The sequence below is a fragment of the Octopus sinensis genome, linkage group LG10 (assembly GCF_006345805.1).
Source record: "Octopus sinensis linkage group LG10, ASM634580v1, whole genome shotgun sequence".
NCBI classification, from domain to species: Eukaryota; Metazoa; Mollusca; class Cephalopoda; order Octopoda; family Octopodidae; genus Octopus; species Octopus sinensis.
Window position 1 is genome coordinate 71623575 of NC_043006.1, and position 72089 is coordinate 71695663.

At 36.6% G+C, this 72089-nt stretch overlaps 5 protein-coding genes across 5 annotated transcripts in view; 4 read left to right on the forward strand and 1 right to left on the reverse strand.

Annotated features, from left to right (window-relative positions):
• The first annotated feature begins 2117 nt into the window (after nucleotides 1-2117).
• LOC115216467 lies at nucleotides 2118-29085 on the forward strand. The gene is made up of 12 exons (XM_029785830.2): nucleotides 2118-2268; nucleotides 6114-6247; nucleotides 12576-12715; nucleotides 14684-14857; nucleotides 16438-16485; nucleotides 17915-17972; nucleotides 19208-19293; nucleotides 20928-20958; nucleotides 21494-21776; nucleotides 22640-22778; nucleotides 26000-26145; nucleotides 27857-29085. The coding sequence occupies exons 2-12, from the start codon at nucleotides 6178-6180 to the stop codon at nucleotides 29052-29054; spliced, it is 2373 nt and encodes a 790-aa protein (XP_029641690.1). The 5' UTR covers nucleotides 2118-2268; nucleotides 6114-6177; the 3' UTR covers nucleotides 29055-29085.
• Nucleotides 29065-32490, forward strand: LOC115216468. Its single transcript, XM_029785831.2, has 2 exons — nucleotides 29065-29204; nucleotides 29396-32490. The coding sequence occupies exons 1-2, from the start codon at nucleotides 29154-29156 to the stop codon at nucleotides 31025-31027; spliced, it is 1683 nt and encodes a 560-aa protein (XP_029641691.1). The 5' UTR covers nucleotides 29065-29153; the 3' UTR covers nucleotides 31028-32490.
• A 9984-nt stretch (nucleotides 32491-42474) lies between these two features.
• Nucleotides 42475-43386, forward strand: LOC115216445 (histone H2B, gonadal). Its single transcript, XM_029785785.2, has one exon. It carries the CDS (start codon nucleotides 42623-42625, stop codon nucleotides 42989-42991), a length of 369 nt encoding a protein of 122 aa, XP_029641645.1. The 5' UTR covers nucleotides 42475-42622; the 3' UTR covers nucleotides 42992-43386.
• Nucleotides 43387-47927: 4541 nt separating this feature from the next.
• Nucleotides 47928-61630, reverse strand: LOC115216350 (elongation factor 1-beta). The gene is made up of 6 exons (XM_029785594.2): nucleotides 61465-61630; nucleotides 55994-56116; nucleotides 53669-53862; nucleotides 51551-51676; nucleotides 49897-49964; nucleotides 47928-48065 (listed from the first exon to the last, which is right to left on the reverse strand). Exons 1-6 carry the CDS (start codon nucleotides 61542-61544, stop codon nucleotides 47979-47981), a joined length of 678 nt encoding a protein of 225 aa, XP_029641454.1. The 5' UTR covers nucleotides 61545-61630; the 3' UTR covers nucleotides 47928-47978.
• Nucleotides 61631-72061: 10431 nt separating this feature from the next.
• Nucleotides 72062-72089, forward strand: part of LOC115216349 (NADH-ubiquinone oxidoreductase 75 kDa subunit, mitochondrial) — a 40025-nt gene continuing 39997 nt past the window's right edge. Inside the window, exon 1 of the mRNA XM_036506961.1 lies at nucleotides 72062-72089. This exon is cut by the window's right edge and continues 88 nt beyond it. The gene's annotated coding sequence lies outside the window, so the exon portion shown is untranslated.

The window sequence follows — 72089 nt, forward strand, 5'->3', positions numbered from 1 at the left end:
GAATTTGTCGGAAATCTCCACTAAGGACTAATAATTTTCCTCCAAGGCGTTGCTCATTATTCATGACTTCCTGTAGTGTGCATTTTTAAAGTTTCAAGAAGTATGTCGGTGGTACATTGGGGCGTCACCCCACACCAACAATTGCACATCATATAAAAGGCTGCATCATTAAGTGAGACATGCCACGTTGAAGCCAATGTTACAGGAATGGGGAACTAAAAGTGGGAATGAGAAATGCAGCTGAGCTTCAGCAGTGTCACCATGATACCAGAGAAAGCTGTAGCAAGAACAATTTCACTGTTTTTGCAAAACATAAGACAGCAGTAAGTTTAACAGGAAAGTCTTGCCTGTTACACCTGGAGCATCGATGAATAGCAAATCCCTTTCGTTGTTATCAATTTTCTTTTTGTTTTGACTGTTTCAAAGACAATCCTCTGTTCATTTTTGACCACACCAATGTGATTATTGTAGTAGGTCTCTGCTGAAGGATCTATTTCATCTTCACAGGTGTCGTCTGTTTTTGGTTATTAGCAGCAGGTAAATCAAAATCAACTGTTGACGGTTAGATAGATAAGGATATGTTATCTTTTGCCCAGCATAACGTTGGGGGAGGGGGGAGGGGCAAATTGAGAGTTTTTACAGCCTTTTTGACTTTAAGACAAAATATATTTCTTACAAATATTCACTTCCTTACAAAAACTATATCAGCTAAGGAAATGACCTTCCCTAAATGCATTAAAAGCATTATAACATAATTTGATCGCTATTTCAGAAAATTACTGCCGTTCTCTTTGAGCATATAAAAGACAAATTTGGCCGGGGCAAAATGAGTAAGGCAAGATAAGATAGATTTGCCACCTCAATTTTTCAGAAAACAGACTCATACACATCAACATCTATCCCTTGACATAAGAAAGATCAGAAATGCCAAAATTAAATTTTAAATGTCTTGGTCAAATCAAAGAGGATCGGGGAAAATGGCTTGTGATATGAAATTAACAAAACTCGATTAAATAGAAGAAAAAAAACTCAACATGAAATGTTATTTATGGCTTCATCACGATCTGCTGGAGTGTCCTCTTAGTGATATATTTACTTGCCATGCAGTTAAAGAGAAGAAATTGAAATTAGACATAACTTATTTTAGACATCATTTAACCCATTTTAGACATCATTTTTTGAAACATGAAAATTATCAAATTAGATATTAGTGTGGGGGAAAATTGACTTGAAAAGAATATTGGTTGATAAGCAACAAAAATCCTGATGTTTTATTAGCAACCTTAATTACAATCAGTTCAAAGTTGAGGAAAAATTTCTTGAGAAAAAGTAGACCTGCCACTTGACTATGTTTCGCGCTTTCTCAACTTCAACAACTATGCTGACCAGTTTTTACTCCCGAAGATGATGGAACAGTACAAAATAATGCTATAATGTAACAATCACGTGCAGGTAGGGAGAAAATAACGAGAAAACAGAAGTTACTCATTTTGCCCCGGTTACTAATGTTTCCTCCCTGCCTCACCATTCAACTTTTTAAACACCAAAAGTTTTCACTATTGTCGAAGGATTTGAATTCCCAACGCTTGTATTCGTCATACTGGATAAAAAATTTGCTTTCACTTTAACTGGAAGATTTATCTGCAACATTATCACTTTTTGTTTCATTTAGGTGGACGTTATTCTACACGTATACCTCTACAGATAACTTGAGTGGTAATACTACAACCGGTCGCTGTTTGGTAGTCTATTGGCAAAATCAGTAGAGCGACGGACAAAATAACTTTGCTGGATTTAATAACGTCTCTTTACGTTCAGAGTTCAATTCCAGTAGAAGATTATTATACTCTCAGCACCTTTGCACCTATGAAACTTATTAGAATACTATGTTACTATTTTCGGGGACATTCAATGGCTAATTGTTGTTGTTTAAAAATAAATTATATAAATGTTCGTACAGTTGAACATAATGAGTTAAATTCATTTATAAATAAATAAACAAATAAAACAAATTTTATGTATTAAATTAAACAAAGTTTTCTTGCGATTGGCGTCGTTAAGTAAAATTTCTGTCGCATCAACATCAACAGTTAGCAATTTCATCCAATCAGGAAGTAGCTTTCTATTCAGCCCGGAACACTTTGGCGGTAAAAATGGATGGATTGTTTGAAATGCCCAGAATTTGAATCTGATCTGCGGCATTTCCTCTTATTGAAGCAAACTTTCTTCAGCCGATCTCTTATGGTACTCCTGGAATTCGGTACTTTGGTTGGTGATTTTTGATTTCTCCTTCAATTTCTATTAAGTTATTCTATTCATTTAACGATTAATTCCAGTTAACACTTTGAAAATCTCAGTCGTTTGCAGTCGTCTGTTTAATGTTATTGTCTCTTTCAGATTTTGGATTTTTGCCAGTTAATATTTATAATAGAAAATATATAATTTCACTGACATGCTTTCATTTTAATTGATATCTGTTACAATTCTATGCTTGTAAATTATAGATGTTTATTCAAAACATTCGTACGGATCCTAACCCAGTAATATAACCACCCATTAAGAAACGTTAAATGACCCTTAACTAATTTACTATTCCAAACAAACTGTAATGGTCTCTTACAAAAACCTTGAATGAATACAATAAACTATCCAACAGGCGCCTGAACGAAATGTACGCATGTGAAAAACTCAATATCGGGGGAGTGGATCCATCATTAACTAAGAATAATTAAACTCTGATATATGTATTGAGTGTTTTTCTACCGTTTATATATGTGTGTTTAGCTACAATCCCTAGGTATATATATATATATATAAATAACTGGTTTTCTGATTTCGATTATTCGACCCAGTCATACTGGAATCACCGCAACTTGAGGTAATTTTAGTCTGTCATATCGGCCCCAGTACTTCTTTCAGCCTGGTACTTATCGTTCTCTGTCGAATGGCTGAGCTATCTTTTTACATAAATAAGCTGTAGAACACTGCGCCTGTATTATATTTCAAGTCACGACATTTTAAAATAAGCTGTGTGTAGTTATACGAAAGTTACCGACATATATTTCATCTTGTGAGCCAGCAAGGGAGCCTCTACTTGGTCACTCATTCTACTAGAAATTACAGCCAAATCTCTTTTAAATCGTTCCCTAGTGTTTTGAAAATATATGGGTACTGAATAATGTCCTGGTTATACATGATAGATGGTCACGGTTGGAATGCTTTTTTAATTATAGATCTGTTTGATCGGGACTGGTCTAGGGTTAAACGAATAATAACCAAATATAGTACTATTATTTGTATTTATGTGTCTATGAGGGTTACTAAGTGGTTAATAGACATAGTGACCTAATAACACTCTATCATCTTAAAAATGAATGCATTAGATATATGTAGTTTTAGTTACAATATGTCGGAATAGAAGATATAATGGTTACCAGAAACATCTATTATAGGTTTTCCTGGATCTGGCTTAACCTGGTACTAATTTGCTCAATCAGGACTGAGCTGGGACTAAACTTTATTTTGTTCCTGATATATGTAATAGTGTGACCGTCCCAGCAGGTTGCTGTGTTATTAAAAACTTGGATTTTCAACTCAATGGTTCAAAGTTCAATTGCAACTGTCTGATACTAGGGTCTTATTCAATAGCTTGGTATTACGGAAACCAATTGTTGTGTGTTAGATTTAATCCATTATCTTGTTTAGTACTACTACCATATGGCCTTTGAAGACCTTTATCAGGGTCCTCTCTGTTTCATTAATTTTGGGTCATGTCTGATGTGAGGATAACTACCTCCTACCTTTTACAGAGGCTTTGATTAACTCCTTAAAAAAAAGACCTTTTCCCTCCACTTTCGTTTTCCTACAATCTTCATAATAACACTGTTATTAGGAATGGCATGAAAACCATAATGATATACACTATTTATGTATGTGGAGGCACATGGCTTAGTGGTTAGAGTTTTATACTCAAGATTGTAAGATGGTGGTTTCAATTCCTGGATTGGGCGATGTGTTGTGTTCTTGAATAAAACAAAACATTTCACAGTCCACTCAGCTGACAAAAATGAGTAATCTTGCAAACAGACCAGCATCCTGTCCAGGGAAGAATATATACGCCAGAGAACGCAGGAAACTGATCCCAGGCTCCTTACAGAGTAATGTAGACTAACCATATTTATGTATACAAAACTGGTGGCCCGTTTTTAAGATGATAGTGTTATTTGGTCACTATACCTAGTAAGTTAAGTAACCACTTAGTAACCCTCATAGACATGTAAATACAAATAATAGTACTATAATTGGTTAGTGTTTATTTAACCTTAGACCAGCCCCGATCAAGCAGACCTATAATTAAAAAGGCATTCCGACCGTGATCATATATCTTGTATAACCAGGACATTATTCAGTATCCTTACATTTTCAAAACACTAGGGAACGATTTAAAAGAGATTTGGCTGTAATTTCTAGTAGAATGAGTGACCAAGTAGAGGCTCCCTTGCCGACTCACAAGAAGAAATATTATGTCGGTAACGTTCATATAAACCCACATAACTTATTTTAAAATGTCGTGACTTGAAATATACAGGCGCAGGCATTGTTGGTGGTTGTTTATAATTGCATGGTCCCAGCTTTGACTAAAGGCATGGGTTTCCTACTATAATTGCAGCTCAGAATAATTTATCAATTTCATACAAAAATTCATCATCAACCTGGCATTAATTGGATGGTTTGACAGGATCTGATGGCTCCAAACACTACGTCATACTCCAGTGTCTGCTTTTGGTATGGTTTTTACAGTTGAATGCCCTTCCTGGCTCCAACCAGTTTATAGTGTGTATTGAGTGCTTTTCTAGTAAAATTGCTCTGCAGCTCACAAGACTATTACAGCTGGTGTGGGTGGTGCAGCTTTATGCTGGGGATTGAGGTATGAGAGAAGGGAGTGGGGGTAGAGCTGGTTCTTATAGAAGAGCTACATATCTACTCGTTTACAGGAGAGAATGAAAATGTATCTAGTTCTGTGAAGAGATAAATAGGGGTGAGCAATATGGTGTCCAGGTAGTGCCTCAAAGTACAATGTGAGCAGAAGTTAGTGGGAACAGAAACTAGGAGTGTAGGTGGAGGTTCTGTAGTGGTGGTGGTGGTGGGGGTGACGAGATATGGGAAGTGGGGAGGCCACATATATATATGTACACATTTGTTGATATTGTGGACAAAATATTTAGTGGCATTTTGTCAGTCTTTATGTTCTGAGTTCAAATTATGCCAAGATTGGAAGGTGGAGAGCTGGCTGAATCGTTACTACGCTGGACAAAATGCTTAGCGGCATTTCTTCTGACCTTATGCTCTGAGGTCGATCTTGCTTTTCATCCTTTCAGGTCTGATAAAATAAATACCCCCAAAATTGCTGGCCTTGTGCCAAAATTTGAAACCAATATTATGTGTGACTGTTTTATTAGTGTTTATTTGTATTAGGTTAACGTTTTTATAAATACCGTCTTTTTAAGTAATGTTCTGCACCATCAGGCCCTATCCATATGATTCCTAAAATTTAATTTATGTGTGTATTTGTTACAATGTTAAATTTCATTTTATATGTACATAGTCTTTTTATCTAGTTTTTGTATGTTTTAGTGATCTATATCTACAGGTTTGTCAGATGAGTGATCATTGTCAAATCAGGAAGGATAGATTGATAAGACTTATACGGGACATGAGTGAGCAACTCAGCTTACCATGGCTTTTGGAAACTTTTTTCCACACTCACAGTTGCTGAAGCATGGAACAAACTACTTTCATCAGTTATTAGTTGCCGATACATTGCATTCTTTAAAACCTCCATGCTTCCTGAAATTTGCCAACACTACTTCTGATACCCCCCACCCCCAGTCCGTATGTATGCACATGTGTATATCATGAATCATACAATGTTCACTTTCCTGGCTTTTGTATGTAATTCTGTGTATTGTTCATGCACCTTTGATGAGTTGTAGTGCACCTGAACACTATGCACAGTAATTTCATTATTATTATTATATTATTTAATACATTTTCAAGATTTTTCTACTACTTGAGAATATTTATAATATCTTAACTTTTTTTTTTTATTGTAGCTTGCTGTTGAAATCACCAAGTTGGTGTGGACCACTTCTGAAAAACAAGACACAGCAAACAATAATGAAAAGGAACAAAATTGTGAAGGACAATCACTCTCATTCATGTGTCCCAAGTGGAACTAAACAATTAGGTGAGCTGTTATATTCTATCAAGATATCTAGTGGAAGCATGTAGCTTAATGGTTAGGGTATTTGGCTCATGGTCATAAGGTCATGAGTTTGATTCTCAGTGGCGCATTGTGTCCTTGAGCAAGACACTTTATTTCACATTGCTCCAATTCACTCAGCTGGCAATTCAAAGGACCAGCCTTGTCGCATTCTGTGCCACACTGATCTCTCTTAGAACTATGTTAAGGGCAGGCTATTGTGTTGATCAGATCAACTGGGACACATTTCATTGTAACCGACAGAGTGCCAGTAATCAAGATACCTTTTGCAGTCACAGTCATATTTCTAAGAAAGTAATTTTCAAAGTTTGTATACTGCTTTTTGGCTGTAGTAAATAGGTAAGACTGAGAGGCAACTGGATTAAAAATTTTACATGCAGCTTGCTCTGCCTGACACATGAGCCACTCCATACAACATAGCCTGTCTGACAGCCATGTTGTACATTATATAATATATCCTCATACTGCACCCTATCAGAAGTTAGTGAGAAAGCCTTTACAAGGTTACTTAACCTGCTAGAAATTGCAGTCACATTTTCCTAGTCGCAACCTGTTGGTTTGGGAAAGGAAAGAAAACATTGAATAATGTAGACCTAGATACTCCTAAATAAATTGGTTAATCATAGTTAAAATACATTTGATCAGGATTGACCTGGGGTAAATAACAATATACTCTGTCTTAGAGCCATACTGCATTCTCTACAATCTATCTTGTCTGGTAGCCATGTTACAACCCTACAACATGTCATTTCTGATAGCCATACTGCACCTTGTACAACAAATCCTGTATGAATGCTACACAGTAAACCATACAGTGATTCTCTTCCTTTTATTTAAATTTGCATATGTTAAGTGGATCTGAACCATCTTCCTGTTTTAACCCTTTCGTTACTATATTTCTGACCAAAAAACACCCCTCATGAGTTTCAATTAAATTCTAAAATAATCATGAATTTAGACTAGTTTCATTAAGCAACTATAACTTTTTTACTTATGAACATATTAATGTGATATTTGGAACATAATTGAAGAAAGGGTTCTTAATCAATTCCATTGCATAATTGTTGTCTCAAAGTGACTCTAATTACAGGTAAATCCAGGTAAACTGAGCAAAAGGTAAAAATATTAAAATTTTGTTTAAACATTACCATAGAAATTTAGTCCTCAGCTAATATTTAATTGAGGTATGCAACAAAATTTTGATATGGAAGAATTGTGCACATCACTAGATTATCAGTTGAATTTAATGCACAGAAGAACAGGTGTACCATAAAGGTAAAATAAACTGAAATATTAGAATTTGTTTTTGAAGAAAACTAAAAAATTAAATACAACTGAATGAAATATACTCACACACATACACAGGAACATATATAATAAAGATTTACAATAGAAATTAAATCAAAACTTGTCACTCACCTTACAGGCAAATTAAAATTACAGGTAAATTAAAATAAAAAGTTAAAACTAAGTAAATTTGAAAAATATTTATACAATTTAATTATACATATATACAAACAATATTTACACTATATTTCTTTCATGGAAAGTTGTAAAACATCCCACTCTACATACTGCAACCTGGCAGAATGCACATTGGAAGGACGTTTCAACTGGCCGTCCACTGGGAGTTTTTCTTTTTTGATATAGACATTCACGGCACTGCCTTTTGCGACCCCCGATTTTTTCTAATTTATGTAGATCGGCTGAACTCAGAGAAATATCTCTCTGGCAGGCTTTGCTTTTCCTTCCTGCATTTATTTTTTTTGAGGAATATCCTGCCTTCAACTTAATTGCTACATCTGCCCGGAACTGCAGATGGTCGCACCGCTTGCGAACCCCTCCTGATTTGGTATATAATATAAATGCATTTACAATGCTCATGTTTGTTATATACCAAACCAGGTATCGCCACCATTTATTACCCGGTCTACCAACCGGATAATAACTCATCATCTGGTTCATCCGATCCACACCGCCCATGTACTTGTTGTAATCGAGGTTCACAAACGGAGTGCCATTTTCATCTACACATGGTTGTGCACTGGTAGATAGAAAATTTATCTGCCTCTTATCTCTGTATGCGGTCGCTAGCAGATTTCCTTTCTGCCGTTGGATTATTTCACCTTTTTTTTTTTATTTTGCTTTTTTTATATCCAACTGCAGCCCTTTTCTACTAGCAATTACTGTAGAACACGTATACGTTGCCACAGCTTCTAAATCCTCCGCAAGTTTGACCGAACTGAAAAATCGGTCAAAAAATAATATATGGCCCTGGTTATGGTATGGAAGTGATAAATTCCAGACCACATCGTACCCTAGGCCATGCTGACTTACATAATTGTCTCTTTTCCCTGTATAAAAGTTAAATCCACAGCAGTACCCAGTATTTGATTCACATATCTTCCAAACTTTAATCCCCCATTTTGTGGGCTTTCCTGGCATATACTGCCGAAAACGTACTCGGCCTTTATAGCCCACCATACCCTCATCGACGGATAAATACCTTCCAGGGTTATAAAATTTTTCGTAGGCATTTTGAACACCGTCAATGAGGGGTCTTATTTTAAATAAGGGATCAAAGTTTGGTTCTCCACGTACGGGGGTACTGCTAGTGTCTCTCACATGTAAATACTGGCTCAGTTTTACAAATCTTATACGGGTCATAATGCTGGAAACACAATGATCCCCAAAAAGTTCCTGGTTGCTCCAGTAATTCGTTATTCTGGGCAATTGCCTTATGCCCATAATAATATTTATGGCAAAAAATGCCCGCATTTCTTTTACAGTTGTTGGGTACCACAAGCTGTCTTTTTTCCGTGTTTGTTTACTTTCTGCGTAACGGTTTGTCTCCGCAGTTATAGCTTCAAACAAGCATACAGGAAAAAGAAGAAAAAAAAAGTCGATTGGTCTCGCTTCCTCAGAAAGACTATGGGTAGGCCCTGGCTCCCCAGAAAAATCGTCAATCGACACCTTTTTTAATTTTTTACTCCATTCTGGTGTAAATTTATCCTTTGTATCGCCGCTTTCACTTTCTGATGAATCGCTTTCAGTCTCTGATGAATCGCTTTCGGATATTGAAACATCCGATTCAAATTCATCCACCACGTGCTTTTTTGCTTCATTCGTTCTTCTCGAAATCTCCAGATCTTCTCTTGAAAAACCTTCAAATTCGGAGTCACTGCTTGATAGCATAAAACAGATCTCCATTTTGAAAGTTGATAAAAATTTGGAAAAAAATCTCCAAAAATTCGCAGAGTTCAAATATCACGCCAAACAATGTCGGATACAATAACTCAAGTGTTAGCAAAGTGAAATCACGTGTTTTAACGAGTGTACCAACGAGATTTGGGTTCAAATTTACATTTAAATAACAATAGGTTCTCACGGCCGGCTGTGGCCGGGTTAGTAACATAAACCAAAAAATTCAGCGGCCGGGTATGGCCGGGTTAGTAACGAAAGGGTTAAAGCAATGTCTTTAGTAACAGCAGCATTACTGAACTAGAATTTATTGAACAAGACACTGTCCTGGCTTAGATATTTTCTTTAGGGTTCAAATCATACGAAAGACAGCTTAACTCTTCATTCTTTAAATGTTAATAAAAAGAAACTACTGTGCTGGAGTCACACGAAAATCACCATCCAAAGTGGCGATGCCAGTGCCCCCTGAGTGGCTCCCATGCCAGTGGCACGTAACAAGTACCATCCGAACACATTCGATACCATTGCCTGCTGACTGGTTCCATGCTGGTGGCACGTAAAAAGCATCCACTACACTCTCGGAGTGGTTGGCATTGGGAAGGGCATCCAGCTGTAGAAACCTTGCCAAATTGGATTGGATTGGAGCCTGCTGCAGCCTACTGGCTTGCCAGTCCTCAGTCAAACCGTCCAACTCATGCCAGCATGGAAAGCGGACGTTAAACGATGATGATGGCTGTTGTCAAGCTTAGACAATAGCTAGCTGCGTTGGAGTTTTAAGGTCACCTCCAAATCTGCATAGGCAAGTAAGAGGATTGCAGTATTTTCTCTATTGTTTCTTACATAAACATGCAGGAGATAGGGGAGATGGGAATTGTATACATCAGGCTGCACCAGACTCCAGTCTGATATATATATATATATATATATATATATCATCATCATCATCATCATCGTTTAACGTCCGATATATATATATATGATAGGCTTCTTTCAGTTTCTGTCTACTAAATCCACTCACTAGGATTTGGTTGGTCCGAGGCTATAGTAGGTCAGAAAACAGCACAGCTCCCATGACTTCAGGAAACATTTTTACACGCTGAGAGTTGCTGAAGCATAGAACTAACTGCCGGCGTCAGTTGTTAGTTGTCAGACCACTGCATCCTTCAAAACTTCCATGCTTTCTGAGATTCACCAACACTACACCTGATTTTCTCCCCTCCATACACACACAAGCATGTATCTGACTTATACATTGTTCGCTTTCCAGGCATTTGTACATTACTGCATATACTCTATACGCACTTTCTGACAAGTTGTGGTGCACCTGAGCACTGTATACAATAATTTCATTTTTATTATTATATTAAGACACTTATCCAAGGTGCCACGGAGTGGAACTGAACCCAGAACCATGAGGTTGGGAGGCAAGCTTCTTACAACACAGCCACGTCTTTTTTTTTTTTTTGTATTTAAATTTATTGAATTAAAAAAAAGAAACTTGTATCTTTTGTACCTTGAACTTTATTATTTAAGTAATGTTTCTATATTACTCAAAACAAAAATGTTAATTTAAAATGAAACACAAATAACTCTTTGTTGTGACATTGGATTGTATGTTTATGGTTGCTTTTTATCTCCATTGTTTATGAATGGAGAGATTATATAGTGGGACATTGAGGTTAACAATCAGTTCACACTGAAAGCTGCGATCAGGTGATACAGAGCAAAGATTCTCATTCAGTTACAAGTTGTTCAATAAATTGATAGAACTCTTATTCAACATTATGTGACCTCTAATTTATTTATTTCTCAAAATTGAACCTTGAATTATCTATAGATGTCAACACTAGACATTTCGTCAGGATCTTTTTTTATAATTTTTCTCTACAGTTTCACTTGAATTCATTTAATAATAGGTTTCCATGCTGGTGTTACATAAAAAGTATGCAGAATACTCTGTAAAGTGGTTGGCTTTAGGAAGGGCATCTAGCTGTAGATACCTTGCCAGAAAAGACAATTGGAGCCTGGTGCAGCTCTCCAGCTTGTCAACTCCTATTTTCTTTTTTTTAAGCCTAGTACTTATCCTATTGGTGTCTTTTGCCAAACCGCTAAGTTACGGAGACATCAACACAGACTCACACATAGATATATACATATATATATATACGATGGTTTCTTTCAGTTTCCATCTACTAAGTCTGATCATAAGGCTTTGGTCAGCCTGAAGTTATAGTATAAAACACTTGCCCAAGGTGCCATGTAGTGGGACTGGACCTGAAACAATGTGGTTGGGAAACAAGCTTCTTACCATACAGCCACACCTTCACCTATGGTATGATTTGAGGGAGATTTTGCTGCATGAAGGAAAGTAGCAGATGAATAGAGATGGGGATAGAAGTAAATGCAGTAAATGGTGACCACAGGTGGTAGTATGGTCAATGGTGAATATCACTTAAGAGGATATGAAGGAAATGGAGTGGGTTGGGAGGGAATAAGTAGCAGCACAGATGATACGAATGTGTGGGGTGTGCAAGAGAGATGCACAGTGCGAGAGATTAGGTCAGAGGTACATAGGAATGAAAATAGTGAGTGATGAACAAAAGTTCTGGGAGCTGTTGTTTGGCAGCATGAAAGGGCATACAGAGTAAAGGGGCATTCTGTGGAAAGTAAGGTGTGTATGATATGATACTGAAAATGCATCATACATTCTGCCTTTCACTCTAAGAGAGAAACCCTTTGTTACCAATAGAGGTAATAGCTCTCTGAACTTGTTCCAGCCAAATCTTATTTTAGCAACTATACTTTCTGAACTCTTTTCTCTTTTACTAATTCTCTTACCTAGATGTCCTAGGCAACAACCTATTAACCACCTCTAAGGATCCTCTTGAACCTTAGAGAAAATCTGTTTCCTGTGTATTCTTATTGTATATTGTTTCTGTGCATCTACCACACAAAAAAAATCTACTTTTGCTGTTAACCTTCTTGTGATTCCACTGCACCTCTTATATGTCCACAGTTTGCACTGGGTACATCATAGGGAATTCTGCCATTTATGTCCATTTAGAAGTTTCTAACTTTATTTTGATTCCAGCTGCAGGTGAAAGTTGTCTAAATAGCAGAAGAAAGCTTGACTTCAAAAACAAACTTCCACTTGATGGTAAAAGGATTTATCTTGACTTAAGAGGATTAAAACAGAGGAATGTTGAAGAAAGTTTGAGCAAATTTGGAGCAGTAAGTATATCTAACTTGATATGTTGAATTTCACTCAATCTCCATCTTTATGTGAATTGAAATATACTCAGTGTGTGTGTGTGTATATACATGTTGGAATTCAGTATATGTGGGTTTCAATTATATTAGTGTATGTCTGTTAGAATTCATTCAGTCTTTTCTTGTATCTATATTGAAAGTTGCTTTATGTGTATATGTGGAATGTCTACATGTGTTGTAGACTTACCAGTTCATTTGTCTACAGTACAAATTAAAAGGCCTTCATTATCATCCTATTTAAGTTCTCTCCCAAAACCATTCTTGGATGGCTCTCTTATAATCCCATGTCATCTTAAAGAAGAATACCTTGGGGTTTTTTTTTCAACATAGATTGGATACATTTTATCATTACACTGCTATTAGAGAGGTTGCCTGCAGCAGCCAGACTAAAATATTCCTCTCTACCTATTTGCCATTATGGTAAAAATATTTTTACCTCCAATTTGTGTGCTTATATATACAAGATTCTATATGTGCTACATGTGTTGAATTGTTTTAAACAGTGTATACATGTAAGAATTAACAATAGTGATGGCATTTCCTCTTCAATTTTAAGGGATATGTCACAGTTACTCTTAGCTATTCTTATATAAAGAACATATTCATTTCAGTTCTATATTTAAGAGGTGAGGAATTATGTACATTATTTACATTTGATGGATATTTGTCCTCATCTTGTTTGTTGTTAACACAATGTTTCGCCTGATATACCCTCCAACCTTCATCGGGTGTTTTGGGGAAATTTCGAACCTGGGTTCTCATTCTTACGGTATTTTTCAATGTTATTATCATTATTATTATTATTTAGAATCTTGGGGTTAGTAGCCTGTGCTCTTAACCACTGTGCCATATGCATTTGAAAAACAAGCTAGTTTTTATAAAAAAAATTTTTTAATTAAAAATTTAAAAAAAATTTTTTTTTTTAAATTGCCCACGGGCATATGGCGTAGTGGTTAAGAGTGCAGGCTACTAACCCCAAGATTCCAAGTTTGATTCCAGGCAGTGACCTGAATAATAATAATAATAATAATAATAATATCAAAAAATACCTTAGGAATGAGAACCCAGGTTCAAAATTTCCCAAGACACCTGATGAAGGCTGGAGGGTATATCAGCCGAAACATTGTGTTAACAACAAGCAAGATGAGGACAAATATCTATCAAATGTAAATAATGTAAACATATTCATTTTTTTTTTCTTTTTTGGCAGTTTTTCCATGTTAGCTTGGGTTAAACAAATATATATTATTTGAGGCATTATTTTTGCAGCTGGATGCCCTTCTTGTCACTAGCCTTTAGCTGTTTTTTCAAGTAAGGGAGCCTTCAGTCCACCTGTGTTAAAAAGCACTATGTCCTGGACAATTTGGTGACAGGGAAATGTCAGCATCGCTCTGCGCTTAGCTTAGAAGAGTTTTTGGAGAAGTACAGAATGTAAACATTCACAAAGACATGTGTATGCATGCACACACAAACACATTGAATTTAGTACTTCCAGTTTGATATTTTATCAGTCTCTAATCCGTTGGTCAATAATATAGAGGGACATGAAACCTTTTTTTAGACTTGTGTAAATAGCACACACACATGACTTCGTCTTTTGTTTCCATCTTCTAAATTCCCTTAAAAAATACTATCCATTTGAGTTTATAGTGCAATATACTTAACGAGGATACTCAAAACCATGTGGTTGTAATGGGAACTTGTTAATCATACAGCCTGCTCATTCCTATACACTTCTATATCCATATATGTGTGCCTGTGTAGTTACATTTAATTTTATAATGATTCTATACTTATAGCATTTATGTGTATAGATATCTTAGTGGGTTGGCTACCATACAGCCAGCTGATAAGTTAGTTCGTATTGTGTGTATGATAGCAGTTCGTATGTCTGGAGATGTGTATATATTTTTTTACTTTTTCTTTCAGATCATTGAGAAATTCCTCAGCAAAGAGATCCATTACTTTGTTACTGATCAGTCAAAAGTAAAAGAGAAAAATGATGATCCAAATACCTCAGGAAGTCCAAGTGTCTATATGTCAAGCCCATTCAACAGTGGCCAAACTCCATCCCCTTCAACTTTTGACAAAAAGGCTCTCTCGGTATGTCTGTTTGTCTTGCATCCACATCTCTCTCATAGAGATGACTTTGTAATCTCTTGTCATCTGTTATTATTCTATCTTTCTGTTATCATTTCCTGGCCTGTGCAAGCATTTAGGTGGTGGTGGTGGTGGTTATAATAATCCTTTCTACTATATGCACAAGACTTGAAATTTTGGGAGACGGGGCAAGCGAATTACATCAGTTCCAGTGCATAACTGGTACTTATCTTATCGACCCCAAAAGGATGAAAAGCAAAGTCGACTTTGCTGGAATTTGAACTCAGAACATAAGGATGGATGAAATTTTGCTAAACATTTCACCTGGTGCATTAACAATTCTGCCAGCTCACCACCTTAATAATAATAATAAAGGTTTCAAATTCTGACACAAGGCCAGCAATTTTGGAGGAGGGATATGTTGATTACATCACCACCAGTGCTCAACTGGTACTTATTTTATCAACCCCCGAAAGGATGACAGGCAAAGTCAAACTCAGCAGAATTTGAATTCAGAACATAAGGATGGACAAAATACTGCTAAAGCATTCCACTTGGCATCCTAACAGTTCTACCAGCTTCCACCTTAAAAATAATAACAGTAATAATTCTTTGAAATGCTGGCACAAGGCCAGCAACTTTATGGCAGTAGTTAAGTCGATTACATCAACTAGTACTTATTTTAACAAGGATCATAAGAAAAGTTAGCCTGAGGTGAGGTTGAACTAACCAACCCACCCATGCCAGCATAGAAAATGGATGTTAAATAATGATGTTGATGATGATGAATGTAAAGAGCTGGAAGAAATGAAATGCTGCTAGGCATTTTACCCCATGTCCTAACACTTCTGACAGCTCACTACCTAAAAAGTTTCTAAGATGGGCACAAAACCAGAAATTTGGGAAATGACAGCCAATTTGAATTAACTCTTGTATTTAACTGATACTTTGATTGACCCTGGAAGGAGGAAAAGCAAATTTGGCTTTGGTGGGATTTAAATTCAGAATGCAAAGAGCTCAAACAAATACTGCCGGGCATTTTGTCTAATGGTTCTCCTGCAACCACTGACAATGGTTACAATTTAAGATCTGTTTTCCATTCTGACTTGGGTTGGACAGTTTGAAAGAAAATGTCGAGACGGAGGGCTGCACTAGGCTCCAGTTGTCTGTTTTGACATGGTTTCTACAGTTGGATGCCCTTCCTAGTGACTGATAGTAGGCAGAGAGGAAAGTCCCTGCAAACAGGGGACCTGATCTGATTGCTTCAAGAGCCAGGTGATGGGTTAGGCCATGGGTGGATTGGAATTCAGGGTCATAACAAATACTTACAAGACATCCAACTGATGTTCTGACAATTTCAACAATCCATCAACCTTGGCTATTATTTCCCTTTTTACCTTGGAAGGTATTGATCTTAGAATGCAAGCAGCTGGAATAAATACAGCAAGGCATTTTATCCCACATTCTGTCAATTTGTCTGTAGAATAGCTGCCCCCTTCACTCTCATCTCATTAATGGTAATTGTGAAAATGTCTATTTCCTTAATTGTTCAACACAACTTATGTCATTCTTTGTTTTACCAGGTTACTCGTGGAAGAGCCATGCTACAATGTGTTAAAATAGATTCTGTTGTAAGTTCATCATTTTTCTATTGTCTTTCTCTTTTCCCATTCTGAAATAATGCAATTGGTGTCTTTATAGGTCATAGAAACACCACTGACCTCCTATTTGTAATGATCATAGAAACACCACTGACCTAACATGAAGCTGAACTTATTAGAGATTAGAATATGTTGTGTAACTGCAATACATCATTATTTATAATGTTTCAGAGATGTAATATCATGTAAATTACTTCACATCAATTATAAGCTTCGTTAAAAACAGTGGTGAATGCAGTTACTTTAATGCTTAATGTACAAATGCAAAATTATGTTCAATTTTGGGTGTTTTGAAAGATGATGATAATAGGAAGAGAGGTTGCCTGAGATATGAAAATGACAGGGGTGCAGCAACAGAAACTCTTGATGGCAACCTGCCTGAGGCTAATTTCTGGTTCTATGACACAAACTTTCTGTTTTCAAGTAATCTAAATTAAAAACTTCCATCAAAATTTCCTATTTATATTCCAACACTGGCTTAATAACGACTTATTTTACTAAATCATTTACTTTCAAAATCACCTGAAACAAAGGCAGTGTATTTCAACAGAAATGTGATAGCAAAAGGTTTAATGCCATTCATTCAATTATGAGTTGCTCCTGGAACCAGACTGATAACAAATAAATTGCATACATGTAATGAATCCACTGAACTTCGTTATTCTCATGACTTTATTTGTGTATGTATTAAAAATGTTGAGGTATTCTGATAAAGAAGTAAAAAAGATTGGTAGTTAGTGAATTAAAGTGGTCCCATTTAAATTAATGCCTGTTTAAATGTTGGTTTGATTTTTCTACAGCATCACCTTTACATAACTTTAGAATGTTTCTAAACCATATTCTCTGTCGATTTTTTATTGCATATAAATTCTTCACCAATGCCCATGAATGTTCGGTAATGAGCAAAAGGATATCATAAATACAAGCAATAGAGATGGGGTTCCTGCAAAGGTTCTCTGAAGTAATGTTTCAGGGTGCTTAGCCTGAAGATCAGGGGGCCTCTCCATCTTGAGTCACTACTTTCTCTTCATCGAAAGGTCCCAGCTTTGGTTCTACAGACATGTTATTCGAATGTTACAAGAAAGTATCACTAGAAGAATTTTTCAAACCTAGCTAACTGGCAGACGACCAAGAGGTAGACCAATATCCATAGTCTCACTTGATCCAGCTGGAAAGTGGATGGTTTCCATGATGGTTGCTTCTGATTGCATCCTATGGCCGCAGTGAGTGAAGATGGATGGATGGAAAGAATTCTTTATGTCTACCCCATCAGTTAAACCTCAATCTTGCTGTCCTTCTAAAAGTAGACATTAAAATGTGTGTGGTACTGGTGGTAAGAGTATAATTTCTCGTCAGTTTGATCTTGTTATTCTTATTGTATTTCCTTTTTCTTTTTTAGCCTGAGAATATTGTTGACAAAGCAAGAAAACTGGGAGTCAAGATTGTGCCCTATACAAGTAAAGAAAATATTTATCATCATCATTATTGTTTACATTATAGACATAGGCATGGCTGTGTGGTTAAGAAGTTTGCTTCCCAACCATATAGTTTTGGGTTCAGCTCCATTGCATGCTACGTTAGGCAAGTGTCTTTGTTATAGCACTAAACAAACCACAACCTTGTGAGTGGATCCAGTAGGAGCGAGCAAGCGGGCAAGTGATCAAGGGACATAATACTCGGACTAAACTTCTCTCAAGTGACACTTCTGTCACCCACACTGAGTCTCAGTACCCAGATTAGAACACCTCAATTTTTATTTTGTTCTTGCATGAAACAATTGTTGTTTTTGTGGAAGTGTGCTAGAGTATGATGTTAAACTTCTTGAGGTATTTACCCAGGCCCTCTCAAATTTTTAGTTTACATCTTAACAGAACTCGGCTTTCTTTATATTCTTCTCAAGACGATAAAATCAATACCAGTCAAGTACTGGAATCAGTTTAATTGCCTGCACTTTGCCAGAATTTGTAATTATGTACTAGTGTTAGAAATTATTATTGTTTCTTTACTCTGCTGTAGTCTTCCCTCTCATATGTTACTTGTATTTTTATTGCATTTCCTCAACTGTAGCACTGTTACATGTTTCCGACAAGCCAATCTCTTATTCAGTGAATTGTTGCCTATGTGCTGATGTTTATACCTCTTTGTTATTAATTGGAAAAAGACACCCACATATATATGTATAATATCTATCTATCTATATATATGAAAAACGACATTTGAGCAAGGGTGTTGCCAGTGCAGGTGACACATAATAGCACCATTTTAGCGTGGCCATTGCCAGTACTGCTTGACTGGCCCATTTGCCGGTGGCACATAAAAGCACCTACTACACTCTCGGAGTGGTTGGCATTAGGAAGGGCATCCAGCTGTAGAAACCTTGCCAGATCAGATTGGAGCCTGGTGCAGCCAACTGGCTCACCAGTCCCCAGTCAAACCGTCAAACCCATTCCATCATGGAAAGCAGACGTTAAACGAACAAAGGGACTTAGAGTAGAAGACACTTGCCAAAGATATCACGAAAAAGAACTGAACCTGAAGCCTCGATATGTACTTGTGTGTGTTTCTGTATGTTTATAGATGTAGATAGTAGTGTGTTTGCATGTGTGTGTATGTGTATATAAACATGCATACATATGCACATATTTCTTTTTCTGTAGTACTTTAAAGTAATCTCTGTAAATTTTTTCCCTAGGTTTAATGAAATGGATCAGCAAAGAGAAGACTTTGTTGGAGAATGCCAAAGCAGCTTGTGTATCAAACTTAAGAGCCAAAACTGTGGTAAATGTTAAACTCCTGTTCCTTGTGCTTTATACATGTGCGTGTGAGTGAGAGAGAGAGTTGGTGACTCCTTGCCTTGACATGATAATTGTATATGAGTGTTACCATCAGACTTGCAGTGGCCTTCGTTTGCAATCCTCTGTAAAACAACATCTGATCGAGAGATATTACCTTACGTGGAAACAGGTGAGGGTTGGTGACGAAGGATATCTGGCCATAGAGAAGGGGACATTAAAACGATAGTCAGGGAAAAAAGGGACAATGCTTATCATTTTTAAGCCTCCACCTTTCCTAGATTGTGAAAGGGTTATTCAGTTTGTATGTTATTGTTTTTTGTTCCTTCTAGAGCCATGCCTGGCTCATAAGGGCTTGTTTCATTGGCATATCGGATCCCCACCTGGATGGGATGCCAATCCGTCACAGGTGAGCTGCTTGATGCAGAAGGAAAGAGTGAGAGAAAGTTGTGGTAAAAGAGTCAGCAGAAGTTCGCCGTTACCTTCTGGCAGAGCTGCATGGGGCTTAGGTGTTTCACTCATAAACGCACATAGCCCAGTCTGAGATTTGAACCTGTGATCCCTCAACTGTGAGTCTGCTGCTCTAACCACCAGACTATGTGCCTCCACTATTCAGTTTGTCTACCTTTAAGTTATTGTCTGCAAGAACATTGACAAGAAGAAAATTCCAGTACATTTCAGTTCTGGGAAAGAAGGATATGTGAGGTAAGACTACAATAATGGTGACAAGAGGAAGACATTTGTGTATGCATTTCTGTATTTGGTTACTAATGCAGTATATTGATGTTCTCAGCAGTCTCCAGTTTTACTGCAGCTAATTTTCCTGAGTTATAAATGCATTCTACCTTTCTCATCTAGACAGCACATAAATTTGAATATAGATCAAACAGACAAAAAGTAATTGACTTTTTTCAAACTAGCAATGAGGGGTTTTCTTTCCTGTATTAAAACGCTTCAGCTATGAAATCTCTATTTGTTTTGTTGGGCAAGCTGGAACAGTCATACAGTAGTAGTATGAATTGAACTTACATCCTTGTGGGCAGTAGTCAATATCTTAGATGGTGATTTTGCTTATAACTATCCTTAACACTATAATTATGTTACAATACACAAATCTCAAAGTTCCACAAATATTTTCCATCTCTACAATTTTTTACACCTTTTTTTTTCTTTTTGTGGGAATTAGAGATAAATTGATTCCCTTTTACTTGTTCCAGTCATAGAACTATGGCCACGCTGGGACACCACTTGAAGGTTTTAGTTGAATAAATTGACACCAGAACTTATTTAAATTTGGTGTTTATTCTATCACTCTCTTTTGCTCAACTGCTAAGTTCTGGGGATGTAAACAAACCAACACTGGTTGTCAATCAGTGGGGAAATAGAAACACAAAGACACATGCTCCCTCACTCTCTCTCTCTCACACACACACACACACCACACATTAAGTTTGTCTCTTGATCAGGGCTGCAAATATAGCAGCACGAGAAAGTTCTGAACTGACAATTATGTGGTCAGTAGTCCAGCTCTTTAACATCCCTGCCTATATATCTGCCTCATATTGTATATCCATTTGTTCAGTTTTGTAATTGTGGATTTTTTTTTTTTTTTTTTTTCAGGATAATCAGAAAAGAAAGAAAACAGCAAAATGTAAGTTGACATGTTGATTAATGTTAATGTCATTAACAAAAATATCTCTTATACCTATACATTCGGTGTCCAAGTCCTGCAACAACAGATGAATTTATTTAGTAACTGCTGTGTCGGTAAATGACTGTTCTTGTACTGAAGCTGATTCAGTTACTTCCAAAGGTTTTAGTGCCACCTGACTGGCTCCCATGCCAGTGGCACATAGAAAGCACCATTCGAGCATGGTCTTGCTAGTTCTGCCTGACTGGCCCTCATGCCAGTGGCATGTAAAAAGTGCCTACTACACTCTCAGAGTGGTTGGCATTAGGAAGGGCATCCAGCTGTAGAAACCTTGCCACATCAGATTGGAGCCTGGTGTAGCTTTCTGGCTCACCAGTCCTCAGTCAAACCGTCCAACCCATGCCAGCATGGAAAGCAGACGTTAAACAATGATAATGATGGTAATTGTTAGATCACTTTTCATTATGCATGCTTTGGTTTCAGGCTGATCTGGGGTTAAATGCCAAATTAAACAGAATTCTCTCTTTCTTCACAGTGAAATACTTAAAGAAGCCCTACATAAAATTTGAAGCAATCAACAAACATTATCGTCCAGTTGTGATGGAGTTTACTAGCTGGCCCCACATTAACTTGTCTTCAGCACCAGGCAGCTGTCCCTTTGATGAGTGGCTAAGTTGTGTCAGTGCCACTAAGCCACAACCAGCGAATAAAGATGTTCCTGTAGCCTGGTCAGCAGAGTCTGGAGCACCACAGAATGCAGCCAATCTAACTCGCAACAACAATAACAACAACAACACCACCACCACCACCAAAAAATGGTAATTAATTGCTTTACTCTCTCTCTCTCTCTCTCCTCTCTCTCTCTCTCTCTCTGCTGTGCGTCTCTGTTGGATTTTTACTATGAATCCAGTTAAGGTGCAAGTTCATCAATATATATATATACACATACAGTAATCCCTCGACTATCGTGGGTGTTTCACGATAGGTGAAAATCTGCAAAGTAGAAGCAGTACCATACTGTGTATTTTTTTAATTATTTTTGTAATTTGTATATATTTATTTTATTATAAATGCTAAACAACACCACAGAGGAATTGGCATAGGCTTAGATAATAAACCGCAATAGGTGAACTGCAATATAGCAAGGGGTTACTGTACATGTATATTAATGCATGTTGTGTATGTTGCTTTATTCGTATATCTATGTAGACATGATTGTGTTTGTGTGTCTTATACATTAGTGCAAGCACACTCTCTCTCGCTCTCAAAAAAAGAAGCTCTTTGTGTTTTCAAGCCCTGTTGCAATTGCTGTGAAGTATCCCTATGTAAAACCAAACTATGCTGATGCAAAGTGCTGTAGTATATTTCTTAACAAATTGATCGCATACATCAGTTTATATTCCTGGTATTGTAAATACTGTCTGTGGGAACAGTGAAGCTTTTGTTTACAGTTAGCTTGCACATTTGTCAAGATGACAGGAATGCAAACTCAATACTAGACATGCCTGTGCATGCACACACACAGCCATACCTTATTATGTTGTATGTTCATATCTGTCTACAATCAACTTTGCCTTTCATCCATCCAGTCACTTACTGTAGTTGTTTCCTCCCTTTAGATGTATCTGTTAAGAATCACTTATTATTATTATTATAAATATTTTTCTTTCTTTCCTTGTAGCACACTCAGTCAACAGGTTGCATCACAGAAGATCCCTGGGCGGCGTCTAGTGAACTGGGAGAGAAGGAAGCTTGCAGAGAAGAAACTTCGGCAGGGTTTCTGTGAATGTTGTGATGTTCGTTTTGATGATGTTAAAAAGGTACTTTTTGTTCAATGCATGTACATAAGTATTTGTTGTAGTGGAAATGGTACTCCCCTTTCCATGTGCCAAAGTGGTATGAATGAATCAGCCACTATGAAGTCGGACAGTCAGTCATTGTAGGAAGTCAGTAGAAGTAGACTCCAAATGAGTTCTCAGTTGAAGTCAGCTCCATTATGTGAAATATACAAGTTCGAGTTACTGTCAAGGTAGATGTTTCGAAGTTATTGTCTTGCAGAGCTATCAGCAATAACATGATAGACAAGTCAAAGATAACAAGATGCAGAATACCGCTACAACATAATAGTGGCAACAAGAATATTACAGTGCCAACAATAACATACAAGTGGATGAGGATCCACGTTATAACAGTATTGCATTGCATTGCTCATCTTTTCTTTGTGTATTTGAGTGTAGTATTAATTCATTGTCTTGCATTCTTGTTTCAGAAGTCAAGGTTCAAACCTCTCCACTAATAGTAAAATCAGTGGAGAGGTTTGGAATAAAGCACTTTATTAGCTTCAGTATTTTGCTGGCTTTCTTTCACCTCGTGTTGGAGTGGTTACTGTTGTTCATGTCACTGGTTAGTCCTGAATCATCAGACTTATGTTCAAAGTTGTTCCTTCTGTGAACATAATTTCTTTCATTCAGTCATAATGTTTTCAAAGATGATAGTGTGATTGTGAAGGAAATTTGGCCAATAGTTCTAGCAGGTCGATTGACTATGTTGGAGTTCTCTCATTAGCTTGTATATTTTGTAATTGCAGGTGAGATTGAAACTAGTGTCTTAAGGTGGCGAGCTGGCAGAAACGTTAGCACGCCGGGCGAAATGCGTAGCCGTATTTCGTCTGCCGTTACGTTCTGAGTTCAAATTCTGCCGAGGTCGACTTTGCCTTTCATCCTTTCGGGGTCGATTAAATAAGTACCAGTTACGCACTAGGGTCGATATAATCGACTTAATCCGTTTGCCTGTCCTTGTTCGTCCCCTCTGTGTTTAGCCCCTTGTGGGTAGTAAAGAAATAGGTATTTCGTCTGCCGCTACATTCTGAGTTCAAATGCCACCAAGGTCAACTTTACCTTTCATCCTTTCGGGGTCGATTAAATAAGTACCAGTTACACACTGGGGTCGATCTAATAGACTTAATCAGTTTGTCTGTCCTTGTTTGTCCCCTCTGTGTGTAGCCCCTTGTGGGCAGTATAGAAATAAGAAGGTTGTGTCTTGTTTTAGGAATGACTAACAAGAAGGTAATCCACTGTTACCATGGCTCCCTATTATTGTCAAAGTCAGTAGCTTCACTAAGGCTAACATTACATCTGATTATATCTTGAGAAATATCAGTTGATTCACAAGGCTCTTATGCACTAATGCTCTGCAGCTTCATTTTTGTGATTCAAGAGAATGGCCAGCACTATATTTGGTCTTGTCAGTTAATCTTTTTGAACATAAAATACCATCAGCTGAGAAAATATCTGCCCTTGCCTGTAGCCATTTTGTTATTTATTCTTTGTAGAAAGGCAGCGAGCTGACAGAATCATTGTCACACTAGGGAAAATGCTTAGTAGCATTTTATCCATCTTTACGTTCTGAGTTCAAATTCTGCCGTGCTCAACTTAGCCTTTCATCCTTTCGGGATGAAAGCACTGTAATCAATTGACTATCCCCTGCCCCAAATTTCAGTCCTTGTGCCTATAGTAGACGGTTATTTATTTTTTGTAGAAGATTAGCTACAATTTGAAATCATAAGTATGTGTGTCTAATATATATTCTGCCATGGTCGACTTGGCCTTTCATCCTTTTGGAGTCGATAAATTAAATACCAGTTGCATATTGGGGGTCAATCTAATTGACTGGCGTCCTCCCCCAAATTTTCAGGCCTTGTGCCCTGAGTAGAAAAGAATATATTAATGTGTTTTTATGTTCAGCAATAATAAAAGCAGTTTACATAAATCTATACTTTTGTAGGATACAAATTATTCTTATTTAAGAACAGTGTATACACACACAAACAAGTGAGTGTGTGTGTATTATCACGATCATCGGTTAATGTCCGCTTTACATGCTGGCATGGGTCAGACAGTTTGACTGATCTGGCAATGTTTCTACAGCTGGATGATCTTCCTACTGCCAACCATTCTGAAAGTGTAGTGAGTGCTTTTTACATGCCACCGGCACGGGAACAAGTCGGGGCACTGGCATCGGCCACGCTCAGATGGTGCTTTTTACATGCGACCAGCACGGGAGCCAGTCAGGTGGACTTGGCATCGATCACGTTCGGATAGTGCTTTTTACATAAAAAGCAGTATCCAAACGTGATGAATGCCAGGGTCACCTGACTGTATGTATATTATATATATACACACACATACATACATACATATGTGTTCTTGTTTTGACATTACATGATGGTGTAAATGAGCGTCATGATTATCATGCAAACAAAGTTGTTTGTTTCTAGCTGTCCAGGAAAAGCATCCAGCTATGGGAAACATATTAACTTGCTTGAAAACAGGAGGTAAGCATTGGTGACGGGAAGAGCATCTGGTCATAGAAAATCTCCTTCAACAAGTCCTGACTGACCCATATGGACATAAAATGATGAGGTTTCAACTAGAATTTAAATGGTTGTCTTTGCATTTCAGTCCAGTGGTTCCTAACTGTTTTTTACCTGTGGATACCCTTTGATTCTGATTTTACTTCAAGGCACAGAGGACCCTCATAGCCTTTCTATATTTTAAAATACTCCTTTATGTTTTTATAATTAAATATTATTAGGAATTGTATAAAATAAATTGTCAAAATATTGTGTCTATTGTAGAATTGTGAACAATTTATTGCACTGAAACTTTAACAATGAAATTTTGTATGGACCCTGATTGATAACAACTATTTTAGTCCTTGAAAATTCTAAAATATACAATCGTGGCCAAAAGTTTGGCATATAGATTTGAAAATTAGAATTTTTATCTTAAATGCTCAAAGTTACATTGAATTGTAATATATTTTTACTTGACCAAAAGTTTGGAACATAAGTCTGAAATTTAGAATTTTTATATTAAATGCTCAAATGTATATGTTGTATATATTTGATTCAAATTGTGCATGAGCATGATTTAAATTTTTTTTAAATGTTCCAAACTTCTGGCCACAACTGTATCTTCTAAACTTCTTTATGAATTATCCATTTTAATTCTACCTTTTTTTCTCTCCTTCCCACCAACAGCACCTTAATTCCACTGAGCATTGTGCATTTAGAAAGAATGAAGCTAATTACAAGCAGCTAGACAAACTGATAGATCGTGGTAGAGCTATCCATCAGTTTGTTGAGAATGTTGTGTCTGAAATGGTGTCTTCATCTGATGACAACAGGTCTGTATTACCATTTACACTTCAGATATGTATGTATGCATTTATACAGTTTCACAGATATGTATACGTAATTGAACACACATAAACATATACACACACAAACATGGAAACTAATATGAACCATAGCCATCAACAGGGTAGCATGGAGAAAGAGAATGCTTATTTTATGCCATCTTGTATTAAGTGGAAAATATAATATAATATATATATATAAGAAGGTTCTGTCACTTTCTATCAACTACATACTCTCACAAGGCTTTGGTTGTTGTGTATATGTACTTCTATTAAGGCATGAGAAGAATGAAACTTCTTAAAGCAGTTTGCTTTGGCTAGGTGCTCTTGCTAATGCTATCCCTTAACTGTTTTTTCCCAAGTGTCAGTGTAGGTGCACGCACGCACACACACACACATATATTATCATGAAATTCTACATTGCAAAGCATATTTTCCTGTTGACTTTATTTAACAAAGACCACTAGAGAAAGAAGGTTTTGCATCAAGGAATTTCATGTCACAGCAGGATTTACAGGAATACAACTCTTATGTAACATGGAATACCTGAATTTTAATAACTGAGGGAAATTATCAAGACTGTATTATGAAATATATTCTTCTCTACACTAGAGGTACAAAGTCAACCTTGATGGAATTTGAAATCAGCTTGTAAAGACAGACAAAATACTGCTAAGCATTTCGCCCGGCATGCTAACATTTTTGCCAGCTCAATGCCTTAAAGAATATTCTAGCACAAGGTTCAAAATGTTTGGGGAGGCAGCCAGTCAATTAGGTTTACCCTAGTACGCAACTGGTACTTAATCCATCCACTCCAAAAGGATGAAAGGCAAAGTTGGCCTCAGTGAAATTTGAACTCAGAACATAAAGATAGACGATATACCGCTAAGCATTTCGCCTGGTGTGCTAATGTTTCTGCCAGCTCACCACCTTGTATTATGAAATATGTTATTTAGAACTGATGGCATCTACTGAAATTATTTATTTTAAACCATTTACATGTGCGTGTGTGTCATCATCATACATCAGTTTATCTGTTTTCCAAAGATGCAGTCATGGCTCTAATGTTAAGTTTGCTTCTCAACCATATGGTTTTGGGTTCAGTTTCATTGTAAGCCCTGGTTAGCCAATGTCTAGCAAATGGATTTTGTAGCGGGAAACTGTGTGAAGTCCATTGTGTGTGTATTTGTGTGCGAATGTTTACATAAAAATAACCTCTCTGCGTTTTAAACAGTGAAGTTGTCATTTTTTTTTTTCTGGTTTTACACTTTTGGAGTTATATGATATGAAGCCACCCTTTATCTGGAAAACATGTAAAGCAACATCAAAGGTATCCTGTTGTAAAATAAATATCTGAATAATATATGTTTGTCTAACTCATACTACACGGACATAAAAATGAACAAACTAATATATTTGGATGGTTTAGATCAATTTATTTGTTGGTGCAAATGTTTTTATTACAAGAAAGCTCTATTTACCGTCTTACTGCTATCCAGCTGTGAAATAAGAGTAGCGGAGTCAGTATCTTGTTCAAGGGACATAACCCAATCACATTGGTATGATGAGAACTTACAACCATATTGTCACTAGATCAGCACTTTAACTCGACGTTATTATGCATGTAAATAATATTTGTGACTAAACGTGATGTATCTTGTGACCATTTTTTTTAATTGTTAAATTTTGTTTTTTCTAGTGAACGAGATTATGAATTCTCTGAATCAACAGACAAAGTGATGCTACTTTCTTTGAAAAATTCTAGCCCAGATGCTCAACAAACCAAAAGACAGTCTGAAAAACATTGTCATTCCCTAACAGCGCATTCATTGTCTTCCTGTGATGTCTCCATAGAAGATGTTACTACAAAGAACCTATTGATGAAAGAATCTGATGCTCAGTCACTGGCCTTGGAAAATCCTCAAACACCATTAAAGAAAGTTTCTCAAATTACAAAGAGGGCTTCAGAAAATTCTTGGAAAAGTCCTACTCGAAGTCCATTTAAATGTTTGTTTAATTCACCTAGTCGCTTGGATCGCCATTGCAATGATAAACCTCCACTTTGTAATAAACAGGCCAAACAGACTGCTGTTTCATTGTCAGCTATGACTGCTAAGGCAGAACCTTTAATTTCACCTTCAAAACCCTTAGAATTTCCAAACAAAATAAAAAGACATTTATCAACCCTGCAAAACGACATCCCACCTGACTGTACTGCTCCTAGTAAGTCACTAAAAAATTCGGAACAGGAAAATTACAAACCTTCTGTAAATTGTCTTCCACCACAACTAGAAAAGTTCCCAATCCCCAAATGTAACAAAGCACCAAAGAGTGAAAAACATGTTTGTTTGAGTGAACAGCAAAAGACCATAAAATCCCCTGTTGGCAATGTATGCCTTAATCTATCACCACCAGTTCTGGAGAAGTGGGATAAATTAACAACAAATCATTCTCCAGAAAATAGCCCAGAAGCCAATCACACTGTTCAGGTTAAGCGTAGCTTTCGGTCATCCTCCCACAAGAAACCACAATCTAAACGTCAGCGTTTGGTCAAGCTTGGAGAAAAATGGCAGGTTTTGAGCCAACAAAGTGTGAAGAAGATATTGTTTAATGATGAATCGCCTGAGTCATTCATAGGTTTCCATCCCCAGGAAATCTTTAAGAGTGATTATTCTTCAGATATTTCTTTTGAAACTGTTTCTGAAGTACTTCTTACTGATCATTCTGATTTCGAATGGACTTTAGGTAACAGTGATGGCCCTTTCAGTGAGCCATCCTCACAAACAGCTGGTGGTCACCGAACATCATTCTCTTGGATTCAGTACAAGAAGCTTGTTCTAATCATGAAGTCTCAGTTCGCCATAGTCCAAATACAGAAAAGAAATCCTCTCCTTTGACTCAAATTCCTGAAGGTGGCAGTACTTACACCTGTTCTCCTACAGAATCTGTCACCAGGCCCAAGTCTACTACTGTTCCAAATTCTTCACATTTGTTGAATGAAGATTCTCTTGATAAGCCGGAAACCACATCTGACCAGAAACTTTATGGTAAGTCAGTAAAAGATCCTACAGATGCTAGTCTCCAACACACTTCACCAATTAGTATCCCTGTTCAGAGTTTTCCGACCCCTCTTATCCAAGACATACAGTTTCCTACACATCTAAATTTTCAGAATCTGGACTCCGTTGCATCTTCAGTTTATAATTTTAATACTGTAGAAACTCCTTTCCCTTCACAGGTACCACCTACCTCAATCAACACTTACAACAACCTGCCGTGTACTGACATGGGCTGTCTACCGAACTCTACTACCATTTCAACTGTACAGTCATTTCAGATCTTCTCTCCAGTATTTTCCTGTGAAGACTCTGAACTTCCAGCCATGCCATCAGTGTCTAATCAGGTTCAACTGCCTCAACATGTTGCCGACTTCAAGTCTCAAGACCAAAATATCTCAGAAGACAGTCATGCAGCTGTAGACTTCCAAAACCTCTTGCCTCCTACTCTTACTAGTATAAACGAACAAACATTCACTACCGCTTCCCCTTTTCAATCTAATGAGGCCCAGCTTCCATTGAATTCTACTGCAACCTATGATCCGCTGCCTGTATTAAACTTTGAAAGTTCATTTAACTTACCTGTGCAAAATTTCGAGATGTTACCAAATCTTGTAACTGCTGTTGAAGTAAACACTACATTTTCACCAATATCAACAATACTTACTGCTCCTCTGACAGCTGAAACCAATTTCTCACCAAGTATTTCTACAGAATTACCTCACCAATCTCAGTGTGACTCTGCACAGAATGCTGGCACTATTGGTGCTGATATTGAGCAAATATCTGAAACTGCTGTTGCAGTACTAGATTGTTTATCTGATAATGAAGGACAAACACAAAATGTCAGTAATGTAGATCATCAACATCAACCAGTGCAAGTGACAGAGCTAGCTGCTTCATCTTCATCATCTTCAAGCTTCTTTGACTCTTCTGCTAGCTCAGAGTTAAATCCATCACTAACTTCAGAACAACAAGAGGTTTCACCAGTTATTGGTTTTGTCTCGTTATCTAACTTTGCGACATCACACATCGAAGATTGTGGAATGTCAGTTCGTCGTGATTTCAGAATTCAACCTTCCATGCTATCTCATTCAACAGAATCATCATCAAAGTCTGCAAATTCTGTCACACAGAAGTGTAAGCCAAGTAAAAAGCTCTGTGGTTTTGTTACTGGTTACCAGGATTCTAAACAAACTATAGATAATAGCTCAGTCCCTCTGGTAACACACAGTGATTTGCTGTCTGATTACAAAAGCTCTCAGTATAGTAGTACATGTTCTTCAGATCCTCAGGTGTCTAATAGCACCAACACCTCCAAAAGTGAAAGTGATACAATTGACTCATTGGTGAAGCTAGCTGCGGACAATACAGAAGATGCTGCATCAGATGAGACTGTAGCAACTTCAGACTGGAATACTTTAAAGAACGACAGTTATGCTGATGTCAAAGACAGCGGCTTTCTCAGCATTGAAGAAATAACGCCTAAAAAATCTCCCATGTTAACTGATTCTAAAAGCAGTGAATTTTCCAAAAAGTTTTCTGCCCTGGCTAAACCATGTTCGGTGGTACTGGAAAAAACAGATTTGCTTCTGGCTGGTTTCTCACACAAGGCTCTTGACAAACAGAACATTTTTTCAGTTAAACGAGCTAACAGTACACTGAACAAGACTCCAGAAGCAGTTTCAAAGCCAAGACTTTTAAAACGTCTGTCAGACACACACAAGACATTTCGGTTAGACTACATACCCAGCGGCAACACAAACCGCAGGTTGACACCACGTATGTCTACCTACAGGACACGGTGTAAATGACAGCAATGTTAATGATTGGATAGACTACGGTGTGATGGGTAAAGATAGATTAACCTGTGTGACATTATGGGTAAACTGCAGGGCTTGTGTGGCAGTGTGGCTAGATGACGTAATTGTATGGTGGCAGGGTTAGATAGAGCTGGCAGATAGCAGTGGAACATGTTAGTCTGATTAGATATCTGGATATGCTGATTTCCCTACTACCCATCAATAACCCTGTCTATTGATAAGCACTTTGATAGTTTGTGGTCGGTCTGGGAGGATAGAAGATATTCACATAACTGAGTAGATTGATTGTACTTTTTAATGTAACAGTGTCTGTGTATACAGTATTATGGTTAATCCAGCTGTATATAGACAGGAATATTGGTAGTGATTGACCTTTACATGTAGACAAACACAGATGGAGTGAAAAAGAGAGTGAGACTGTTCCTAACATGTTTATCAGAATCACCCCTCCCCACTTATTGCTGCTGGTTTTCACAAATATAATCACAAGGATATCTCCATTATAATTGTTCTTGTTTGACAGTATCCTGGGTGACTGTTAATGTCTCCATAATAAAATATGCTGGTTAACATTTGTTAAACGTTTGATTTCTCATCAAGCAGCTCATGTTAGGTATTTAAATATTTCCACTAAATAACTTAATGCTAATTAGCAATATTCATTTTTTTTTTTTTTTTTTTTAGTGATGTCATGGTTAACCAATGTTAGCCCATCACTGCATTAAACGGTCACTGGGTTCCAGATGTAATTTTTTGGGGTGTAGTATGGAGGGCATTCTTTCTTTGAATGATAATCTCTGAATAAGCTTGCAAAATGGGTTGAAATTGGGGTGTGGTACTTGCCTCCACTGAAGTTTCCCTGGCAAATAATTAGCCAATTATAGTGGTTTTACCACCCCTGAGGAAATATAATTCTGAAACTGAAGTAATGTCTGAATGTTAGCCTTGCATGGGAATCAAATTTGCCACCACTGTGTTAGGAAATTCAATACTGTTACTGAAATAATGGATTGATTGTTGTTAGTCTTGTACTGAAAGAATACATCTACCATTGCTGAAGGGTGATTTGTTATTGACAATGAAATAATGGGTTGTTGTTAGCCCTGAGTTAAAGGAAAACATCACCAATGATGGGGAAGTCATACACTTATTGATATTTATGTGTCATAAGTCCTCTGCTGGAAGAAAACATCAACCACTGGCAGGGGAAATTCATCCTTTTGCTGAAATTATGGGTGATTGTTAAGCCCTGTGCCGGAAGTAAACCTCGAACACTGCTTAAGGAGCACATTTCACAGAAATATCAATACATAAATGTTTTGCCTTGTACTGTAAAACTAATAATTATCAGTGAAATGATAATGACTATATTGCATAAATGATAATTTTAATTTAAAGAAGAAGCAAAAAAAGAATCTTTCGAGAAATAATAAAAAGAAATATTAACCTACTAACATTGAGAGTACCTTTTGTTGGGGAGATGAAAGATGAGTTTTTATGTTGCATAACTTTAACAAATTGACATATCGCAATGTTTATGTATTATATTGTGTATATATGTGAAAGTGTGTGTGTGTGTGTAGAAATGTATTTAGACACTTAGACATCATTAGTGTATGAAGTTAAACTAGAGTTAGTCTCATTATGAATGAAATAATAATTTTTGCGTGTGTGTGTGTGTGTGTGTGTGAAATTAAATTTTATCTCGATTCTATATGCCTCCTATTTCTTTGTTTCTTTTTTTTCTCCCCTCTCTTCATTTGTTGATTTTAAAATCAGTTTAGAATTTTCAACATTACTCTTAACAAAAACTATTATTTGTATATTTGTTATTTAACACTGATTCATAATCACTGATCCAGGATATCACTGTATGGTCAATTGGGAGCACCCTTCGAACTTTGGACCTCAGGGAGGCAGTGACAAGTGACCAAGACCTTTGGTAATATACAGTGTTTGAGCAGACTTGTCGAGCCAAGTGAGATCACAGTTGTGTCTGATACTGGCACCCATGCTAGTGGCACATAAAAGGCACCAACTATACTCTTGAAGTGGGTGGCATTAGGAAGGACATCCAGCTGTAGAAACCATGACTGGAACCTGGGGCAGCTTACCAGTTTTCAGTCAAACCGTCCAACCCATGCCATCATGGAAAATGGGCATTAAATGATGTTATGCTTATCATGAATTGATCTGTAATAACACGGGTTATCAGTTTCCAATAAAAAGAAAAGAATTCCAGCAATCATCCAGAATGCACTGACTATAACTTGTGTTGTAAACTAGTGGTTCCCAAACTTTTTCAGGATGCTGCCCCACTCATACCTAGGCCACATTCCAAGTGCCCTACCCCACCTTCACTCAGCACCATAAACATAGACCACTTTCTGAAGCAAATTCAAAACAAACTATTTATTTCACCAATAAAACTTAACCTAATTAAACCATTTTTTTGTTATTTTTACATTCATTGTCCTTTTTGGCCACCCCATTATTGCTCCAGTGGGGCAGTACCAGCCACTTTGGGAATCACTGCTGTGAACCATGTTACGCTTATCATAGATTGGTCTGTGATAATAGTTCAGCAATCAGTAAAAGGTTCTGCTTATATCACAAAAACGTGTCCCAGCGACTATCTACAATTCACTGATTATTGCTTGTGTTTATATGGCTGCATAATTTTGTATATATATTTATGTACGTGTACTCAATATGGGACCAGTGAACAGAAAAAATACAAAGGTACCTAATCCTATCTAATGGCACAGATGAGTGTATTGTCGATATAGAAAAGTTAAGATAAACTCAAGGCAATACATAACTGAATCTGCGCTGCTCTGAGTCTGGTGTTAATGAATCTACCATTTCCATTCACAAAATGCATCAAGATTAATTTTCTTTTTTATTTTTAATCAAACCCCTGTGATAAACAAAGATGTACTAAATAACCTTTCTTCCTGTTATGCATGTGAATTCTATTGTTTAAAAATTCATTTTTGCTCTCAACATAACAATGTTAGCCCCCAGTTAACTGTGTTGAGGAAGCATGAATGTTACAACATGATAACTATGTTAAAAGTTTGTTTCTTTAGTCATTTCAAAACCATCAGTTGCTTCAGTTCTATATTTAAGATTCTAAGGTCGATTCCAAGCAGTGACCTGAACACTAATAATAATAATAACATCGAAAAAATACCTTAGGAATGAGAACCCAGGTTCGAAATTTCCGCAAGACATCTGAAGAAGGCTGGAGGGTATATCAGCCGAAACATGTTAACAAACAAGATGAGGACAAATATGCATCGAATGTAAATAATGCACATCAGATGCTTATTGTCCAGTATTTAATTTCAGGTTTTGTAGTGTTACATGCATTTTGATGATAACAAGCAAACATTCCTCCTGGATTAGCTGCTAGTCTCTTGCAGATAACATTCTCAAACATCCCATTGTAGTCAGTTAGATGAACTGCTACATACAAAATGAATAAAGTAGCTTTCCCAGAAATCTTGAAAAATACCTGTAATACATTTGAACTCTTGAACTGGTGACTCACTGTTGTATATATGTGGCTAAACTGGGTTTTTTACCCTGTGCTCATAAGCAGAAATAGGGTATTGTTATTATTCATCTTTGTGTTTGCAAAAGTACTGGAAAATGGCTGAACAGATTTTCACCACATTTGGCAGAAATACTCATTGGGTGAGTGGCTTGAAATGATGAGAATTTGGTTTGATTATCTTTTAAAAAGTAGTTTGATTAAACTTGCAAATTTCCCAATAAGCAAGTGGTCATATGTTGTTCACTTACTTTTTCTTATGAATCGACCCTTGTCTGTATATAGATCATGGTGTACCTATGTATATAGACGTGTGTATACATATATAGATATACAACTGTGTGGACAGTGATGGATTCAAGAGTTTTGTTAATTTATGACTTGATTCTTAATTTTACAGGAGTACAAGTACTTATAATAGTAATACTTTTTTTAAAAATGGATTCAGTTCAATTAAAAAGCTTGGGTAGGCAATGCATTGTAAGCCACACTATAATTTGCAAAAAAATTTATCTGCAAGCAGGGTATGCATTGCCCCTCCAATGCCTTTCTTTCCCATTTTGTTTGTAAAGTTCTAACTTCTTTTGGGAATACCATGAGTGGTCCATTTCTCCGTCCATCCTTATCAATATGAGGCCTTTTGTCTCTGAGGAACCATTGTTATGTATGGAAATAGATTTTTTTAAAAGTGGTGAAGCATCAAACCAAGTTATCTTGTGGTATTTAGTTACATCCCTTCATAGTCTGCACTCAAATTTCACTGATGTCAGTAAAGTACCAGTTAAGTACTGGGGCTGGTTAAATTACCACTAAGTATGCTAATGATTCTGCTAGCTTGCCATCTAAATGATAATTGTTTCAAATTTTGGCAAATAATCAGCAATTTTAGAGGAGTGTGTAGGTTAATTAAACCAATCCCAGTGCTTAAGTAGTACTTATTGACTCTGATACAATTGAACGTAGACTGATGGCAATTATATTGACCTCTGCCTTACCATATTTAGTTGCATTCCATTTTCATTCTGAGTTCAAATCTTTGTACTTTTAATCCTTCTAGAGACAGTCTGAAGTACTCTTTTTCTCCGTACACCAACCTCTTTACACAAAATCAGTCATCTTGTACCACTAATATCACAAGTTAATTGCTTATTTGTCTTTAGCTCAATTTGTCAGCAATAGCATTGTTGGGTTCAGATTTCCAATAGACCAACTTCAGGTTTATTGTATGATGGTGCGAGAGATAAGATAGTGTCAATAGCTGCAGAACAAATATGTTGAGGGATTTCATTCATAAAGCACCAGTTTCTGGTTTTCTCAACTGCTTATATATCCTTAATTCATCATCATCGTTTAACGTCCACTTTCCATGTTGGCATGGGTTTGACTGAGGACTGGTAAGCCAGAAGGCTACACCAGGCTCCAATCTGATCTGGCATGGTTTCTACAGCTGGATGCCCTTCCTTATGCCAACCACTCTGAGAGTGTAGTAGGTGCTTTTTACATACCACTGGCAATGACCATGCTCGAATGGTGCTTTCTATATGCCATCAGTATGGGAGCCAGTCAGGTGGCACTAAATATTTGGAAATAACTTAATCAACCTCAGTACAAGAATAGTCATTTACTGACACAACAGTTACTAAATAAATTCATCTGTTGTTGCAGGATTTGGACACCGAATGTTTTTGTTAACATCAATAAAAGATACATTGATATGTTTATCACCACATGTACCACCGATGGTTCATTGGAAACTTCACTCAACTACCATATGCATTGCCAGTGGTGCATTTCCATAATTTGAGAAAACATTTTATTCTGTATCTTTGACAAGCTTTCAAGGATATTTAATCCCTTAGCATTCAAACAGCCATATCCAGCCCAAATATTCCATTTTGTTCAAAGTGACCAGGTCCAGCCTCTTAGATCTATCCTCCATTGTCATTATGAAAATAAATTTTCATATCATAGAAATCTCAAAACTATGAGATAATTCACAACTAATTCAAAACAATGGAAATAAATAAGCAGGAGTGGCTGTGTGGTAAGAAGCTTACTTCCCAACCATATGGTTCTGGGTTCAGTCCCACGGCATGGCACCTTGGGCAAGTGTCTTCTACTATGGTCTCGGGCCGACCAAAGCCTTGTCAGTGGATTTGGTAGATGGAAACTGAAAGAAGCCCATCATGTATATGTTTGTGTGTCTGTGTTTGCCCCACTAGTGTTGGTGTGTTTATGTTCCTGTAGCTTAGCAGTTCAGCAAAAGAAACTAAAAGAATAAGTCCTGGGGTTAATCTGTTCGACTAAAGGTAGTGCTCCAGCATGGTTGCAGTCAAATAACTAAAACAAGTAAAAGAAGATAAGAATTACATTTGACAGAAGTGAAGGCACATGGCTCAGTGGTTAGGGTATTCAGCTTGCAATTGCATGGTCGTGAGTTCAATTCCAACTCATTGTATCCTTGAACAAGTCACTTTATCTCACGTTGCTCCAGTCCACACAGCTGGCAAAAATGAGTAGTACCTGTATTTCGAAGGGCCAGCCTTGTTACACTGTGTCATGCTCAGTCTCCCTGAGAACTATGTCAAGAGTACATATGTCTGTGGAGTGCTCAGCCACATGTACATTAATTTCAGAAGCAGGCTGTTCCATTGATTGCATCAACTGGAACCAATGGAGTGCCAATATACATACATTTGACAGAATAATTTGAATAATGAAGGGTTAAATAACTTGAGTGCTAATTAAAGCTTATGTAGTGGATTTTGCAAGCATGAAGTGGATTTGATCCACCATAGCCATTTTTAAATTAACACTGCAACAGAACTGTTCCCACGGTGGAACAATGGTTTTTCTCTGACAGCAGTTTTACATTTTCCAGATGCCTTTAGCTAGGCCGAAATTATGTCTTCACCACTTGACCCTTTCTAACCTCTTCTACTTCACCAAAAGCTAGAATAGAGATAACAAGACCACCAACTAAATCTAGTTCTCAATGATATATCTATACTTCTGGATAGTTATATAAGCCAGAATACCTCAAGCAAAAATTGGTTAGTTACATCATGACGACTCAATTAGTTAGGGAATGGACTGCGAGAATCATGATCACAAGGAATGCAGCTACTAAAGATAATGGTCAGTGAGAGAAATGAAGTTTACTGTCAGCAACTGTGAGACAATGTCCCACACCCTACAACTTTCACTTGTTCTAATTCTGTTCTCTTACATCATTCTATCTCTCTGTATTTACTACTACTAAACAATGAAGAGGACATAAACACAAACTTTACTTCGCATGCTTTTGGATTTATCATAACCTGCCCATCGAGGCAAGGTATTGTAACGTAATGGTAAATAAATACTTTCTTAAAACTTCATGCATTGTCCATCTTTCACATCTTACAACATGCAATAATAACAACCAATTTTTATCGTCACAACTGCTGATTATGACATCATCATAATATTGCATACAAAACAATTTCTGCCATAACACTTAATTATGAAATACAGTAATCTCTCGCTGTATTGCGGTTCACCAATCATGGTTTATTATTTAAGCTTACATCAATTCCTCTGTAGTGTTGTTTTGCAAAGCATCATTCAAGCACGGTCGTTGCCACTTCCCCTTGACTGGCTCCCATGCCAGTGGCATGTAGAAAGCACCATTTGAGCATGGTCGATGCCAGTACTGCCTGCCTAGCCCCCATGCTGGTGGCATGTAAAAAGCACCCAATACACTCTTGGGATAGTTGGCATTAGGAAGGCATCCAGCTGTAGAAACATTGCCAAATCAAATTGGAGCCTAATGCAGCCTCCTGGCTTGCCAGTCCTCAGTCAAACTGTCCAACCCATGCCAGCATGGAAAGAGGACATTAAATGATTATGATGATGATACATGTTATAAAAATATAAAAAAATATACAGTACTGTTTCTACTTTCACCTATCACAGGGGGTTTTGGAACATAATACCTGCGATTGTCGAGGGATTACTGTATTATAAAAATGCAGAAACATTACATTTCCTGATCATTATGTGATCGGAAATATGTGCATCACCATTAAGTTCCAGCAACAGTTTGGCAGTTAACATGTTAATACAACAAATTTCTGAAAAGTTTCTGTCAACCAAAATTTCATTCACAAGGCATTTGTCAATGAGGAAATGATAGAAGTAGGTTTCTTAAAGTCTCTCAGTAAGATTGAACTTCTTAACCACACAGCCTGTCATGTGATTGAAAAGTTCTGTGACCAGTAAATTTTTATGCAAACATTGAGAGCAATGAATGTTATTGGATGTTTTAGTGCTGAAGTTATTTTGATTTCCAAGTAAGATCTCTGTGTTGTTGCTTAGCTCCAAGTCAGCCCTGATCCAGCTGACCTACAACCAAAAGCACTCCAACCATGACTATCCTGTCTTAATTTAAGATGGTAGAATGTGGTTTGAAGGATATCTAGTTGATATTTTTAGCAGGAGATAAATGATTACATAGAAACTCTCTCGATGGTTCAACATGCCGTGTTAAGCTGTCAGCATGAATAGATTTACTCTACACATCTGATTAGCATAAAGTATCAGACACACCCCAGGGTAGCTTTCTCCTCTATGACTTTTCTATTGCTACTGTAATAACCTCTCTTCCTTAGAACTAGCTCAGCTCCAAGGACATTGCTCTCCTATTTGTCTCTCCTCCCCTCATCATCCTTGTTTCCAGTCCCACAAGTCCTGCACTAATCATTATACCATGTCCTTCCTTCCCAGAATTTCTCCTCTCTGGAATTCCCATACTGTTTAGGCATGGCTGTTGTGGTAGGAAGTTTGCTTCCCAACCACACTGTTCCAGGTTCAATCTCTCGGCATGACACCTTGAGCAAGTGTCTTCCACTGTAGCCTTGGGTTGACTAAAGCCTTGTGTGTGGATTCAGTAGATGGAAACAGAAAGAAACCCATTGTCTGTGTCTTTGTTCTACACCACTGCTTGACAACTGGTGTTTGTATTTTTATGTCCCTGTAACTTAGCAGTTCAACAAAACAGATCAATAAAATAAGTACCAGATCTACTTTAAAAAACAAGTACTGGAGTCGATTCGTTTGACTAAAATATCTTCAAGGCAGTGCTCCAGCACGGCTGCAGTATAAGACTGAAACAAGTTGCTGAAACCTCCCTTTCAGTCATGACTGACCATAGGATTGCACTTAGAAAGTTACCCTCCCAGGCACAAGTCTGGGCAAGGTTGTTTATGGAAGACCAGCAGTCGCCCATGCATACCAGCCTCCTCTCTCCATGCCACCGATGTCATCCAAGGGAAAGGCAATGGTTGATACAGCTTGGCACCTGTGATGTTGCAACTCATTTCTGAGTGAACTGGAGCAACATGAAATAAAGTGTCTTGCTCAAGAACTCAACATAAAGCCCAGTCCAGGATTCAAACTCACCTCACGATCGTAAGCTCAATGCTCTAACCACTGAGCCATATGCCTTCACTGAAACCAGTAAAATGTGAAAAAATATCTTTTCTGCAAGTATTGATTTAGAAAGGTTCAAGGAAAACATCAATGACATCCATCTCATAATTCTAAATACAATTACGAATTATAATTCAAAAATATATATATTTATATTATAATCTATAATTATATATATTACTGGAAATGTGTGTAACGATGCATTAAAATATTTATGAAATTCCATCTTTGGATTATTATTATTATTACTATATTTATCCTATGTTATATTGGTTCAGCTATATATATATATATATATATATATATATATATATATATCTTTATATATAAAAGAGAGGTTGTGTGTCTGTCTCCTATGATTTAGATTCCTAACTACTCCCACATTTTGCGGTGCAGTTTAACCAAAACCGGGTATCTTATAGTCGTGATTCATATCGAGCCCTTCTGGGTATTAGCGCGTGTCTACGATTTAAAAAATAATTTACCATAATTTTTTTCCATTTTAATGCATTTTTTCGCTATTATATAAGGGAAGTAACTCTCTAAAAATGTCTACGATGAGTCAACGATTTAAAAAAAAATTTACCATCATTTTTTTTCCATTTTTGATGCATTTTTTTGCTACTTTTTGGCTATAACTCTCTAAAAATGCTTATATAGTTATTTCCCTTACAAACCTGAGCAACGCCGGGCGATACTGCTAGTATATATATATAATCATTAAACAATCACTTTTCCATGATTGCATGACTCAGAATTGTGGAAACAGATTTTCTATAGCCAGATGCCCTTCCTGTTACCCATCCTCAGCTTTTTCCAAACAAGGTAATATTTCCCCGTGACCAGACATATTTGTCATGGAAGACTGGAAATAAATAAATAACTGCCCTTGCTTGTATGACAATGATAATCATTTCCCACCATCAGGTGATGTCTAGACAAGGGTCCACCCAAAGGCATACACATATGACCTGCGGGCCTCCATCCACCAAATCCACCCACAAGGCCCTGTTCAGCCCAGGGCCAAAGTAGAAGATGGGGCCAGGATGAGACCAAACTCTGCACCTATGTATAGGTGCTGGCATGGCAGTGTGGTTCAGAAACTTGCTCTGCAACTAAATGGTTTTGGGTTAAGTCTCACTCATGACACCCTGGGTAAGTGTTATCCCAAGTGTTCTCCACTACATCCTCTGGGGCATCCAATGCACTGCAAGTGAATTCAGCAGAAAGAAATTAAATGGTAAATGGAAACTCTTCCATTTGTGTGTGTATGTGAGTGTGTGTAAATATGTTCTCATTAAAACTTCCTTCTAGAAGGTAAACTTATATGAAAACAACCTGAAGTGCAGTTGATTTTTGGTTGCCTCAACCTCTGTTGTGCTACTGCTGTCATTGTTTATTGTAATTAAAAGTGGGTTCAATACTGTGCAACACTATCCACTCAAAACAAATTCTCTTGCAGGAACTTCTTGGACACTCGGAACCTTTGCACGGATTTAATGAGTTTGGGATTGGTCTTAATCATGTTGACTTCGACCATGCAAGCACGTATGTATGTATATCTGGGTTGGAAAGAAAGTCGTGACATTTCAAGATGGGCAGATACAAATGCTTCCCTAATAGTTTACGTCAAAATGTTGGAAGAAAACGTATCTGGCTGTAGAAAATCTTTCTCAACAAATTCTGTCTGACCAATGCAAGCATGAAAAAGTGGACGTTAGCACGCTGATGGGGACAGCGTACAGACTAGTCTCTGAAAAGTTACTGTGGGGCATTGAACCTTCTAATATCTTCCCTCTGAAATATTTGATTTTTATGAACTTTTTAACCCCTCTCCTAAAACTGTATTAATGAGTCACCATAATGTTTGGCAAGCTTAAGAAAACTTCTTAATTATATTAAACACGACCATTTGTCTGCACTCATTAACCCACACCCTTCTCACCTCATACGTCAAATGTTATTGGAGTCTGTACATTATATAGAATGGGCGGTGAAGGTGTTGTATAGGGTAGTTGAATGTATGCAGGGGACAAGAAAATATTTGTTCTTTATGGAGAGAAGACAGCAACAAAGCATACACCACAATATATGGAACCAACGAGGGAGTTGTACATGAGGCCGGTCGAAGCAGCAGTCAAAATTCTAGCAGAAGTACAATTCAGTGCGCTGCATGATGAGATAATAACGGCTTCGACACCTTCGATCGTTGGTTTGCTCGCTAAAGTCTAACTCGGGGTTAAACAACAATAGTAGATTCTAGAAAAAAAGATGTAATAAAACAGAGCTGTGGCCGCCGCCAATATTTGGAAGACGGCACTAAGCAGTGTATCTCCAAATGAGACAACCCACGTGGTGACGTCATACAAGACTGACCAATAACTATGAACGTAACTCTGCAACAGACGTAACTAATTCATAACAAACTGCCAGACTAAACGAAAACTATGAGAAATCATGCTAATTAGATTATGAATAAGCAAGGCGGAGTAAGTCGTTCTTATAAATATTAGTAGAGCTGTGTGACCCTCCAGCTATAGAACTGCTAAAACAATATGCCGTCTGAAATCAGCTCTAAAGGTGCCAAGAAAGCAACCAAGGCCAAATCCTCACGCTCCGGCGACAAGAAGACAAAAAGAAAGCGAAAAGAAAGTTATTCCATCTACATTTATAAAGTCATGAAGCAAGTGCACCCTGACACGGGTATCTCCAGTAAGGCGATGTCCATTATGAACAGCTTCGTTAACGACTTGTTCGAGAGGATCGCTGCCGAATCCAGCCGCTTGGCTCACTACAACAAACGTTCGACCATTAGTAGCCGTGAGGTGCAGACTGCTGTCCGTCTTCTTCTTCCAGGTGAACTGGCTAAACATGCTGTATCGGAAGGTACCAAGGCTGTTACCAAATATACCAGTAGCAAGTAACCAGAGAAGACCAAAACCTCTTTGCTGCTAATTTTCGGCCGAGAAATTAAGGAAAAAAAAAAAATCCTTTCAGAATCACCACCTATTATGTTTATTATTACAACACAAACGGTTACGGAAATATCCCTTTCACCTATGTCATTCATATATCGTCCTCCTGTATTTCATTCAAGGCAAGTGTAAATATCCTTGCTTTGGCAACTAAGGACTCCCCTTTCTCATATTTTTCTTCCAAATATTTTCAATTTTCCAGTAATTTAAAACTGCCTGACTTTGTCTTTCATTTTACTTAGAGATTTTGTTTGATTCTAATTTTTTCTTCATTCATTGAAAATTCGATCCTGCAACCTCATCTCTATATTTTCTGTATTAAAGCTGATATTGATTTGTCCCTATCACTGTCTCTTGTTTTATTGAAATTATATATACACCACATCCAATTCCTGTTTGAAATTATGTATTTTAGACTTTATTATTTTTTTTTCATCTAATATATTTTAATGTATATCTTGATAATTTTTGTCATCGCCCTCGCACTGTTTTCTTTTATCCCTACTACATTGAATTCAGTCAGGCTTTTCAAGACCTGTTGATTTATTTCTTTTTTCTTTCCCCACTCTCATGACTTTATTTTCTAATAAATATTTCAAAACTGAATAATTCCTGACTCGATCCTAAATGTTTAGTTCTTGCAAAATTTTCGTAAATTTTTTTGTAAATATTTATCTCCTAATTTTTTATAGAGAACAAAATTTGAGACTTCATTGTCTGCTAGATGTAGTTTATAGACGAAGTTAATTGCCTCTATTCTGTCCGTTCTTAGTATAACATATATTGCAGCAGAAATAGTCTTTCTAAAATCCCCATTGCAGTCTATCATTCCCCTTCCTTGTACCCCCCCCCCGTTGCTTTAATAAATCTTTTTATATATATATATATATATATATCTCAAAAGAGCCAGTACCCCCTTTTGCATTTTAGCTCTACACAATTCTATAATTTAAATTTGTCTAGCAGACAAAAATGCCTACGCAGTTTGTAGACTAGCACTAACATATCAGAAGTATTTCCATGTTGCAGGAGGAACTTTGGTGAGAAGAGTTGCTTCAACTAATGAAGTGTTGTCTGGGACATAAAATGAATTTTAGAGACTTCACTGAGAAGTATGGCTTTCTTATTCTGATTTTTTTTTTTTTTTTTTTTTTTTTTTTTTTTTAACTTGCAGGCTACACATGTCTGAGACAACGCCACAGTCGTGACTTTTACACACAAACTTGCTGCAAATTGGCTCAATTTCATATTTTATTTTACTTTTTGTAAGCAAAACACTTCGGGGATGGGCATGATTACATTAAAAAGAAACAAAAAAAATGGAACTCCTGCTGGATGTCCTTTTTTTAAAAAAAGAAAAAGTGTATATTAAGACCGTTATCGTATTTGAGTTGTCTAAATAATTCTGGATGCTACCACATAATTCTTATCCTGGTTCTATTTTCTTTCAAATATAGGCTTGTATATATAATGAATATATATATATATATAAACTAGTTTTTAGTTAATGAACTGTATCTTCACAGTATTTTACATTTAGTTAACTTTTCACACCATTAAATTACTAGTTTACTAGGATTTTAACATCTTTGTAATAATGTCTTGCTAGATTGTTGCTTAGCTTTTCTCTGGTTCTATTTTTTTTTAAACTAGAAGCTAAGATTTGAGCAAAGTTTCATATTAAATAAAATTTGGTCAGAGTACTGTGTATTTTCAGGCCATGATTTTGAAACCTTGTTTCGTAGGGTAAGTGAGGAGTTGCAGATTCTGCTTTCCTAGTTTTACTCTTTATACAGAATTGGTTGCACCCTCCACCCAACACCTTTTTAGTCCTTGTTGATTTATAAGAGGATGAGGACTTCTCTAGTGCTTATTGATTTCTGGTGATGTATTGGCCACTCTAACCTTTTATTACTACACATTTTAGCAGTGTTCCTTAAACCTTATTTCTAAATATGAAGCCTTGACTTTCTACATTCTTAGTCTGTTAATCTCCCACCCACATCTGTAAAATTAGTTGGAATATGAAGACCTTTGCCGCCTGATGTGCTAACTATTTTTCTTAGAACCTAAATATTTTACCATTTAGATTAACATTCATGCAGTTTGTACATTGCTGCATTATCGAATGTGTACTTTATTATAAAGTAGGAAGGAGTTTGGAGACTGAACTATCATTTGTGGCATGTCTCTCTTATTAATCCCTCAATGTCGACTTTCGTCTAAAAGCCCCATGTCGCTTTTTTTTTTTTTTTTTTTCTATCTATATTTAATCCGCCACTGGTTCTCTTTCTTCCGCTACCCACTCGATGCCGTTATTCCTTTGCTAACCATCCAGTTTCCTTTTAACAAACCACGATGTCTTATTTTTCTGCCGTCAATCTGTGTTGTGCTTCAAGAGAAAACATTGACAGTGGTGAGAGCGAAACTGCTTTCATAGATATGACAGCCACAATATTTCAACAGACGTTATTATCAAGAATGACAAAAGCAACAGAATACTCTTATTCCTTTCGCACGTCAGTGCTAATAATAGATCTCCCCCTTTCACATCATTTACACGAACAAATAGCTGGAAACGATAAAAATTAATTTTAATGTATTTGATTAAAGGGGCATAACTCAATGTCTCCTGATATACAGAGTACTCAGACGAGTAAGCTAACATTCTATGTGAAATTTCCTTAATTTGTTTTAACCCTGTAAGGCGTAATTTAGCTGCTCATTCTAGCAAGGTGAATGATCTTACTTAAAAATTCCCTTGCAGTAAGGTAATGCATCAAACACTGTACACTGATCATAGTACAGTCCTAAGTCGGTACAATAGTGCAAATTTAGCGTATTATATAAGCCCCAGGCTACCCAGAATGTTTCATTAGAGGAACACAGCAGTGCTGTGTGAATCTCGATCAGCTAAAGTGATCTAAGCATAAAAGCCAAATTCTCACCGATTAACGTCCGTTTTCCATGCTGGCATGGGTTTGAGAGGTCAGGAGAGCCAGGTTCCAATTTGGTCTGGTGGTTTCTGCAGCTGGATGCCCTTCGTAACGCCAGTGGATGCTTTTTACGTGCCACTGGCACAAGAGCCAGTGAAGCGGGCCTGGCGCCGATCGCGTTCGGATGGTGCTTTTTACATGTCACTGGCACAGGAGCTAGTCATGGGGTACTGGTGTCGGACACGATCAGTTGGTGCTTTTTACGTGCCACCAGCACGGGCTCACCTGCCCCAGCTATGACACTGGTTTGAACTCAACAGGTCTTCTCATGCATATATTGCACGATGCATCAGGAGTATTACCAGGGTTGGATGTGCATGGTTGCAATCTCACTTTAGTTGCCACTCAGTCTCCTGCCATTGCCTCTGAGGCCCAATGTTCGAAATGATAAGCTGGAATGTTTTTTTAAGAGCTTATGTGGGACTAATGACAAAACGAAGTGAAGGATTTTCCATAAAATACAAGGTTTTATGAACAAGTCTAGGATAGCTTGAACAAAATTTAAAGCAGTTATTTTGTTAGTGTCTTGAAATTTGTCTAATATTTATGTGACTATAAAGAACTAAAAGGAATATCAGTATCAAGACTCGGGTCCTCAGAACCATGACTGCAATATTAATTTCTTAGGCACAAGGAACATTTTTAGAAGGGGTTGTTAATTTAGTCTACAGCAGGACTTGATTGCAGCATAATTACATCAACTACGGAAGAAAGGTGAAAAACAACTTGAGCAAGATTTGAACTTCTCTTCTGATTTATGCCCACTACCTTGATAAATATGATAGAATATGGCAGGATTCAATAGGGTCAGCAAATGATCAACAGAATCTAATTTACTTATACTGCAAGTAATTACATTTTTCAGAAATTTATGAATATTATCTCTTGATAATACCAAGTGCCTTTATAGGGATGCTTGCCCTTACCAGAAATAACCAAATCTCCCCTGCTACCATTTTAAATGAAAAAATGTCTATACTTGAAGGCATTTTAGCAATGACTTTTGATCACAAGTTTTCTTGATAAGGAACAAACGGCATAAATACAGTGGTGTTCCATCCTGTAATACAGCTTAGTTGTTTAATGAACATTAGATACGGAGCCATTTAAGTTTTACAGTTAGATGTGATGAAGGTGTATGGACTGCTGGGCTAGAACAGACACTATAAAACTTAGAAAAAGCTCCAGTTTGTAAGATCATTCTTATAGCCACACCACCTGTTAAAGCTATAATCCTTGAATTACAAGATTGTTTTGCAAAGATCTATAGATATTTTAAGAGTGGACATTAGATTTGATATAGACAAGTGCAGACCCATGATCGACTCATTCACTAATACACATTAGAACAATGGAAACATGATATTTTGGCATCATTGATTCAAGGCTCGACTAATATACCATCATTTTAATGTTTTTGTTATCACCTTCCCTCAAGTGTATGGACATTTCTCTATGTGTACGTGAAGAGGAAAAGTGTTTGTCAAGCATTCAATTAATCAATTGTTTTTTTTACTATGTGCAATTATTTTTAGCTTCAGTACCGAATGTAGTTGCCAAAACAAACAAAAAATGGCTGGATATCCAGTCAGCTGTGCCAACTCACTGACATTCAAAACAGCTGTACCCACTTCTTTCTCTCTACAGAATTCACTACTACAGACCAAGATTTCAATCAAGACTACATCTAATAATCCAACAGTAGAGACTAGGCTAGAAATAACAACCAAATCTTCTTCAAAACAGACATTGGGTAATGTAATTCTTAGTTTACTGTGACTAGGAAAGAGACAGGATGGTCATTTATGTATTACATTTGACCCCCAACATCTAGTCTATCAGAGCTGACTCAAAGACCAAAGAAAAAAATCCAAAAACAACTCCATAAACACATTTTATATATTTTATTACACAGTTTCTGCTTAAAGATTTGATGAAATTTAAATTTTATTGAAGGCAACAACGTCTACAGATTGTACATAGTCTTCAAATTTGGTAATCTCTTCGTCAAGATAATCTGTGCCAACCTAGAAATAAAAACAAGGAATCTTAATACAGAGAAGCCAACCATTGTCATTGAATTCTATAAAATATAGCGATTTGCTTTACATGTAACTAGGGGTTCAATTACATTGTACAGTATCGTAGAAAAATGTTTCCTACTATAGCTCCAGGCCAATCAATGCCTTGTGGATTAACAATAGATGGAAACTGAAAGAAGCATGTAGTGTGTGTGTTGTACATCTTTCTTTTCCTTGACACTTACACACTGATTATACAAAAATTGTCACCCATTTATACAAGTAATGTCACTTCTTAAACCCTCTGTGAAAACATGTCCTGCCACTGAGGTGTTCATTATTCAAGGGACCAAATGACATCTTGCTTGGAAGAAACGGGTGAGGGTTGGTGACAGGAAGAGCATCTGACCTCAGAGATCCTGCATTGACAGCTTAGAAAAGATGATATTGATTCTTTTGAGGTGGGTTTCACAGTGTCTAGACACTGTTTGCCAGTTCAACATGATTGAATTCCAGTTGACTTCATCTTCGAGGTTAAGGACGTACTTTAGTCACAGAATGATAACTGTGATTAACAAATTGGTGCATTCTCGAAGGGGAGATAATCCATGACCCTGATGAGACCTGCACTAGTTAGTTTTGAATGTGAGTTTGGAAGTGTGAGAGATATCATATGTAATCCATGGCACATCATAGACATATATAGGCAACATACAATAATAACATGGTTGATTTACATCAACTTTTTACACTGGGACAAGTCATTGCAGCTCTCCTGGATGGGTTAGATCATATCTTGTAAGTTTCGTTTTTGACAAGTTTTTGTTTTAGAAGGGCATCTTTATGCCTAGATGCCCTTCTAAAACAAAAACTTTACAAAGTGTACCGGGTGCATTTTCTCATATTACCAGCACTAGAGAGGAAAGAAGCAAGAGTGGATAATGGCAAGGGGTGAGTGTAACTTTCTTTCACACAGCAACTTGTGCCCATTTAATATTTCAATATAATGAAATAAGGCAAAATAGATTTTTAAATATTATTAATCAGGAATGGAGTTTGAACTGTTGATCTGGGTCAAATGCTTGCAAGCAACTAAAGGCAACCACTAATCTGTGTTCAGTAATTTGGGATTAACCCAAAAGAGGTTTCAGCTTTCTTAGTTGAGGGTCAGTATTTCTTTTAGCCATTGGGTTGTCCGGAAAGTTCGTACTGATTTTTAGTAGCTTACCTTTCAACTTAGAACATGGTTGAGTCCATAAAATATGATTTGACTTCACCTCCATTTAGAGCACAGTTTAAGCTATCTTTACATGGAAGAAGGTTTATGTTCCTATAACCTGTTTTAATTCTGTAACCCTTTAAAATGGAAGATAAGAAAGTTCATTTTCGGCACTTGATGCTTTGGGAACCAGACAAAAATTGCTGCAGCTCAGCTGGCATGTGTTATCCCACCCTCCATATTCACCAGATATTGCTCCTTCAGATTTCCACTTATTCGGGTCTCTTAATGGTAAAAATCTCAATTCCTTGGATGACGTAAAAAGATACCTTGATGAATTCTTTGCCATGAAACCACCTCAATTCTGGGGAGAGGGTATGTTCAAGTCAAAGGAAAGATGGAGATTATTGTGCAACAAAATGGCTCATATTTGGTTGATTAAAAATGTAATGGCAAGTATTTATTGACCTTTTCTTTTCCTTTAAAAATCGGCACAAACTTTCCGGACAACCCAATACTTTTTGAGAGGCAATAAAACAAAAATAGAAGTCAATTCCATCAAATACTGAAACAGTCCTATAAAAAACAATAAAAAATAAATTCAAACTCATTCCTCACCTTATCATCTTCAACCACACAGGTAATCTGTAGTTTTTTAATGCCATAGCCAACTGGAACAAATTTAGCTGGAAGCAAAAAAAAAAACATGAGCATGAAAGCATGGAAAGCGGACGTTAAACGATGATGATGTTTGAAATCTAACATACACAATCTCCATAATTCCCTTCAAAATGTGGTACTATTCAGTGTATATATATATAGATATATATATATATATATATATATATATATATTATACAATACTATATAGCAGGGTACTATTATTTGTAACAAGGATAAAATGATCGTTGCTAGGGCCATGGAGTGAGTGGCTCCCATGCCAGTGACACGTGAAAACACCATTCAAGCATGATCGTTGCCTTACCGGCACATGAAAACAACATTCAAGCGTGGTCGTTGCCAGTGCAGGTATCATGTAAAAACATTTCTTGAGCGTGGTCATTGCCAGAACCGCCTGACTGGCCCTCATGCCGGTGGTACGTAAAAAGCACCCACTACACTCTCGGAGTGGATGGCATTAGGAAGGGCATCCAGCTGTAGAAACTTTGCCAGATCAGATTGGCACCTGGTGCAGCCTCTGGCTCACCAGTCCTCAGTCAAACAACAATGAACGATATGGTGTCATTCATTATCTGGGTAACCATACCGATATTTTACAGTAAGTACAGAACTGTTAATTACATGGGTACAAACAGTGATATTCCAATATAAAGTGTGATATTTAGTGTAGATATACACAGTAATATCCTACAATATATATATCATCATCATCATCATCATTTAACGTCCGTTTTCCGTGCTAGCACGGGTTGGACGGTTTTGACCGGGGTCTAGGGAGCCAGGGGCTGCCCCAGGCTCCAGTCTGGTCTGGCAGTGTTTCTACAGCTGGATGCCCTTCCTAACGCCAACCACTCCGCGAGTGTAGTGGGTGCTTTTTACGTGCCACCTGCACAGGTGCCAGAGGGGTCTGGCATCGGCCACGGTCAGTTGGTGCTTTTTATGTGCCACCTGCACAGAAGCCAGTCGGGGCGGTGCTGGCACCGGCCACGTTCGGATGGTGCTTTTTATGTGGGGGGAGGGTGCAGAAATATAGGGGAGCACCAGTGGGGAGGGTGTGTTCGAGAAACGATGACAGGTTCTAGACAAGTAGAACGTAGGATATCACGAGAGGGGTAATGCATGGTGAAATAGCATATTGAAGAGGGGGGTTCGAAGAGTAGACCCTATAATGGTGGTGGGAGAAGCGACATCCGGTATAGATGGAGCAAAATATAGAGATACCGGTATTGGTGGTGGGGGTGGGCAAGGGCGGGTGCACCGGAATATGCGAAGGTTGAACTTGACGGGCTATATATATATATATATACATACATATATATACATACATACATACATACATACATATTGTATGATATTACTGTAGAGCTATTCAGTGATATCCAATGTTATGCACAGCACCATGCATTGTCTATTTATGGAATCACTCAAAAAAAAAAAAAAAAAAAGAGAGAGAGAAAAACATCATGCTATAAGCTCTTTATATGTAAAGGCTGTCCCCAATGAGACTCACCAAACCTTAAATATCTACATATTCCAGTAGATTGCACACTGCAAACCCCCATCCTGTAACAATACAGAGGAAGCTACTTACAAGCACCCCACAGTAGACCATCACAGCTAACACTTCGCACACATTCTTCTAACTTGGACATGTCAGTCTCATCGTCCCATGGCTTTACATCCAAAATAAGGTTACTCTTGGCAATAATAGCAGGCTCTGAGTGAGAGAAAGAAAACATGAATTAGCAAAATACAGTGCAGATCAAAAACTGGAGGTCAGGACACACAACATATTGAAGTCACTAACATACATATACTATACAAAAAAAATCCCATAACTATTACTTTGTTATCAGGGTAACAAGTAGCAAGACTTTATAACAGCCTTCCATCCTCCAGGAAATTCATTTTGGTCAACTCATCCAAGTAAGAGACATAATTAAAGTGAAAATGGCAAGACTAAATATTAAAACTGGACTTCACGATCAGCATAATATCTGCTCCTTCTACTCCACTTATTGACACAAAAACAATTTTCACATCCTTCCTTCATCTTGTCCATTCACCACCCCCACCTATCCACCATGGTTTGGATCACTCAGAGTTCTTTGCTATATGGTACATATATATTCAACAACAGAAAATTCAGTCAAATGGCTTATGGAATTGAATTGCATTTCTACCAACGTCTTTACAGCATGGACAGAGTTCCACATTTTATTAGGCTTCGGGCAATAAAGAAATTGTTTTGCAATGGAAGTAAAGAATTTTTCCACAATGTATTGGTTCTTGTAAAGTTTTTAATCTCCTTAAATGGTTTGCAAAGTTCATGTCCTTTCTGTTACATTATTTTATCTTTTCCAACCATAACTACTACACAAAAGAAAAATACATTTTAGTTGAACAGGTGCAAAATTAGCAGATAGTTTATGATATCCCTTTACAAAATAAAAGCATCTTTAATTTTTTACTTGTTTGTGACACTGGATTGCAGTCATGCTGGGGCACAGCTTTGAAGGGCTTGAGGCAAAGTAACCTCAGTACATATTTTTAAGCTTGGTACCCATTCTTTCAGTCTCTTACGCTAAACTACTAAACAGGGACATAAACAAACCAACACCAATCGTTAAGCAGGGAGTGGGGGGTGAACGAACACAAAGACACACATATACACACACAACATGCTTCTTTTAGTTTCCATCTACCAACTCCACTCACAAGGCTTTGGTTGTCCTAGGCTTATAGAAGACACACATTCAAGATGCCACACACTGGAACTGAACCCAGAACATGATAGGGGAGCAAACTTCTTGCCACAGTCATGTCTGCCCCATATTTATTTTTAAAATGTAAAATATATATAAAGTATATACAGGAGGCTTCTTTCTATCACATATTTCACATGTATGTGCACCATATCATTATCATACTTTTAGCATCTGCATTTCCATGCCTGCATAGGTCAGATGGAATTTGCAGAGGCAGACACACACACACAGGTGTGGCTATGTGGTAAGAAGCTTGCTTCCCAACTACATGGCTTCAGGTTCAGTTCCACTACACAGAACCTTGGGCAAGTGTCTTCTATCGGCCTGAGGCAACCAAAGCCTAGTGAGTGGATTTGGTAGTCAGAAATTAAATGAATTTTAGCGCTCACACACGTTTGCATTAACAATCTAGTAGCCCAACTCAGTCAATGTTGTTGACTTAAAGCTACAGTTTTTTTCCTCCATGGTAACTGCCACAAACATATTTTAAGTAACCTAAATTTGCTTATGCCTAAGCACTGCTTGGTGCTCATACTGCTGAGCACGTGCACGCACACACACAAACAGTGTCTTTCATGTTCAATATATGAAAGCATGTCTGGTCAGAGGAAATATTACCTTACTTCAAAACCCGTGTGAATTGGTAACAGGAAGGGCATTAGGTCATAGGAAATTTGCTTCCAAAAACCCCATCTGACCCATGCAAGCATGGAAAAATGCACATTAAAACGATGATGCATGTATAAACCAAAATTATGCAGATATTTTGAGATTTATTTTATAATCAAGAATTTGGCATATTTTTAATTAGTCATTAGGGAAACAGTTGTAAATCCTAAAATAATAGAGAATATCAAAATTAGGAAAACGAAACAATTAGAAGACTATAACCTGAGGACAGCATCACGTTAATTTATGAGGCAGAAAAATAATCAACTCACTTTTGCTCTTCTTTAAATTATATTCTTCAATTCGCTTCTGGTGTTCCTTTTTCCTTTCCTCGTCCTCCTCATCATCATCAGAACCAAAGAGATCAATGTCATCATCATCATTATCACTGTCATCAGCTGGTTTAGACTTTGTAGCAGTTGTTCCAGTGCCATAGGAGTCTAGACTCTTCTTGACTCCAGGGAATCTGACAATGAATATCAAACATCCACAAATAACAACAGTATCTTTTGCCAGACATCACAATGGAATGGTCAGCTCAACAGTATGGCATATCCAATCACTAAGGATCAACATTTCAATACCTATCAATGAGTTCAGTGATTTGGGACCTTCCCCACCACTACCACCACTGCTATAATAAAGGTATTCAGGTGTAAAAATCAAACCAAATCAATACTTTGATCTAAATGATAAGGAAGTATTTCTAACAGTCACAGTAAACAATCTTTACAACACTGAAACCATTCTCAGAATTATATTTAAGAATACCTTTTTTCGATAGAATTTGAAGGATGTTGGTGGAAATTTTAACAGGCCAAAAGAGTGTCTGAATTCACTGCAAGTTTTACCATCTTGAGTCCACCTTGACCAGCTCTGCCATGGCTAAATCAACAGATGTATAGGAATAAAAATAACAGTAGAGAGAGTACATGTCCAGACTGGCACACTGCACCTCATGTGGTTAATTATCTGGTGTACAAAAATAATTGCAACCAGTTCAAACTTTTAAACTACATCACTTCTGACCTTGGCACAGGATAAAGAGCAGTTTTTTTTAACCCCAGATAGGAAACATACCCTAAATAGTTACAACAGAGTGAACTCATCTCTGGTTTGTCTAAGAAGGCAGCAACTTTAAATAATAACAGACTCAGACTGTGACAATCCATCTAACCCATAACAGCTTGGAAAGTAGATGTAAAATCATGATGATGATGGAATTTGGTAAAACAAAATAAGAGACTGCAGATAATAAAATGATACTGGAAGGAGTATTAGACATCAGTAGGTCCAGTTTGCAACCGAGAAGTGTTATAGGCCTATCTCAAGGCTTAAAACATATTTATCATTTGTGATGGGAATACACTATTCAGGAACTGCTATGCCATCTTCTGAAATCTATGATTAGTTTCTTTTGTTTAAGATTGGTAATGTTTTCTCTCTCTCTCACACACACACACACACACATACAGCCACTCATATATTAATTGATATTGATTATAATGTAATCTTGCAGCCTGTTGCATCATGTGCCATGCCCGTTATGAAAGGAATGAAGGTGAAAACAAACTCTCCCGTTGCCAAAAAGGCTCGGTAAGTTTTTACTTGGATTTCTTAAAACTTATTCACTACCATAACTGGTTAAGGCAGTTGAAACCTCTCACTTGCAATAACATCTCATCTTTTACAAGACACTCTGTCTTCTCAAACACAGAGACTCAGTTTTCAGTAATATGACTTAGTAACAACAACAATAATAATAATAAGAGCACTCAGAGAGCGCAAACCTTTGCCAAGGCAACACCAACATCCTCTCAATGATTAGCCTGAGATGATTTCTAAATTGAGAATATCTGAAATAAACTAGTCTGCTCTCACAAACAAGAACATTAAAAAATAAACCTGACCACTCTCAAAAATTAAGTTAAAAAAAATGGAAAAATAATCCAGAATCCTTGTCCGGTACCTGATCGATCCCAATGGTAATCATGGAATGTAAAGGTGGCTGTAGTTTATTCTTATCGAATACAAGCCAAAGTTAGAAAATTCACCATGCAAAATAGTTACAGCCTAAAGGGAGATAATTGAGAAAGACTTGACAGTTAACATAAGATTGTAATCATGTAAAGTAAATATAACAAATAATCCAGAATCCTTGTCCAGTACTGAATTGATCCAAAAATCTAATCAGTTTGTACCATCCATGAGGCCAAACATCCCTGAAAGTTTCATCTGAATCCATTCAGTGGTTCTTGAGATATCTTGTCCAGGGACGAACAAGTACAACTGAAAACAATACCTCTGCTTTTCTAAGGCAGAGGTAATAATCCTTTCTACTATAGGCACAAAGGCCAAAACTTTAGGAGAGGGGGCCCAGTTGATTACTTTGACCCTATGCCCCCAGTGCTCAACTAGTTCTTATTTTATTGATCCTAAAAAGATGAAAAGCAAGGTCAAGCTTGGCGGAACTCAGAACATAAAGTGGAAGAAATGCTGCTAAGCATTTTATCTGAAACACAAACAATTCTGTCAATAATAACATTTTTTTTTTTTTTTTTGATTCAGAACAAAAAAACAAGGAAAATAGGTCTTACTTTGCAACTTGTGTCTTGAAAGATTTAATGTGCTCAAACCAGCGTTTGGCATGACAGTAATTTGCAGAGGGCGAAGTAGTAAGTCCACCAAAGACAACACTGTCGGCTTGAGATGGTTCATAGCTGGAACATACCAAAACAGAAAGAAAAAAAAAAAAAAGGATTTACAATGAATTCAAAAGCATCACCCATCCATTTTCTCCCTCTATTCCTGGGTTACAGTCTTCAGGTATCTCCTCTATAGGGGTCCTATCAGAACTATCACTATGCTTCCCTAGTCAAGATTATCTGTGTATTCAGTAGATTATCTGTTCAGTTCTATACTTAAGAGATGAGACATTTATATTTGACGGATATTTATAAGCCCTAAAATTCACTCCATAACTGCCCACGGGCATATGTTGTAGTGGTTAAGAGCATGGGCTACTAACCCTACGATTCTGGGTTTGATTCCAGGCAGTGACCTGAAGAATAATAATAAATAATAATATCGAAAAATACCTTAGGAATGAGAACCCAGGTTCGAAATTTCCCCAAGACACCTGATGAAGGCTGGAGGGTATTATCAGCCGAAACGTTGTGTTAACAATAAGATGAGGACAAACATTCATCAAATGTAAATAATTTATATTATCTGTTACCCAAGGTAATTTAATCTACATTCCAATCAATGTAAACGATGATGATGTACTGAATAGTACACACAAAAATTTCTCAATGTTTCATGTCCACTTTCCATTTTAGCAGGGACTGAATAGATTGCTATAAATTCTTTTGTTTCAGTTACTGGACTGCAACAATCATACTGGGGCATTTAAGAGTTTACCAAATTAAATTGACAAGTACCTCTGTTAAATCAGGTACTTATTCTATTAGTTTCTTTTTGCCAAACTGCTAAGTTATACGGATGCACACAAACCAACAGCTATTGTCAAGTGGCTGAAGTGCAACAACGACACACAAAAACACACTTCTCAAGTTTCCGTCCAGCAATTTCCCTCACAAGGCATTGGTTGGCCTGAGGCAATAGAAGGCATGGCCATGATGCAATGAAATGAGATATAACTGAAGACTTCGTGGTAACAAAGTGAATTCCATATACACAGTCACATACACACGCACTTTTGCATGAATATGTAATGCTGGATAAACTTGTGTTCTGATTGATACAAGAATGTAGTAATATTTCAACTGTACATGTAACATGCAAAAACCACAATATTCAATGTTTAAAAAAATATTCTAAATGTATGAAGAAAACTGAAAAAGCAACAAATATTTGCACCATTCAGGCAACAAACCTCCAACAGAGGATTGTTTTGGGTAGTCATTGCTGGTGTGGGTTTTACAAGGTCAGAGTGCAAATACTACCACAATAATAATGATAAAAATATAATTAAAAATAAAAAACAAATGTTTGAGAAGGAACGAAGGAGACAACCATTCGCTTCAGGCTGCTTCTCAGAAGTTCTCAAGTTAATTTAGGAAGTTGATGGGTTGAAAAAAAAAAAAAAAAAAAAAAAAAAAAAGACAGCCATAGAAAGAACCTATGTTGTCTTTTGAAACTTCCATGATATTTCAATACATCACATGTCAGTCCTAATAAACTACAAATTGTCTTTAATAAAAGCTTATGGTTATAGAAGACAAGACTGGAATAAAACATGATTCGTGATAGTTACCACACAATGCAATGAATCTACTACTAACAGCCACTCCACACAACATGTATTGACAGCCAATCCAAGATGCAATATTGACAGCCACACTACACAAGCACGGACAGCCACCACACAAACATGTAATGAAAGCTACACTGCAATCTATGCATGACTCAACTATCACACAGCACACCCAAACTCTAGTGTATCCCAGATGGTGATCACAGGAATTACTGCCAAATGTTTGGCCAGCTGACTCTAAAGTCCTATTCAGAGTAGAGAGATTTTCCAAATTGTACAGGAATACAACAATATTTAAAACCCGACAAGTTTTTTTTTTTTAATGTTCTAAAACAAATAACTTAAGAAAGCTTAAAACCAACAAATGTTTGAGATTTAATGTAGAAAACAACCACTGAAAACAATGAGGTACACGCATCAATTTAGGAAATTGAAATTAAAAATGATAGGGTTAGAAAGGATCTATGCTATCTTTTGGAACTTCCATAATCTTTTAACCCTAATGCACTTAATCCAGTCATATCTGGCTCAAATGTTCTGTTTTAAGTTCAAATTGGTCAGAGTCAGCTTCTCACACCTAACTCTCCAATGTTATTCATGTAACACATGTTAGTCCCAATTAAGCAGAGACAGTTCTTTATAACAACTTAAACACCAGAATGTGGTACAAGCCTTAGTAGTATTTTTAATATAAAAGTAGTAGTAGACATGTGCTGTAACTATGCATCATGACTCCATCATTTGTTGGATTTTCTATTTCTGCCAAATGACACCTTTGTACCACTCAGGCGACAAACCTCCAACACATAGGGCTGTTTTAGATAGTCGTTGCTAGTGTGGGTTTTACAAGGTCAGAGTGATAATGATAATGATGAAAATAATAAAAACTATAATTTTAATACACCATAAAAGAAGAAGCTTGAGTGATCACTTTATTATAAAGAACAGCCATTCCTAACTTCAGTCCTAAAATGAAAAAAAAAGGACACTAGATAAGGTAATTCATGGATCTGGCTGAAAGCTGGGAGTTGAACACAATCATTACCTCTCACATATACTGTAGCTCTAAATCAAAGTAATGATGAATTTTACTGATTGGTATCCAGGTTCCACTAAATAACATTTCAGAAAGTAAAAACAAACATCTTTATCATCTATTGAACACAGCTATATCCAAATTTATCACCACAGAATATCCTCCACAGTTCCATTTGCACTCATACACACATATGTACACAGCCATTCAAGTAAACCTACTTCACAGCTACACTACATAAACACTACTGCATCAGTCACACATACGTGGTGAACTACTTAACCATAAGATTGTACCATTGCTAAGTATTACGATGTAAAAAAAAGAAAAAGTAGAAACTATATATAATAATCTTTCCTACTGAAGCTGGAGCAGGGTGGGGTAAGTCAATTGTAGAGCTGAAAAAGAGGTAATTTCTACTCTTCTCCTCTGGAAGCCATCTACTCGCAATACCAGAGGGCGCACACTCTCCTACCCTGATTTAATCTCCAGGGATACAGGCATCCAGCAACAGGACCTCCGTAATGCCATGATGGACCGTTAAGTCTGGCGTAGCATGGTAAATTCCACTGTCTCGACCACGGTCGAACAATGATGATGAAGTCATTTACTTTGGCCCCACCCCCTGCCCTTAGTGCTCAACTACTAATTCTATTAACCATGAAAAGACGGAAGGAAAAGTCAACCTCAGCAGAATTTGAACCCAGAACAAAAAAAAAAATGTTAACAGCATTTCTTCCAGTCTTTAGGTATTGAAAACTACCACACATTATGAAAGCCACATAGCATACAGCAAAATGACCTGACTCTAGCATATACAAAGAAGTGGTCACAAGAATTATTGCCAAACATCTAACCAGCTGCTTTTGAGTCTTTTGTAGGAACATTTCCCAAATTGTACAGTAACACAATGTTTAAAACATTATTTTTTTTTAAATGTCTTAAAACAAATATCTTAAGAAAGCTTAAAAATCAACAAATGTTTGAGATTTAATGTAGAAGACAACCACTGAAAACAGATTGCTCCCACGAGGTTCACACATTGATTTCGGAAGTTGAAATTAAAAAAGATAGACGTGGAAAAGATCTAGCTTTCTTTCGGAACTTCCATAATCTTTGAATCTAACAAATTAGTCCTAATTAATTACAGACTATTCTATATAAAAGCCTAAACACAAGAATATAGTACAAACCCCAGTTAGTAATGATTAATTTTATTGATTGTATCCAGGTTCTACTAAATGGCATTTCAGAAAGTTAGTAAAAATAGCCATTTATTTACTTAACACAATTATATCCAACTTTATTTCAACAGATCATCTCCAGTTCAACTTGCAGTTTGGGCACCATATAAACACTGGTGCGTCATTTACACACAAGTATATTATATATATATATATGTGTGTGTGTCTATCTTTTAGAGTTAGCCCAAAAGACAAAGTTCATTGCAGCAGACATGCCATATTTGTCGTAAGAGAAGTAAGTTTTGTACTGGTCTAAAAAGGCATTTAAATATCCACAAATGAGACAAATTTGGACAACTTGCATTACAATTACAATTAAGAGTCGACCCGGTGCGCGCACTCGCATTAGTTAGTCATGACTAGTCGATCCATACTTCGTGTTCTATTTACTTTGTTTAAAAAAATTATTTATTTTGTGTTTTATTTACTTGGCTAGGTAGTAGTTGTAGGATCGACTAGTCACGACTAGCTAGCGCGGGACCATTCTTCGTTTTCATCGACCAAATTCATTCAGAAATATAAACGACACTTGCCCAAGAGGTCGGGGGCCGGGGGTGGCAAACGATATCGACTGGACGGTCACATATAGATATACATTCGCATTTCCTTTTCTAGTAGCCTATTGAAACACAAGTAAAATTTTACATGAATCTTATGTTACATATGTATTTAGATTTAATAAGAACTACCGGGCATATTAATTTCTTTTATACTTTTTTTTTATGGTCTAAATATTTCATGATCTTTACTTTTCGACAGTATTTTATTCCTATATTTTTATTTAATAAAAGCTCTCAGTAACTAACAATCGTACCGATCGAGCTTGACAGAAAGATATATAATGTGTATTCATAATATGTTCGCTTAAGTTATACTAAGGACATAAAATGCATTCACATATGTTTTAGAACGTTTTGTGTATGCATGCAACATGGCCAAATGGGTTTAAAGCACAGATGGGCAACTTTTTCGGAGAAGCAGGCCGCAAGAGACAATCAGAAAAATCAGAAAAAAAGAAAGAAGTTCAAGCTAATTTTACAATTCGGCGTACCATTCAGAAAGTCCCGCAGATTGTACATGACTGCTTTGGGAGATCATTTGACATAATTACAGATTTGTGCCTCCCCCTCCCACTCCGGCTTTGTTACCTGAAAAATACATTCTTTTACAATGAAATTTGGTGAAGATAGGTTTCCGAGGGTGTAGGTGACGATTATGTTGATAACATTAAGAAAAATTGATGCGAAGTGAGAATGAATTTCGGATCATTTTTTCTCACCTCCCGACTTCATTTCTTTGTAACTCTTCAAAATGCATATTTTTTAAATATTTTGGTGAAATATATTTTCGCGAGTTAAATTACGTAATGTTTCAAACATAAATTTTAAAAAACATTAAAGTTAAGGAAATTAGTGATAACAAAGTTGAGGATGGGGATAAACGGCATTTAAATGTCGGTATGAACACGTGGACACATAACGAGAGAGGAATATGGTAATAATGTCATACCCTTCGACGTAGCTGCGAGTAGACATATACTCGTTTAAAGCTTTCAAACCAGCATCTGTTTTCAGGTCTCCAAAACCCATCTTGACGGAGATTTTTCAGTTAAAATAGAAGGAGCTCGCAGAAAACGTTCAGCTTCCAATGGCTATAAAATGGCGTAAAGACCGGTGACTACTGAAATATTCCCGAATTTAAAACACGGACTGTATTTCTTTTTGTTTTTTTCTTATTGTTTCATAAATATATGTGTATGTATGTCTCTCTATATATATATATATTATTCAGGCTTAATGCCAATGTAAGTTATCAAGTATTCATGTGTGTTTGTGAATATCTATATATGTATGTAGTTAGAGAGGTGGGTGATTTCGAGCGTTACGGAAATGGGGTGTTCGTGAAAGCCTTGCTGTAACACAAATCCTTGTAATGCGGAATTAATTTTTCCATTGATTTTTATGTTATAAAATAAGATGTATTCCTTAGGATTTTTGCAGGTTAAAAAACGATACATGAATTTTATGCATTAAAATAACAATTTCTAAGCATACGCATATACATTAGGGAATAAATAAAAATCGTAATAGGGTATGTACTCAAAAAAGATATTGACTTCTGAGGTAGGGTATAAGAGATTGAGGGACACTATGTTCTATCATATAGTTCATCATCATCAACATTTACTTCAGGAATGCAGAATTTATCCAAAATTGTTTGATGTTTATAGCACATTATCTCTTTCTATAGGAACGAAGATAAATGGGTGAAAGAGTGTGGCGAAAGGAAGTCATATATGATTAGTTAACTGAATGATTATTGGATTCACTGGCATTTTGCTCCTTGTACTTCTGACTTAAATCATTAAAACTCCACACTCTACACAAACACATTCCTTTGTATTGATATACAACATATGTAGCTACAGGCATTTTTATTGGGCTGATGGCAGTATTATTATTGCCAGTTGATTATTAAAAAATAATAGGTTAGTAGTGGTGTTAGTGGTGATTGTATCAGTTTTGGTGTTCGTGTTGGTCATGGTACTGCTGGAGATGATGGGAATGTTGTTGGCAGTAGTGGTGATCATATTGATCTTGTAAATTTCATTGATTTAAAATTAAAAAATCATTTCATTCAACTTTTAAAAGACACTAGAGTAGATAGATAGCTGATCTTTGTTTCAAAAATATATGAACAAATACAAATATTTACAATGAAAAATTCTACCCCATTCTTTATAAGTGTTTGTAGTGGTGCATACACAGCACTTGCATTAAAAGTGCATGCATGCACACACACGTGTGTGTGTGTGTTGTGATTATAGGTTTTTGAATTGTTATTTATACTTTAACCATAGCTAAAATGCTGAGAAATGAATTATCAGCTAAGAAAACATGTAGTATTTAAATTGCTAAGATTTTTTCAACGTAAGGCAAAGCTAGAGTGTATGTGCATGTGTGTGTGTATAAATGTAATGCACAATATATGGATTTATATAATCCAGTGGTCATCATGAAAAAGCTCCCTTTGTGGATCCAGCTACAAACCACATAGTAAACAAATACATAGTAGTGTAATGTAGAGTCCTATGCAGTTTAAAATACAGTAAATCCAATATGTGAAAGTTATTTCATAAGGAGTATATAGAATATAAAGGAAGTCAGAAGGTATGAAATGAATATATTTGTTTCACAAGTTGATATCCATAGGATGACAACTGTTTCTCAGCAAACATGCAAAAATAATTTATTTTAGTGTATAATAAATCATTTTACAAATCTGCATTAATGTGTATGCTATAAATTGCATAGTATTATTGTACATTTTACAAACAAATGCAGATATAGAAAGCTGGCTCATCAGATCAACAGAATATCATGGTTACATCAATTTTTGAACTCCAGTATGCACATACAAAAATACATCTTCAGATTTTTAATGTATGAAAGACAATAATATTATTGTCTTCCTTACATTAGAAAGTGTTGGTGGCTACTTAAGTATGCTGCAGTGATATTAGTATGGAGGGTTTCTTAAGCCAATGTTTTAATGTTCACAAGAGTATATAGGTTGTTTTAAAAGTTGTTGGTCATCATATTTGTCTATAGACAGGAAAAAAAACCCATAAATATTACCAATGTGCTAGTGAAATAAACCTCACCACCCAGCTACATTCTTTTGTGAACCTTTAAATACTAATCCCTTACAAGCTAACATACCAAGAAAACACCCCTAACTACAAAGGATAAAAACTGGACTGAAGTGTAGGATTTAACTTACACTCTTTTACTTGTTTCAGTCATTTGATTGCGACCATGCTGGAGCACCACCTTTAGTCGAGCAAATCGCCCCCAGGACTTATTCTTTCTAAGCCTAGTACTTAGTCTATCGGTCTCTTTTGCTGAACCGCTAAGTTATGGGGATGTAAACACACCAGCATCGGTTGTCAAGCAATGTTGGGGGGACAAACATAGACACACACACACACATATATATACATATATATGATGGGCTTCTTTCAGTTTCCGTCTACCAAATCCACTCACAAGGCTTTAGTTGGCCTGAGGCTATAGTAGAAGACACTTGCCCAAGGTGCCAGGTAGTGGGACTGAACCTGGAACCATGTGGTTGGTAAGCAAGCTACTTACCACACAGCCACACCTGTACCTACACATTCTCAAATTATAAAGTTAATATCTAAATACAACCAACAACAACCAAACTGTGTGACAGTGCTGTGACTAACAACATTACAACATTCTTTTGTGAAATCCTTTGACTTGAACATGACACACCTAAGCACACACAAAGCTATACATGCATGAATAAATTCTAACCATTAGCACTTACCCAAATTTAACCAATAAAAATTCTCCATACAATGTAACATACAGCATGATTATCATAATTATCATTCAACAGAATTCAAGTTACACTAGAAAATTTGAAATTAACAGAGACTATATAATGCCAAGATGAACTTAAATGATTTCTAGTCTGATGATGGCTTATCTGGCTGAAACTTCAAAATCACTGTCAGTACTATGCTTATCAAAGAATAGTAAAGATATACACTACCAAATATATTGACTAATCCCTCAACTTATTGGAAAATTGTTTTTATTATAATATAAAAACAAAAGATAATACACACACACACACATATATAGACAGTCACATATATACACACACACATACACAAGCACATGTATATGTATATAGTTGAAATTTACAGAAAAACAAAAAACAAAGACAGATGTACAAATAACAAGCAGGTGTATTAGTTTAATGCGAAAGTCTTTTATGTTTTGAGCCTATGCTCTTCAACAGAAAGGAATAAGAGAAAATAAACAGAGAGAGAAAAACTTGTGGATTTAGCGATCAAGCAGGGTGATGTACATACACATCATTAAACATATTTATGTATGTATGTTTGTATGTGTTTTATATATATATATATACTAGCAGAGATACCCAACCTTGCTCTGGATTAAAATGGCATAGTTTTTTATTGTTTCACTTGTTTCAGTCAGGTGACTGTAGCCATGCTGGAGCATTGCCATTGGTCGAACAAATTGACCACAGGATTTATTCTTTGCATGCCTAGTACCTATTCTATTAGTGTTTTTTTGCCAAGCAGCTAAGTTATGGGAACTTAAACACAGCAACATCGGTTGTCAAACAATGTTGGGGCTACAAACACAGACACACAAATATACACATATACATGACAATCTTCTTTCAGTTTCCATGTATGAAATCCACTCACAAGGCTTTGGTTGGCTTGAGGCTATTATATATATATATATATATATATATATATATATATATATAATATATATATATATATATATCCATATATAAACATTTATATATATATATATACACACACACATATATATGTATATATGCATATATATATATATATATAATATATATATATATATTATATATATATATATATATAATAATATAAATATATGCCTATATACATACATATATGTACATACCTACATATATATGTATATATACATGCATATATTGATACAGGACATCAAAAAAACACTGAACACAATGACAAGCGAAAACATAGAAACAAACTTTTTTTCAAACAACGAAAAAAGAAACAAACAGAGAAACGAGACATACAACATAAAGAATATTCTCCTTCTTCAGTTGTCCCTGTTTCAACTACTCCACCACGTTTCGAAGGCAAGGACAAGACGTGACTTTGTTGAAACAGTCCTTCCCGCAAAGGAAATTAAATAAAATTTGGGATTTTTTGCGGAGGGTGAAAGTGGTAACAAGAACAGGACAGTGAGAACAAAACAGTAAAAACAATAAAAAAGTAAAAACAGTAAAAAACAGAACAATGAGAACAAAACAGTAAAAACAAACGGTGAGGGTTGTTAAGCCAAAATGATTAGAAAATTATTCTGAACGTTTAGGAAGACAAGCTTATGAAGGAGACAGTATAAGCACATTTAGTCTTTACGAAGGTTGTGGATAGAAAGGTAGATTCTCTTTCGTCACGTGTCAGTGATGAGAGAGTCAAGGAGGAGGAGTGAAAGAGAGGGAATGGTGAAGAGAAGAGGAGAAGAATAGGGAAGGGTGGGAGAGAAAACCAGAAAGGATGAAGGACAAGAGGGGGAGAGAGATAGAAGAGTGCACATCGTAATTATTAAGATAAAACTTACTTAGAAAAGGATGCGTGGCGTTTGATCATATAATATAAATATATGCATATATACATACATCTATGTACATACCTACATATATATGAGATAATAACAATTCATAGTAAATAATTCTGAAAAAAGTTTTTGTGTGTTCTCAGAGAATATTACCCTCAGTGGCGCTAGTGTTGGTATATCCATAAATAAGTCACTAACCAAAATAAGTGGATCTATCATTTAGGAAAATAGTATTTATTGTTTAAGTGTTGTACTGGATAAATTGCAAAAATAACTCAAAAACAGAACAATGAGAACAAAACAGTAAAAACAAACGGTGAGGGTTGTTAAGCCAAAATGATTAGAAAATTATTCTGAACGTTTAGGAAGACAAGCTTATGAAGGAGACAGTATAAGCACATTTAGTCTTTACGAAGGTTGTGGATAGAAAGGTAGATTCTCTTTCGTCACGTGTCAGTGATGAGAGAGTCGAGGAGGAGGAGTGAAAGAGAGGGAATGGTGAAGAGAAGAGGAGAAGAATAGGGAAGGGTGGGAGAGAAAACCAGAAAGGATGAAGGACAAGAGGGGGAGAGAGATAGACAGAGAAGAGATAGAAGAGTGCACATCGTAATTATTAAGATAAAACTTACTTAGAAAAGGATGCGTGGCGTTTGATCATATAATATAAATATAGGCGCAGGAGTGGCTGTGTGGTAAGTAGCTTGCTAACCAACCTCATGGTTCCGGGTTCAGTCCCACTGCGTGGCATCTTGGGCAAGTGTCTTCTGCTATAGCCCCGGGCCGACCAATGCCTTGTGAGTGGATTTGGTAGACGGAAACTGAAAGAAGCCTGTCGTATATATATATATATATATATGTGCGTGTTTGTATGTCTGTGTTTGTGCCCCTAGCATTGCTTGACAACCGATGCTGGTGTGTTTACGTCCCTGTCACTTAGCGGTTCGGCAAAAGAGACCGATAGAATAAGTACTGGGCTTACAAAGAATAAGTACCGGGGTCGATTTGCTCGACTAAAGGCGGTGCTCCAGCATGGCCGCAGTCAAATGACTGAAACAAGTAAAAGAGTAAAGAGTAAGAGATATGCATATATACATACATCTATGTACATACCTACATATATATGAGATAATAACAATTCATAGTAAATAATTCTGAAAAAAGTTTTTGTGTGTTCTCAGAGAATATTACCCTCAGTGGCGCTAGTGTTGGTATATCCATAAATAAGTCACTAACCAAAATAAGTGGATCTATCATTTAGGAAAATAGTATTTATTGTTTAAGTGTTGTACTGGATAAATTGCAAAAATAACTCAAATAGTTCAAATACTAAGAAATAAGCATACTCAATTTGATTTATACGAAATAATTTACGAACATGAATGTGTTATTTCCCTTGGCTATATACAAGGATCCCTTTCAGGAGCTAATGGGTTATTTCCCTTGGATGTTCAAAAATAATATATTAGTTATATATAGTATATAAGAATCCCTTCCAGGGGCTCTATTATCGATTGTTTTCAACAATCTAAGTATGTCACTAGTTTTCCAGACATGAGTTCTACTCACGTGTCAGGAGTTAGATAACAACGCCACAAACAAACACACCCACAGATTTCCACATATGTAGTAGATATATCCATATATATATATGCAATACTAACTTCAGGAAACCTACCAGTCACCTAGTCAACTACCGATTGGGCTGACATACTAGCCAAATTGACTACATCCCATTCCAGAAAAAGGGAAAGATGGCTGCTTATAAATGCCAAAACCTTCCTAGGCGAAGAATGTACCCGACAACATAGACTGGTCATTAGTGACTTTAGGATCAGGACTAAGTGGACGCCCAGAAGACAACCAACATGGAAAAGAAGGGTCTGGAAGCTTAAAGATCCTGCAAATGGACAGAGATTTAGAGACATATTACTTGAAGCCTTTGACGAAATAGAAGGGGATATAGCTTCACATAGTGTAAAAGACAACTAGAGGTTTCTACGGGACAACCTGCTGAGAGCCACTGACCAGATCTGTGGATGGTGCACAGTCTCCTTTCTAACCCAAAATAATGTGATAGTGGAACGATGTTGTAGACAGGGCTATTAGAGAAAAGAGACAGGCTTGGAAGGACTGGAAGAACGGTGGTAGCAGGGAATTGTATCAGACTGCCAGAAGAGAAGCTAGGAGACAGGTTTACTTAGCCAAAGGGGAAGCAGATAAGAAAAATTTGCCAATGTTCTGTGCTGTAAGGATCAAAAACTTGAGATATTTCATGTTGCAAGACAATGTGTGAGAGGGAATTGTGATGTGCCATTTTCTCACACCGTCTCCAATGAATGGATATATAAATTATCCTGGAAACAGCTGTAAGACCTTTTTATAAATGTTCTGAAATCTTTCACAGCCTTGGATTTTTAATTCATTCTGTTAATTTTGTATATATAAACATGTATATAAATACATGGTGAAACTAATATATATATATACACATAGTGAAAGTAATTGAAATCATAAAGTGAAAGTATCACAATCACATTACAATAGAGATGTTATTGTTTCACTTTTGACATGTAATACTGAAACAGTGTAAGAGATAAGAGATTGCTCTGGGCTCACATTAGGCAAGAAGTCGAAAATATACTTTAGCCTATCATGCTCCATGGACTCTAAGTAAGGCATGTGTAATATTTTAATGAAATCAGTTAGGTAGTTCTCAAGTTTTAGTGATGCACACATAAACACAGTCTCAGTTTTATATATATAGATATATATATGACGTTGAAAGAGAAGAATAGAGGTTTGGATAAAAAGGTTAGTTTTTGACTATTTCACAATATAATAATTCTCTTGTACACACTCTCTTTGTAAAGGGCATATGTTTTTGTTTGAGCAATTGCAATTTTCAGTATTTGTTTTGATGAACTGGGTACTAAGTTTTCATTAGATGTAAGTAAAATTAGTGAGGAGTTAGGAGTGATGAAGTATGAGAGTTTTATGTTTTTGTGTATTTATATTTAGCTGGGAAATCTGTATAGTAGCTGAAAAAAGTTTTTTGTGAGAGATGTTTTGATTTCTGCATCAAAGAATGGGCCATGCCTTTTTTTGCTTATCCAATACTATTAATATATTAATATTGGGGCAGCACTTCATCTCTTTTGTGGAACTATTTTTACCCTGCACACTGTAATATTGATTTCCCCACCCCCTCTATATACCCAGGTTCTCACCAGTTACAGTATTCTCTACCCCCACTCCCTCCTCGTGTCTTCTTGGCAATATCCTGCCACATATATTATAACCTCCATACCTTGGGGTTATGCCCTGGCACTTGCCACCATTTATTGATCTCTTCCTTACTTTACCATCCTATCCATGCTCTGATCCCCATTCCTTGTAAGTATACCCTGGCACTTTGCCACCATCTCTTTTATGCTGTCTCCCACTCTCTCTCTCTTTCCCTTACTTTTCCCTCTGGCTGGTAAACCATGTATCTCCACTACAGCAGCACATCTGTTTCTGCCCTCATTTTTGATCACTCTCTCTCCTTCCTTCTCTTGCTCTTACCTATAGTTAGGTAACCATGTATCTCCTTTACAGTGACACACCTGTTTCTGCCCTCTTTCTTGTTAACTCTCTCTCCCTCTGGGTAACCATGTATCACCTCTACAGCAGCACACCTGTTTCTGCCCTCAGTCTTAATCTCTGTCTCTCCCTCCCTTTCTCCAGCTGGGTAACCTTGTACCTCCTCTACAGCAAGACATCTATTTCTGTCTCTCTGTCATACTCTAACCTTTGATCATCTGACACAAGATCACCTCCTCCAATACCCGCTCCCCTCTCAAAGATTCCTTGTCTTGCAAGTTACTTGGTGACCCTGCCAGTGCTGGTGACATTTAAAAATCACCCAGTCCACTCTGTAAAGCAGTTGGCATTTGAAAGGTGACCTTGCATGTGCTGGTGCTATGTAAAAAGCACTCAGCCCACTCTGCAGATGCCAAAATAGACACAGAAGTGAGGAGCAGTCTTCTGCCTGACTAGCTCTTATCAAACTGTTCAACCCATGCCAGCATGGAACATGGATATAATATGATGATGGTGTATTATTATAGTCATGGGAGTTTTCAATAAAGATTTCTTCATTCAAGTCTAATTTAGAAGTGAAATACTGGCTTCAAATTTTGGCACAAGGCCAGCAATTTCGAGGTAAGGACTAAGTCGATTATATTGTCCCCAGTGCTCAACTGGTACTTATTTTATCAACCCCAAAAGGATTTTGGAGGAATTTGAACTCAGAATGTAAAGATGGATGGAATACAGCTAAGCATTTTGTCTGGCATCCTAACAATTCTGCCAAGTCATTGCCTAATTTATAAGTGAAATATTATAAACTAGATTGTTAATAATGTTTTTGAGGATCATTTGTTAATTTGTGTATTTATTGAAATCGTTTGGTAAGTTGAACTATTTGGGGTTAAGTTATATCTAAGGAGTGGATTATTTTTGTTGTGTTTTGACAGTCATTTTGAAGCCAGATCTTTAACAAATTTGTGGAGGTCCTTGAATTTATCTATTTTTCTTTTTTTTTAATCAGTTGAAGTTACAAAGGCTAATAAAACTATTCTCCCAGTATAGACTGCCAGATATGAAGATGGTATGCTATATGTGGACCTGAAGTCACTAATTTTGACCAACTTGATTTGTTTTTTTTCTTAATCCAAGATTTTTTCGTTTATAATTTTGCTGCTTCAATGTCAGTTAGTTTTATGGGGTTAATAGTACTTGGATATTGAAAACTGCTCTCCTCTACCACACTGGGATAATTCAACTTCTGTATTCTATTGGTTTATTTCCTCCAGAATAAATAGGAATATTGTTTCTTTCCAATTTCTTATTTGTGATTATTATCTTTCAATCACAAATCTATTCTCAAAGATATTATTCACTTCGCAAGTACCATGTCATTAACCACCTTCAATTATTTCTTGCCTGACTTTTGTTTAAATTTTCTGAATTATCCAAGTCCATTTACTAGTGCTTTTGATGTTTATTGAGACAAAAGCACTTGTCCTCAGATGTCTGCTTATCTCCAAACAGTCAAATATTTTCCTCAATGGCATGTCGGCTTCAGACAATTCATGATTCTTGAAATAATCTCCCATCCTCTTTAGGTGCTTGTCGTACAATTGCCACAACGCATTTATTTATTTTACTCTAGAAGGGGAGGTAATTTCATTACATCAAGAATTTATCTTGATTGGTAATTGATATATCTTTACTGAGTTTTATTTGTGTGTGTGTAAAATTAATCCATAAATAATTTATATATGTATGCATGTATAAAACATCTACGTCCCGGTATAATGAGTTGGTGATAATTTTCAAGAGGCTTACAGATATATCGTCATAATCCCTAGTTATATTTTCCAATATTTTCATTAAAGCTTCTCGTCTATCTATGACCAAAACTCAGACATTCTATTCCACTCACTGATACTAATTATAGTAAATCTGAATCCATATATTAAATGTCACTAATCTAAAAAATAAAACAAATTAGTTTTCGGTGTTGAAAACTTTCAAAAAAGGATTTTAAACTTGTATTTTATTTCCAAAAGTTATTTATAATCCATTTAGAACGTATTGCTAAAAGAATAAGAAATTCCTTTTATAATCATTTACGGATAATTTTGTAAAGTGTTTCCTTCTCCCACTTCATTATCATTAATAATACAAAAATATAATCCCATAATTTTGAAGAAACTATCCATCACCTTTGACATAGTGATATTACAGAGCTAGTGAAAACTATTACAGCGTAGCTTTAAATTATTTATGGGTTAATTTTCTTCGTGGAATATCTCAAAGTGTTTAATATCATATATTATTATTTATAAATTCATCTTCAAGAAAAGTGAAAGCCATGAATAATATTTTTGC

Excerpts from the sequence above, each read along its gene's own strand:
- LOC115216467 (XM_029785830.2), top strand. The coding sequence starts at position 6,178 with ATGAAAAGGAACAAAATTGTGAAGGACAATCACTCTCATTCATGTGTC. Across the intron at positions 16,486-17,914 it reads GTGTTAAAATAGATTCTGTT|CCTGAGAATATTGTTGACAA; the intron begins GTAAGTTCATCA and ends TTTCTTTTTTAG. Across the intron at positions 17,973-19,207 it reads CAAGATTGTGCCCTATACAA|GTTTAATGAAATGGATCAGC; the intron begins GTAAAGAAAATA and ends TTTTTTCCCTAG.
- LOC115216468 (XM_029785831.2), top strand. The coding sequence starts at position 29,154 with ATGAAGATTCTCTTGATAAGCCGGAAACCACATCTGACCAGAAACTTT. Across the intron at positions 29,205-29,395 it reads ATCTGACCAGAAACTTTATG|GTACCACCTACCTCAATCAA; the intron begins GTAAGTCAGTAA and ends TTCCCTTCACAG.
- LOC115216445 (XM_029785785.2), top strand. The coding sequence starts at position 42,623 with ATGCCGTCTGAAATCAGCTCTAAAGGTGCCAAGAAAGCAACCAAGGCC.
- LOC115216350 (XM_029785594.2), bottom strand. The coding sequence starts at position 61,544 with ATGGGTTTTGGAGACCTGAAAACAGATGCTGGTTTGAAAGCTTTAAAC. Across the intron at positions 56,117-61,464 it reads ACTCGCAGCTACGTCGAAGG|CTATGAACCATCTCAAGCCG; the intron begins GTATGACATTAT and ends GGTATGTTCCAG. Across the intron at positions 53,863-55,993 it reads TTCAAGACACAAGTTGCAAA|ATTCCCTGGAGTCAAGAAGA; the intron begins GTAAGACCTATT and ends ATTCATTGTCAG.